The sequence below is a fragment of the Vollenhovia emeryi genome, unplaced genomic scaffold (assembly GCF_000949405.1).
Source record: "Vollenhovia emeryi isolate VEMERY1.0 unplaced genomic scaffold, V.emery_V1.0 DF939239.1, whole genome shotgun sequence".
Lineage (NCBI taxonomy): Eukaryota > Metazoa > Arthropoda > Insecta > Hymenoptera > Formicidae > Vollenhovia > Vollenhovia emeryi.
In genome coordinates, this window is record NW_011967127.1 from 1 (window position 1) to 71,832 (window position 71,832).

Consider the following 71,832-nt stretch of genomic DNA (forward strand, 5'->3'; position numbering starts at 1 on the left):
TGTAAAACACCGGCGTGGCCGCTCTCAGGTTTCTCTCTGCTTCTACTTTGGAAAGAGGAAGATAAATTCTGAACTGGTGCAGCAAGTTCAGCTAGAAAGAACAGACCCTCGGTAACATGAGTTTTAGGTAATTTTCAACCATTGGTAAGATTGCTACACTACTTTGTCGCTCGGCAATAATATTAGTTCTTATTATCGACGTTAAAAATTTATCAACTGTTGTGTGGTACTTTGTGCAAAAGTTTATCCAGAAATCGCAATAACATTAGATGAACATTTTTATGCTGATTTTGTTGAAGAGAAGAGATTTCTTTTTAAAAATAAAATAATCTTTTATTAATATACATATTATTATTAAAATTAGATATAACTAATTTCTAAAATACTTATTAAGATTTTTATTGTTAATTGTGGTAATAAATAAATAAAATTATGGTGATAAATAAATTTTATGTCGGGCTTTTGTGACGGGCTCAAGAGGAGGAAAGATATCGAGATGTTAATCAAAACGCACACGCAATCAATGAGGATGTGAGATGTCAAAGTTCATAGTAACTAGTGCTTCGGTCACTGACCACTATATGTATGCCTTTTGGTACATAGGGTGTTCTTTTTAAGCATTCACACAATTTTATACACTTGGAACGTAATTGTAAGATAAACTGAAGCAAAATATATTTCGTGTAATTAAATTTTTAACTTTTATATACGGAAATTTTAAAAGCATTTGAATTTTTTTTCCATTATTTTGTGTTTCCAACATGTATATGCGTTACAATTATTATACATATATATTCTTCTAGTCTTATTCTTATACAAATAAAGTAATGATAAAGAATATTCAATTGGACCAAATCACGTTTCAAAAAAGCAACGTGATGCAGTAAGAATTTTTTAAAAATATAGCAGGGTTGGGAAAGTTACTTTATAAAAGTGTCTAGTTACAGTTACAGTTTTTTCGCTAACCATGTAACTAGTTGCAGTTACAAGTTACCAATTCTAAAAAGTAACGCGTTACAGTTATCTACTCAAAAAGTAACGAATCGTTACTTTGTAGTTACTTTCTTGCAATGAAAATAAAAATGTCAAATCTGCATTTGAATTGTAAAGCGTCGATAAAGGCGTTTATGCGCAAATGCAAGGTCCAGATCAACTATTAATGTAACTAAGTTAACTTACAGTTACAGATGGAGAGAAAGTAACCAAGTTAAGTTAGAGTTATCAGAAAAAGTAACTGTGTAACTTCGCTACAAGTAACGAATTATTTCCCAGCCATGGAATAAAGTTATTCTAATTGTTTGAACGCGCGAATTAAAACGGATAAAGAAGAAGAAGAAGAATGGATAAAGAAATAGAAAACAATTCAAAAGTTGTCAATTCAAATTCTTATATAAAAGATTACATGTCCGCAATTTTATAAGATAAATTTTTATCGATTCCCTCGAATTAATTTTTACAACCCAGTTATGTTCTCGATTGTCTCATGGTTGTAAAGGGAAGGAGGGACTAACCCGATGACACTACACCCTGCGATCTGTCTGCCATGTCTTGTATGAATCAGTGTTAATAGAAGAGACGTGGAACTACAACTAAAAAGCATATGTGTGGAACTCGCAAGTAGTCATCTAGACGACAGTTGCATGCATGCATCGTAGCAGAAAACTAGGCCGAAAGAGGCACGTAGTTCGCATAAGGGATAGTCCAACAAAGAGGAAAAGAGGAGAGACACTTTTTGTCGCATTCATTAACGTTAATCTGGAGGATGAGGGATGCTGAGTATTGAAGAAAGAAAAAGAAAAGCGAGAAAGGAGGAAGGTAGTACGTAGAGGAAGAAACGGGTCGACAATCCCGATGACCGGGAAACGGTCTCACGTCGTCACGAGGATCCTGTAATCGCGAATCCAGCGTGTCGTATCTTTGGTGGTCCCAGGCCCACGGATACGTGGGGTGCGCGTGCGAGGCCTGTAGACCGGAAAATTGACGGAAGTATGTTTTGACGACGCGAAAAGATATCATGCAGCCACGGGACCACACCAGGGGGCAATGGACAACGCTGCCATTCACGTGGATCATGCTCCTCGCGCGGTTGCTGCTTCTACCGGTACTTGTAGCATCCGGTTTGCAACCAAATGCAGCGGATGCCGCGCTGCGAGACGCAGGTAAGAATCTCAACGCCATGGTATTTAGCACTGCACGTCACGCCAAGTGTCCTGCTGTTGAAATGAAATTTCTGGCTTGATGTTTCTTAGTGGCAAAAGTCACGAGTCGCGCACTAAAAAAAACTTCCTCGTATGTTATATTCAATTGGGGTTTTCTTATTTTATGTAGGCGTTATTTTATTATATTAACGTAGTTACAAATATCTTTCTGGTCATCAAACTTATTCCAAATGCTTCAAGTTTCGAAGTTTTAGCGTATGGAGAGGCTCTCGAAATAAGAAAAAAGTTTTACAGACAAATAGAGGTAAATCAGGACCATTATGATACAAATCAAATAAAAAAACAAGAAATTTTAGGTCCGAGCAAGATGTAGGTAGCCCAATAATTTTTATTTGATATGTAAATTTTCAAGTTTTATAGATTGAAATTTACTTCGTTTTCGAGATATAATAGCGTTAAATTACTCACAATTATTATTGATTATTACGCGATACTGATTTGTCGGACAAGGAAGAATTCTGGAAATAAATTTTATTAGGGAAATACAAGTAATATGTATCTCACATGTATAATGATAATTACAATAAACTCTCGCGTTCTTAAAAAACAAATGAAACAAATTGAACGACAATCATCTCGGTAAGTTTTTAAAATAAAAATTATTTTCTCGTATTTATAACTTACACAGTTCTGTTACTGAAATAAAGTTCGACTATTATATTTAAGAGAGAAAGCTCGTTTCTTCTGAATAATATGAACTATTGCCGGTAGATGCGTTTCTAACTGATCTCTATTGCGCTAATTGAGCCGCGTATGTATTGCATGCAAAGTTGCATGCTGCAGTCGAGCAGCATCCTCTTGAATTGGTTCAGACACTCGTTCCAACGACTTGAATTATGATTCGCGGGTTCACGGGTTCACGGGTTACTGGGTTTCTAGTTGTTCGTTGTGCCTATTGTATCCGTGCGTTCCCATTTTTAGCCTCGTGCTAGTTACTCGATTACTCTTTTAAAAAAGAAAAGTATGATTTCTCTTGCAACGAGGAAAACATAATATGCGTCTCAAATTTTGAAGAATAAGAGAAGCTAAGCTCTCTCTTTTCTTTATTTTTATATATTGTTTGTCTTTCTCGTTTTTTTTAAGTCGCTGCATTACATCCACGTTAACACACGACTGTTAGTTTTTACATTACTGTAAACTTTCTTAGTTTAGCTACGATCTTCGTTTTATTTCAGCGAAGAACGTGACTGATCTAATTGAAGCCATGGGGATGCAAGAGCAACTCTTCGGAATAAGAAGAACGGAAAGTCGTTGCAGAGATGGCACGGTCGCATACGACATAATGGAAGCCGCGATCCTGATGACTCCTACCAATACGCTATTTCCGACCGGCATATCGCAGGATTTCTCTATCTTGGTTGTCGCAAAACCGAAAGCTAACGAGTCAGTGACCAAAGGTAATGAAATTGTGTTTGCAGGTTTATAGTTACAATTAGATACGCTTTGTATTTTTACTAGTGTCTGTAATGATATTCAAGTCATTAAAAACTCGGGGCTGTTTTATAAAAAGGATAACATAAAATAATTCAAAAACTTTAAAAGCGATCTTTGATATGGTATGTTATGGTTATGATTATGAGACGTTCCTATTTGCTTATTTTACACAATTTCTTAAATCTTGAAGTTATTTAAACGACCGTCGAATTTTACTATCGCAAAGATTACACGAAGATTATCATTTTCATCGAACCTCATCATTGTTTACTTGATATTCGGCTGTAGATTACTCAACGTCAGTACTCTTCACTATCTATGGTGACAGCGGTGAGGAACAGCTGATTCTTTCGTTGGGTCGCGACGTCCAACTCTTCTATAACACGCATTCGGACGACAGGACTGAACCGATTTCCTTTGGTGTCGACGTTTCCGACGGGCAGTGGCATCGATTGGGAGTCAGCATCAAGGGCGACGCCATCACGATTATTCTCGATTGCGACAGGCATGTCACGAGAAAGATACGGAGGAACCTCGAGAAAACGATCGCTGGCATCATCATGGTTGGACAGCAGCTTAAGGGCGATTTATACCTGGTAAACAAGAAATTCAGGATAATAACATAAATGAAAAAAATAAGAGGTGATAGAGAATTCATTTGTGAAGAGATTGCGAAGTCTCTAATCTGAAATGTGAAAGGCATTAAACTTGCAATTGTAAAATCTTAAGACAGGATTGTTTTATGTCTATCTAGGGAAGTCTCGAGATGCTGAAGATTGCTCTAAATCCGGACGCTGCTTACGAAATCTGTACACTGTTTGCTCCAGACTGTGAATACCAATCAAGGCATGAATTGAATTATAATTCTTCTTTCAACGAAGACGGTTCCAAAGAGAAAAATTCGGACGAAGACAATAACGGAGACTTTCTACTTCATGAAACGATCAATACAATTAATGTACTTCTTAGACCAACAACGGAGAATCCAGTAAGAATGAATAAAATTTAATTAAGCGAACAAATTAATAAAATTCGTATGGCTCAAATATGATAAACACGAATTTAAAGGAATAAAGGACTAAGAGCCGTGAACAGGGTGTTAGTGTCTAAATATTTCATATTCTAAATTTATTGCGAAAAATATTACCTCAGCCAGGTTTGAACCTGGACCTTCCTCTCGCTAGGCGGACGTCTCAACCAATTCGACCACCGAGGATTACGAATTAATTAAGTAAAGTAAATTAGTAGATATTAGAAAAGACTATAATAAACGAGAAAGATATAGCGACTTTACAAAAGTGTCAACTGTTATTTTCTGTTATGTATATCAGTAATTTACATTGTTTTATAGTTATAAATTGCTTTTTAAGATTGTTCTGAAATAAATGTACAGTATTAAAGATTAAGGAGATGAATTTGATGGAGAGCTAAATAAACAATTTTATTATTTAATTAAATATTATAAATATTGTTAGATTACAAATTTACAGACATTATACATATATTATCTATATGATGCATGATAAAACTTTAGTTTCATAGGCATTAATGTTCAATGATTCCAGATATCTTACGAAGTGGAAACGACGACTGCGAATATGTACAATGCGCAATCAAATTATCAGCAAAATTATGGAGAATTAACAAACGATCCTTACGATGAAGAATATGTGAAGCATTATAATATTCGAGGTTCTCCCGGACCCCGTGGGTTTCCCGGGCCGCCAGGAGTACCCGGTTCTTCCGGCGAGAAGGGCGAGTCCGGCCGAGATGGACTGCCTGGATTGCCAGGTATATCCGGTCCACCAGGCAACGTCTTCGTCATACCTTCGTTGACTCAACAGGGTAACGAAAAGGGGCCGGACTCTCAGGCAGAAATGTTGCGGCAGTTGATATCTCAACACATGCATGCGATGAGAGGCGTGGAAGGCCCGATGGGCCTTACAGGCGTTCCGGGTCCAGATGGACCGCCTGGGCCTCAGGGTCAGAAAGGAGAACCTGGTGAAATTGGCGAACCTGGACCTAGAGGGGACCGAGGTACGGAACAACAACTTGTAAAAGATTAGAATTTGATAACGCTTTCTTTCTCAAAGTTATTGACTCTTAATTTTTTTTTACATATATAAAAGATTTTTTAAAAGTTCTTTCGTATTTTGCTTTCAGTTTATTTAAGTTCCTCTTTCTTAAGTTTAAAACTTGAATTTTGTGAATAAATGTCTTATAATTTCTGCAAATACACAGGAATTAAAGAAAACAAATTCTTTACAGGAAGTCCCGGAAATCCTGGTAGAGAGGGTAGAAGAGGTCGTCCCGGCAGAGACGGTGAACGCGGGCTCAGTGGACCGCCAGGGATGAAAGGCGAGCAAGGGCCAATAGGATTACCAGGTCTACCGGGTGATAAAGGCGAACGGGGACCTTCGGGAACACCTGGAGAACCCGGTCTGCCGGGTCATGAAGGGATGCAAGGTGAAGACGGCCCTCCGGGTTTGCCAGGACTACCTGGTGAATTGGTAAAAATGTTATTACATATTTACTTAAAAAAAAAAAATTATATCATTACTTTTTAACAAGAGTGTAAGCAATAGATATTTTTAAGTAAATTATTATAATTTATTTATTTAGGGTTGAAATCTGTAATTTTTTAAAAGAAAGTTATGTTAAAACACTTATGCAGCAATGCTTTATGCATGTAGCAAAGATAATTTTTTATAGATAGATTTAAAGAATAGGAAGTGAGATTTAACTGGGAGGTTTACTTACATAGGGCCCGAGAGGGTTTATTGGACCAAGAGGATTCTCCGGATTACCGGGTAATCCTGGTATTCCTGGAAGCGAAGGGCCACCTGGTGTTAAAGGCAATGCTGGTCCACTCGGTCCACCTGGTGCACCGGGTCAACCAGGACCTACAGGCTCGATAGGCTCACCTGGACCCCAAGGTCCACCAGGGCCGATCGGCTTAGTTGTAAGTTATGGATACTGTTACGCCCGCGTTTTGTTAATCTCCTCAAGAATAGACTGCAAAGTCGGCGCCTCCATGGCGGGCTCGAAAATTGACGCGCCCGCCCGGGGGAAAACGGTATCCCCCGGGGTCTCTCTCTTAATGGAGGAGCCGTTATGGTGACGCTCGTCGTCGCTCGTCTGATCCCGGACAAGCCTCCAAAATGTTACGCCTCGCATGGAGACGCATGCCGTCGAATCTGGTCCGCTTCTTTTTGCACCGGCACACTCGCACGCGTGCATGTTCGCGGAAATAACGGAAGACCGTATTGTACTGGGAAACAGAATTTAATGAGAGCAAGATTACAAGCGGCTCACAACACGTCTGCTCAGAGCAGGGGCCAAGCTCACACAATCAATAACGTTGTTAAATAACATAAATAATTGGTATCCAGGCGACTCAGGCGACTCGCCAGATACCGGACGTCCAAAACGCGGGCGTAGCAACACGATTCTCTTTTGATTGTACTATGATTTTGACTGCGTCTGATATGACTAAATTTTATTAAAAGGGCCCACAAGGAAAGCCCGGGATTCCTGGCCTTCCGGGTGCTGATGGATCTCCTGGACTTCCGGGGAATCCTGGAATCCCAGGGATGAAAGGCGAGCAAGGACCATCGGGTCCACAAGGATCGGTAGGGTTTCCGGGTGTCCGAGGTGTGAAGGGTGACGAAGGGCAACGTGGTCCGTCGGGTGAACGCGGCGAGAAAGGTGAGAGAGGTTTGGAGGGTGAAAAGGGCGACGCAGGAATGAAAGGAGAGCCCGGAGCGACAGGCCCGCAGGGAATTCCCGGCCTCGAAGGTTTGGAAGGGCCAAAAGGTTTCGAGGGACCTCGCGGTGAGACTGGGTCCGCTGGTTCGCCTGGAGAAAAGGGAAAGATAGGCATACCGGGATATGCTGGCTATCCTGGAAATCCTGGAGAAAAGGGAGACAAAGGGCAATCGGGAGTTCAAGGGCCAAGCGGCGATAAAGGAGAAAGAGTAACATTGATGAATATATGAAGTTTTCAATATTGATTTTAATTTCTTTAATAAAAATATTGGAAAAATTTTTTTTTCTCATTTCTTTTAGGGAAACAGTGGTTTACAAGGAGAACGTGGTACAACAGGACCACGGGTAAATTTTTATTGTATATAACATTTCACAATTTAGATTTTGCACACGCAAGTGAATAGAATTATAATTATTTTATTAACTCAATGAAATGTGGAATATTTGCAAACGTAAAATAAATTTATAAATCAATCTAAAATGTAAAATTAAATATATTACATGCTAGTTTTATTTAATCAAATAATCTTTTACAAATATCATATAGGGCTTTAGAGGAACTCGTGGTAGAAGAGGTGCGGAAGGATTGCCAGGACCAAAGGGCGACACCGGTCAGCCAGGATCCCCTGGATTGCAAGGCGAGATTGGTTCACCCGGTGTCGAAGGTCCACGTGGATTTGTAGGACCATCGGGTCCACCAGGTCTCGATGGAAAAGACGGTATACCAGGACCACCTGGGGAACGTGGTCCAACTGGCGAATCGGGTCCTCTGGGACCTCCAGGAATTCCCGGTGTTATCGGTCCTCCAGGACCACCTGGAGAACCTGGTCAACCAGGCGAACTTGGCGCACCTGGCAATCCGGGAGCGCCAGGTGAGATTGGTCTGCCGGGTGAACAGGGGAAAGAAGGACCGCCGGGTCCGGTTGGTTTGCCAGGATCCAAAGGATTGCCGGGTCCTGGCGGATTACCAGGATTTCCAGGAGAAAGAGGTCTGAATGGACTGCCGGTTAGTTATATTCAGAATGAGGCTTATAAGACGGTAACTCATTAAGTTTCACTAGCGACTCAGGAGAATTTCAAGCTTGTTCATTAATTTTTAATATTAATTATAATAAGATGCATATTTAAACTGAATTGTAAATTCTAGGGATTGCCTGGCTTAAAAGGTGAGATGGGACCTGTCGGAGCTCAGGGACCGCCCGGCGATAAAGGTGCTCAAGGTGATCTCGGTAAAGATGGACCACCTGGCCCAGAAGGAAAGCAAGGGCACAAAGGAAACAAAGGTTCCACTGGACTTAAAGGCGAAAAAGTAACTATACAAAGCACAGACAGAATTGTGTAATTTAAATCCTGTTTTTATTCTAAGTTCTTTGATTCCTGTTTTAGACATACGATATATATCTATAATCCTAAGAATGAAGACTATTATATATCTATAATCATAAAAGTAAAAACTATTATAAAGTTTAGCGACAATTAAACAACAATATACGATTAAAAGATTTTTTTTATTAAATAGGGCGGTCCTGGATTAACTGGACCTATAGGTCGTGATGGTCTACCAGGACAACGGGGTTTACCTGGGCCACCTGGACCAGTTGGTTCCCCAGGTGAAGACGGCGATAAAGGAAACGCAGGTCCACCTGGTGAAAAAGGATTTAAAGGGTCTCAAGGAAACATAGTATGTGTGACTGATCGATTGGTAAATAAGATAAGTTTAATCGGTAAGTAATTATTTCAATCGTGCTACTGTAACGTATACAGGGTCTTCCGGGTCCGCAAGGAGTACAAGGACCACGTGGTGAACCTGGTGCGATAGGTCCTCCTGGAGAGACAGGACTACCAGGCGAGATCGGGTCGCGAGGGTCAAAAGGCGAAGTTGGTCCGACCGGAGCAGTTGGATCAGCTGGGCCTATAGGGCCCAGTGGTTTACCGGGTCAACCAGGGCCAAAAGGCGAAGTCGGAGATCCTGGAGCGATTGGTCCCATAGGGCTACCGGGAATTCCAGGAGAACGGGGTCCGAGAGGGTCAAAGGGTCTTAAGGGTGCAGAAGGTCTACCGGGTCCAGAGGGTCGCCAAGGCGAAAAAGGAGACAGTGGAACGCCAGGATCTCCTGGAAAGTCAGGAGTGGAGGGAAAACAGGTAAGATATACATACTCTGAAAGTAATAATATACATAATGTTATTTATTTGTTTACTAATGCATTTAAGGGAGAAAGAGGTACATCTGGAACGAAAGGGGAAGAAGGTAAGATAGGACTTCTCGGACTTCCTGGATTACGAGGATTAATCGGCCCCGAGGGACGAAAAGGTGACGTTGGACTACCTGGTCTTCCTGGTCCTCCTGGAGAACCCGGCCTCATGGGCGCGAAGGGCGAGCCTGGAAAGGATGGTGAGGATGGACGAGCAGGCGATCCTGGCGCGCCAGGTGAAGCTGGACTACCTGGCAAGGAGGGATTACCGGGTCCTCCTGGGAAACCAGTATGAAAATTTAAATTTATTATTAAAAAGAGGATGCAATTTACTCTTAAAAAATAACAATAATTAAGTAAGTAGTTATTTTAAAATGTAACTTTAAATATATATAAAAGAATTATAGATATACGATACATTTAAAAAAATATTGTATAAATATTGTTGATTTCTAGGGATCGGAAGGGCCGGCGGGTCAGCAAGGTAATACAGGTTTGCCTGGAGAGAAAGGATCCATTGGTCTCCTTGGAGCTCCGGGTCTCGAAGGGCCTATCGGACCGCAAGGTCCTCCTGGTTTGCCTGGCTTGCAGGGAGAAAGAGGTTTGCCAGGCGCTGCCGGAGAAAACGGTCTCTTAGGCAAACCGGGAACCATTGGACCTCCTGGGAGTATCGGGCTAACTGGTTCGAAAGGCCAGAAAGGTGACAAAGGTCGCAGAGGTGTTAAAGGACATCGAGGCGAACTGGGGTTCGTTGGACTCAAAGGCGATCATGGAAAGCGGGGGGAAAAAGGTGAACGCGGACAGCCTGGGGTGGAAGGGCTCAAAGGAGAGCCTGGACGTGCGGGTCACACTGGACCCAGAGGGGAACTAGGATTTGTCGGTCTACCTGGACCACTAGGACCATCCGGATCGAAAGGTCATCCCGGGAATGACGGAATGCCAGGTGATGTAGGTCCGCCGGGTCCACCAGGTCCACCGGGACCACCTGGTCTATCGACGGGACAATTTGATTTCGAAGGGATAATACCACCAACGATATTTCATGATCAATCGGCCAGAAGAAAACGCGACGCTTCCGAAAATATGTAAGAATCCACCTCGATCTAGCAGGAAAACTAGTAAATATGTAATCAAAAATTGTGTTACTTTTATAACATTCTCAATGGGTCTTACTTTGTTTTACGTATTCAAGTAAATCGTAAACTTTCGTTCAGTGGATTTGGATTTTAGAATTGTAGAGAGATTTGTTTTCTCGATCCGTTTAGCGATGAAGAGGAGATATTTGACAAGAAGCTCTTAGACATAAACAAGGCGTTTTTCAACATACAACAGCATTTGCATTTAATGCGCAAGCCAATTGGTACCAGAGAAAATCCGGCCAGAACGTGCAGAGATCTGTTTTACGGACACCCCGATTTGAAGGACGGTAAAATCATTCTTGTGCTACAATTTTCGATTACATGTCGCATCAGATTTTTATAAGTAAACTTTAATATTTAGCAAACGAAACAATATCTATAATTTCCTCTTTTTTTCATGAAAGAAAGTTCTTAATGCTAATATTAAACTCTCAGCGGATATAAATTTTGACAAACTTTCGGTACCTATATCTCAAGAATTTCATTTAAAAATATGTAAATTCGTTCTAATGCATTATCCTATTACTTTGTGCAAAGCTCGGTTCTTTTTATTGGTGACATTTTTATGTAAGAATATAAAAACTGGATATATTCATTGAGAGATTAAAACATTTTATCACGTTTTATATTATACATGTATTACGTCAAACAGGTTGGTACTGGATCGATCCAAACTTGGGCATGCCTGACGACGCTATCAGCGTGATATGCAACATCACGAACATGGGCGAGACCTGCATCTTTCCAGATATCCACAATAGTCACATGCCGAACATACCGTGGAGGAAAGAAGAAAATAAAACCAGCTGGTATTCGCATTTACGCGGAGGGTTTAGAGTGAGTTCGATTAAATTTTCATTCCTCTCTTCTTCTTCTTCTTCTTCATCGTGTATTAGGCTTAAAGCCTGTTTCATCTAGTTCTTGTTCTGGTACTATGAGCATTTGATTTTACTTCATCTTCGGTAGGCTGCTAAACCCGGATCTTTTCGTTCAGTTGTTTACTAAGCAGCGCATATTTCTCTGCGCCACACTCGTCACCTCATTCCTCTCAGTACGATTAATTTCGTGCTTCTCTTCGCCATTAAAGTTATCATTATCATTGTTAACAATACTAATTAAATAGCATGTTCGAGTCTCGTCTTGGAGAGACATCATCAAAACACTATCAAAAGACTTGATCGCTAAACAAATAAGTAAATGAATGAAATTATATAGTCTAGAGCTATGAATCTTATCGGAGAATTAACTACGTTTTCCAGATAAGCTACGAGACGGTCGGAGTAGTGCAGATGAACTTCCTGCGTCTGCTTAGTCAGGAAGCTTATCAGAATTTCACGTACACGTGCATGAATAGCGTTGCCTGGTACGACAGCGAAAGTCGCGGCTACGATTTCTCGGTGCGATTACTCGGCGAAAACGAGGATGAATTCTCGTACAATGGCATCAGGCCTCACGTCATCGCGGACGGATGCAAGAGCCGGAGTGGCAAGGAGGAGACCGTGTTATTAATTCGCACCAGGAAGCTACAGCAGCTGCCGCTGGTCGATTTTTACCCGGTCGATTACGGATCGCCACAACAAGCTTTCGGCTTTAAAGTCGGCCCGATTTGCTTCAAATAAATCGGCGAACTGATCACGCTGTCCTCTTGCGATTATCTTTACAATTCTTATACGATTGCGAGAGGTACAGTTTAAGGCAAAGTTCGATTTACGCATAATTAAGGAAATAAGAGATTATCGTGTATTTATAGCATGATTATGGACTTTATATGTAACACGTTTTAACATTTTTTTTGTACAGTGCAGGCCAATATTTTATGATAATTTATACGAATAATACGCTTAATATGTGTATAAATAAAACGGCCTGTTAATTATTAACCGTTCTCCAATTTACTCTCAAACACACTCCAGCTGTTAATAACTCTTAATTAATTAGTTAATAAAACCTATTTACCTATACCCTTATCGGCGCGTAATTCACAAAAGTCGAAAATATACGCGTAGACAACATCTTTATACTGTTATTGTAACAAATATTATCATATGGCTCGGAGGTCGAATTGGTGAGACGCCTAGAGTGTAGGGAGGTCCAGGTTCAAACCCTGGCTGAGGTAATATTTTTCACAATAAATTTTCTGTATTATTAAAAATGTCAAATATGGTCAAGAAAGCACTATAAAGTTGTTAGATAACACGATTTTAAGAAACGTCCGCTGGCGACATTGAAGAATTCTGATTAGTCAATTAGTTAATGTTTTACTTTAAATTTTGAATTATTACATGTTGCAATATCATTGATTGTCAGCATTAAACAAGTTTTTCAAATTATTTTCAAGTAGATTGTACATTTTTATTTCCGATTTTATTATATATTTAATTATTTATTAATATGTACGCGGATTTTTGCTTACCTCTACGTACATATAACAATGTTATCGATTATTAATTCAATATTTATCTTTAAGGTATATTATAGTATATTATACATTAGTGACACACGGAGCAGTTTAGTCTTGTTGAAGCAGGCCATTGCCGTAAGGTTCCGTGGTGTAGCGGTTATCACGTCTGCTTTACACGCAGAAGGACGCCAGTTCGATCCCGGCCGGAACCACTTTTTTTTTTCTTATACTTTAGTTGCTCTCGTATGAAATATTCTAAAAAGCACTCTATTTAATATTTTTTACAAAGGTAGAGCGCGGAATAGGAATGTACAACTCGTACAACTGCATAGTCTCTCTCTTTTCAAAAGATGATTATGAAGAAAGGTAATTTTTTAAATCAATATCTGAGATATTACGTTTCTTCATAATCAATTTTTAAAAAGTATAATTATAAAGTATGTTGTTGAAATTGGGGCCACTGCAGAGTGTTTGAAAAAGCGTTTTGTTCATCTCGAGGATAAGAAGAAACACGAAAAAAAAATCTATGATTTCGGATTGTAGACATACTTTTACCTTCAAAGCATAAAATGTATTACAAAGTACACTTAGTGATACACGATTCTAAAAATATCTTATACTATTCAATGATTATGATTGCCGAGGTGATAGACTATACATTGCAGAAATAGTCATTCTTCAGGGACTGAACATTCATTAATACGTTTACGTACAATACATTTCGGACATACATTTATCTTGTTTATGGAGTTCAACCGGAAAAATAAGAAGATACCATTTCGGTAATTTCTTTATTTAAGTAATTAGTCTCTATGAACTGAAATGAAGCTAAATTTATCGGGCAAGAAAACCGCCAAGGGCTTCATTGAGTGCTTTGCTAGCCGACGTCACACTTATCGACTCTCCGGCGAAGGGGCGAAAGTATGAAAAGATTCGAGTGAGAGATAGGGCGGATCGAAGGAATCCGCGAGAATGGCGAGATATGCGTGGGCGAACCGTGAGAAGCCGCAGGTGACACCTTGTCATGGCGGTCGGCGATTCACACTTCGGTTTCTTTCGTCCTTTTTCTGGTGACAAGACAACCGAAGTAACGGTACAGGGCCGCTTTCAGCGTGGAATTGAGAAAGTGGAAAGCTGAAGGAACTGACATCCGTGTTTAATGAAATGAGCAGTAGAAAAGAATTATATAAGATTGATATATATCATAACAAATATATATTACTTGTAAAGCATGAAAATGTGTCGATAAGATTAAGGAAGATCTGATTAGATTCGACGGGAAAGTTCAAAAATCTTGCTTTTCTTTTAATATAACTCGGAAGATATATTGTAAAGTGTCTAAATATTGTTAATCCGTTATTTCAAAGACTAAAATATTTAAAAATACGTTCTGTTTGTAGGAAACATACAATAAGTCGACGAATTGTTGTGATAAAACGACAGTAATAGTTCTGCTGGAGGAGACCGGCGTCCCTGGCGAGCATCTTTTTCAGTGAAACGCGGTAGGAGGGATAAAAGGTTTCCTTGTTTAACAAAATATCGTCTCCGAGCCATTAGCCCGACCGTTACCACTTCAGCGCGATTTTCTGCTCCCGCTATCGCGTCGAGGAGGCACTCGAGGATCTTGCGGATCCTGCGAGCTATCAAACGCAGATCTGCCTTTCTCCACCCTCCGGGACAACTTGGGTGTGTTGAAATTAACGGGAGAAAGAGCTCGGTACACGCGAGACTGTCGCTCTTAACTCGACCTTTAATTTCCGTGATTCAAAGTGATCATAATGCTCTCTCCTTCGTTTCTTTGTCAATTTTACCTTTTCAGAAGACATCCGTAGATGAGAAATGACTTATAAACAATTGAGGCGCAATCCTGTTATTAAATTTCTTAGCATAGGAACTTTTTAAAAACTACATAGAACATTTTCTTCTGGAAGAAATGGATTTCAAGTTCGTTACGATATTTATTAAATTTTTATTTTGAAGGAAAATCTACACACCTCTCTTATGTTAGAACATGATTGATATCATAATGCAATTAATTAATTAAATTCCTGTCTCTTGTTAATCTTTACAAATATTTTTGAGCAAACACATTTTCTTCGGGTTTACTGAAAAACCTCGCGAGTCCCAGGCATCGTGCATAAAATATCTAATAGATAAAACGACTGACCTGATCGTATACATGTACTCTCGAGATGGCGATCATTGATTTCTAGGGAAATAATAAATGAAATATTCATAATACTGTATGCCATTACGCTTGTCTTGCGTAACCGTAACGTCGCAGCACCGTGAGAAACAGCCAGATGTCACAGTCACTCCCAGAGTATGGTAACAGGAATGTGTATTCCAACGAGGCCTGTCAGATCTTTATTTAAGGATCAATTATTGCCGAAGTCGATTTATAATGCAAATCGATATGGAAACTACGCAGCGTGATCGTAGAGTAAGATTCGAATAATGATCGAATAAAACATATTCTATTTAAGAAATACACAGGATGCTTTAGGACTGTCAACCCTTATTTTGTTTTCAGACTTTTGGGGCGATTTTTTCTTAACGAAAATTTAATCTCATCTCTGGACTTCAATTTTTAAGAATTTATAAGATAAATTTTATCTCCACAGAATTTTTAAGTATACAAATAAACCTATGGTTTTAAACTTTGCTAAATGAAAAATATGTAAATGTCTTACTAGCTATATGTCTACGGTTCAATTTGCAAAATTTTCTAAACTTTGGACCTACGTTTAATTATACTTTACTAATAAAGAAATCTTTAAATCTTTTTAATTCGTTCATATTTACATACGATGATATAATACAAAATTTATTTATATAATACAAAATTGTTCGTTAAACTAATCAATATCAAGTTGTAAAACGTGTTTCATTCTTTTGTTACATATGAGTTTTCTAACTCCTATTTTTTTCTTTTACGTATTTCATTATGTTGTTAAATGTTGAAAAGGATCCAACCAAGTATAAAGCAAATTTCTTTTCCACACAATCTCTCTCTCTCTCTCTCTCTCTCTCTCTCTCTCTCTCTCTCTCTCTCTCTTGATTCCCCTCATACTCCTCTCGCGGTTCGTTCGATAACGCCGGTTCGACTTCGGTGGTTCTTCGCGATTAGCCGGAGGGAGAGGTGGTAAGAGCCGCGCGCGAATTGACTTTCGCGCTCCGACTCACTCACCGCCGTTTACAGCAGGGTGGAAGCGAGGATATTCCTTGCTGCTTAGCCGAGGGGTTGTGCTCGTTCAACCCCTACGAGGATCGTGAGATCTGGCCCCGCCTGTCAACCAATCGTCGTCGCTGGTCGACGTCTCGCGCACGTGTTCTCGCGTCGACGGACAGCTCGTCCGCCCAGTCCGCGCGAACGGGGGATGATAATTCTCGCTGGCTGATACCCTGCTCTGCGCCACCACCGCGAGCCGCGGCCAGATCGCGACGGGCAAAAATTACGAGTTATAGATCGCACGTGCGTACGCGAGTTCGACGCGTTTTTCTCGCCGATAAATAACGATCATCGCGAAAACAAGATCGAGGGGATTTTCACGATTCCGATCGGGACAAAATCGGCGGCGAAATCGGCATGGAATTCCGAGGGGTACATCTCGCGGTTATATAGTGGGTTGCTTTATTTCGTGTCTTGTGAATTGTTACGCGAATTCTTTGGGGGTTTGCTGTCATCGTGGCACGAGACTGACCACGTACAAACTTCGATTTAGGTAATACAATAGAAAGTTTGAGGGCGATTGATGGTTATCGGATCCTAAGATTGCTAAAACATTTATTATCTATTCCGACAAAAGATTTTTTAAAGGTAAACAAGTATTTTGAAGAATATTTCTTAAATATTAATTTCTTTTTAAGAAGATGCTTTGCGTTTTCTGGAGAACGCGTTATTACAGCTTGAGTCGAATTTTACAAGATATTATCTTATGGAGCTAATCTTACGGAGTATCGCACATCAAACACGAAAAAACTAAACAAGTACACGGTAACGATATACTAATCGAAAAATCGGGGGGCTGTAGAAGGGTGTGTATCATTCGCGACGATCACCAAGCTCGGTTGAAGACTTAACAAATCGCAGAGAGGAAAAAGAGTGAGCTTACAGACTTGGGATCTAATACAAGTAAGTAACTTTGTTAATATAATTAATAAAAACAATGCTAACGATAGCAGTACATAAGAAAGTGGTATTACTTGCCAACAATATGACTCACTATAGTAATGTATTGTATTTCTTTAGCATTGCACAGTATACTATTCAAGTCATGCAAAACAATACTGTTTCATAAATATAAATTTTAATATAATTACAAATAAAATGGTCTTGAATATAAGGATGCTTTTGTACAGCGATGGACAGAATGGTTGTGAAACTGTTTAAAAAATGAGTTTAGGAGCGCGCAATTAAGTTCAGATTAACGTCCAAAAACGTGGTTTCACAGTGGTTATCGAGTAAAATATTTCTCGGAGAAGATTTTCAAACGTAATCCTGAAAATCTAAATACACGTTCCTAAGCCCATTAAAAAAAAGTATCATAACCATTCTGTCCATCACTGTACAGTTTAGGAACATGCTTTTAGATTCAGGTTAATGTCCAAAACATTTTCTACGAGGAAAATTTTACTCGAGAAATAGATCGAAAACGTTCAAAATAGTTTCGGAATGGCCATCGAATAAAATATTCCTTGGAGAAGAAGATTTTGGAACGTAACCCTGAATCTATTATAAACGCACGTTCCTAAACTCCTTTAAAAAGAAAGTGTTGCAACCATTCTGCCCATCACTGTACACGGACAGTCGCTTTGGAGAAGAAAAAGACGCGAGAAAGGAAGAACGAAGAAACGTGGGGGGGGTGACTGGTCCGCGCGAACATCTCTGATTTCACGGTCATCGAGAATCCCTCGGAATCCCTCGGAATCAGCGCGTTCTCGTCGGTGGTGCGATTAACGGGCGACACGTGGCGTCGCTTACCGCCGGTCACCCGTGAGTACACGCACCTGTAAACCCGGTTTTCCGGTGGTCGCGCGTGCAATTATCCTGCCGCCAATGCCCGTCATTACGTCGTGGCCGGCGCATATGTCAAGAGAAGGCAAACGTTAATACGCGAGGAAAAGAGGGAGAGAGAGGGCGGAATTTTCGTCCGGCCTTTGGTATCTGGATGCAGCGCATGGATACTTTTACAAAATACACGCTGTTACATAAAACTCGCGTACCGGCCCCGCACGCGATGCCATTTCGCACCTTTCCACGCTCGTTTACGCACCGTCGCGCAAATTGGAGTCTTTATTTAATCGTATCCGGCTGCGCGCGAACCGCGTTATTAAAATATGTAAGGATAAATGTATAATATCGATTCCGCACGCGATATATTCACACGTTCTTTCTTCCGACGCGGCTGCATGTCGTCGCGAATGGGCGCGTTTCACTGTTGGCTTCACAGATACTTTGTACGCATATGCTTTAAATTAAAGTGTAATTTAAAGTTACGTAAGTACAAGCGGATGCGCCGCTCTAGATGCTGTCACTTTCCTCCTTCGACTTTTCAGCTACAAATATCTCTCGGGAAAATTTACTTGAAGTGAAATTCATTCGATCTTACCCGGTGGTGGATGTCGAGAGGCTTTGCTCGCATTGCAGACGTAAAGGATCGTCTACAATAGGTGAAGTAAGCCTGGCGTAAGAAGTAAGAGTAGGAGTAAAGGAATGAATCATTTCCATTTCTTGCTCCTACTTCAGCTCTGACGCTTACTCTCGGCGAATTAGAGCGCAGTTCGAGCAGTGCTATAAATATTTTAAAAAATTATGCCTGTACTTTGGCTTTTACACTGATAAGTAAAGGTTGTGGTTTTCTTACTTCTTACTGCTTACTTCCAATGTAGACGGTTCTTAAGAGAAACGCCGAATACTTTGTAAGATATTAGGGAAGGAATTTGTTACTCCATGTACTGTTAACAGATTGCACAAGATGTTGAAACATAAAAAAAATAATAAGCGTAAAATTTTAAGGTTTCCTAAGGTATATTTTTTCAAGGGATCAGCGGAGGGCTAATTAATTTCGCTCCACAAAATTTATTAAAAACGAAATTGTATCGCGATCCCTTATGGATCTGCCATTACTGACAGCCGCGACGCGGGTGTCGTGCACAGTAGGTACCTATAGTCGAACGTGTCACGCAATCACTGTCAAGCCGTGCGAAGCGTGCACGTGCGCATGGCTGGAACCGATCGTGCCGCGGCTAATCGTAAATTAGGATCGGGTAAAAAAAAGGTACGCAGCTCCCGTCATTAACTTTGGTAATCGCCGGAAACCTCCGTGGTTCCGGTACTCGATTGTCCAAACGTCGAATAAATCCGGGCGATATTATTCGAAGAGTGTGCTCATCCATGTACATACATTAAATGTGATAGATCGGCGGATAACTTTGCTGCATATTTAATTCATTGCAAAAGTGATGTAGAATGTCATAAAGGGGATCTTTGCTGAGTGCGATTGAAGAGAGAGAGAGAGAGAGAGAGAGAGAGAGATTTTTTAAATTATTTGTTACATTAAATATTTCACTCTGCATAAAACAGACTATACATTTTTTATCCAATTAATATTTAAGTTTAGTTAAATTTTTACCGGAAACTTTTAATTACACGCTTCGGTTTTGCAACATAATTACGCGTAGATCTTTATACACGATCGGCTTACAAGTCATCGATACTCGCTAATTATTATGATTAATTGTCTCCAACGGGAAGTTTACCTGTTACGATCTATTATGCCACATATGCCGGTCTTCTGTAGGATCAATTATTACTCACGAATCGTTAATTGTACGGCGACCCCCAGGTACAACAAAGTCACGTCAGGTGACTCGACGTAACGACCATGCTTACGTAGAAGCGGATCATCAAAAATTAATCGCCGCAGTTCTCGTGGACGTACGAAAAAGGGAAAACCTTGTGCAGCCGGTTCAAGCCTTTACCGAACGATGTTCAATGTACTACGTCATGTATGAGCGGCAAATTATAGAACTTCTCGTTCAATTACGCGAACGTGTAATAATTGGATCAACGTCTAAGGCTTGTGGTTCTAATAGCTAGGTTCGCACTGATGAGAAATAAATAAGGATTGGGCGCTAATTATAAATCTTTCCCTGTCCGAGAGAGACAGACAGACAGACAGAGAGAGAGAGAGAGAGAGAGAGAGAGAGAGTCGCACCACAGAAGGGAGTTGGGAAAAAAATCCAGGTGAAACTTACTCAGCAATCTCGCGATACGCGTCACTACAGCGGAACGGAGGATTCCTGACACCACGTGCTTTTTTTCTCAATGAACCCTCTTGGTGCCGATTATGTACGTGAGTAACGTGACGTGCATTCATAACGGAGCTAATCAAATTAGAAAGTTAATCGAAGGGGAGCGACACCAGTTAATTCTGATTTCCCGACGGCGGAGACTTATTATCTTAACAACAAAGACAGAGTTAAAGTATAATAGTGGCAAAAATTCCTGCCCGCCCAGCGCGCGTACTTACGTGCACGCGATGTTAAATATAGCTCCGGTATATTAAAGAATCATATGGAAAAGAGAGGAAAGATATTTCCATGCGCGTGTTCGCCAATTGCAGATCTCGCAGACGCTATACCCTTTGAGGTAACTTCATTATTACTTCAATAGCGAGCTATTGAAGTAATCTCGGGGCATCTTTTTTGTACAGCAAAAAATTCTCCGACGGATTCGAATAACACGACAAATCGCTGAAATCAAACTTCAAGAAACGTCCTATTAAATTTCTATCTGCAGACATAATAAATTCTAAAAAACTTGTAAAAAAATAATTAAATTCTTTTATTTATTTCAATTATTTTCTTCTGTTATTCCTTGAAATTACTATTTGTTCTAATTATTTCAGAGATTAAATATATTATTTAAATCGCAATGTGATGTATAAGACTGTCTTGCATCATTCGCAGCTGCGCCGAAAAATGACACGAGACTATTTTCGCTATATATTGCGGTCGACGATCGATCAGCATTTTTTATGCGAAAGGACGCATGTGACGTGACGCGGAAAAAAATTTGCATGCCGTCGACACCTTGCAGCGCGACGCGCCGTCGAGAACTATCGAAAAGTCATCGGATCGACATTAGACGAGTGTTTGCAAGCGCAAACTGCGCCGCGCTTGTCGAACTTTGCGTGATCGATGGGCGTACGCTAAATTGTCTCCCCGGGTGCAACACCCCGTTGATACATACGAGAAATCGTTCTTCGCCATAGCTTTTCAACTAGCTTCAAGTAACGCTGTGACACTTCACCTCTAAAGGTTTAAGAAGTTTGTTGACGCAAACTTTTTGCTTCAAATTAAGTGACGGAGTAAGGTCTCTTTAATTTTTAGCACTCGAGAAACTACATGTATTCATTTGTTATTATCTTCCAAGAAAAAACTCAGCGACATTTTTAAAGGTATGAAATTTATGAAATAAAATATGATAGTATTTGTGGAGGATAAAAAATGTTTATGTTGAAATAACAAGCCACTTCCATTTATATTATCGAAATTACTAAAAAACAAGAGAATACTCCGTATTTATTCCTATCTGTTTCGCAACCTCGCGATCTCCCTTTCTCGCTTTATTCAGCGCGGTCTGCGCCCTTTTTAGAAAAGGGCGGAAAATCTGACTGTGTCCGATTCACCCCCTGGCGACTCTTGGCGCAGCGTAACATATGTTACGTGCGTGCGCGAGCGACGCGACACGCGTTCATGCAAACAGGGTTAAATAATACGCCCCGTGTAATTGCACACCGACATACTGTGCGTTGCTGCAATATGCCGAGGCGACATCACGGGGGTGGACGAGAAAAAAAAAGGAAAACGACTTTATTCTTCCATAGTCATTTCTCCTCTTTGACGTACTGATTTTGCATCGTTTCCCTAGCTTCAATTATCTAATTTCGATTTAGCGATTTCCTATCGCATTTCAAATTACCACGCTGGAGATATGATGCAGAGAAAGGAATCAGATCAAATCAATTAATACTTAGTATGTAGTTTATGTAACTCTTTGTAAGATCGCTTCTCATTGATTGAATTCGAAAATCCAACCACTCATCCATGAGCAAATTTTCTTCAGCCAAAAGGGAGAGAAAGAGTCAAGATTGACCATCATAGGTCGTTGTCGCGGAAGACGGCGGTCATCGGACAATAAAAATGTTATGACAGACTGAAGCGCTCGCGTGAGAGGGTTCCGTTTGGCGCGGCGAAGGGCGGACTATCAAGAAGTCAGCCCTGCAGCCCGAGCCGAGAAAAAGAGAAGGGGGTGGAAAAAAGAGCGAGCGAGAGCTGGTGGTTACGTGTAGCCCTGGTCTTGGGCGTGAGGGTGCGGTGAAATTGTAGCATCATCCAGCCAGGACTCCTCCAGCCGTGGCGGCAGCCGACCAGGGGCCGATGGTGGTTTACCGCTTGCCTGGGCGATGCTCTCCACGTCGGGCGCGCTGCATTATTGAGCCTGGGAAACGACCAGGTGGCCCGGGCGCCTATCGGGTCCGTGACGGGCGGCGGAGGGCGATTGTGGGAGGGCAGGCGAGAGGCGGTAGCCCTCAGGGCCTGCGAGGGGACGCAAAGTCACGGGAGAAAGAGGGTCCGCCGCCCGTCGCCCGACGTCGATGGGTCGCTCGGAGGACACGCGACCTCCTGGCTCCTCGACTTTGTGACCCGCGCGCAGGAGACGTATGCGACTCGACTTTCTCTCCTTCTCTCTCCCTCTCCTCCCCCCCCTTTCTCTCTCGTCGATTTCGTTCCAGCCATTACGGCGCATTCACCAAGGTACGCGTTCACTATAAACGCAAAATGGTTTCTTATGTTTCTTTCACGAGTTTAATAAGTACGACTGGTATCAGATTCGGATTAATGAAGAGCATATTCAATTCGTTCGCTAACGTTCAGAAAAATCCTCTCTCTCTCTCTCTTCCATTGACCGCAATTCCTTAATACTGAAATCACTTCTGTCAAGTTTGTGCTCGCGTACGCTTGTTTAAATAAAATATTAGAAATTTTGTGCTTGAGCAGCGCATTGCGTTTGATCGTCTGGGCTGTTGAATCGGAATTGTCCATTTAACACGGATGTTACAAAACTCGTTAAAATACAGCCGGCACGATGATCGATCAGCGCGAAATCGTCGGTCTCTCTCCGCGATGTTACTTCGCGTCGAGCTTAAAGCGGCCGCAGTCAGAGAGCGACGCGGAATCGACGATGTCGCTGGCGATGTTTAGCGATCCTCGCTGTCGCATTACGTCGTGTAGTATGCAAAGTGGCGCGTATCTCCTCTCCCCTTGGAGAAGGCCGAGGCGCGGTTATAGCAGCGAATTTACAGCGAGGAAATCGCACAAGGAAATCCCACGGCGGATAATGAGCAGAAGCGCTGGCTCTCCTTCGCGTATGCATTTCTCGTCGTATAGCGTATGCATAATGCAGAATGACGCTCGTAGTCGCGTCAGTGACTCATAGCGATATTGCCTGCGACGTAATACCGTCGTCACTTTAAAGCCTGGCACTCTCGAGGGGAAATATCGTGCCCTGGCTTCCACGCGGTGGCATTTTAGCGCGAGGTATTATGACTCTTCAACGTTCGCGCTCGATTTTGCATTTCAGCAAACCTTCTTCGAACCTATGTAGGAAGATTAATAAACGACACAACTAGCAAATTCTAATAAAAAAATTTATCGCGAAAATTATTACCTTAGCCGGGGTTTGAACCTCCCTACACTTTAGGCGGGCGTCTCACCATTTCGACCACTGAGGCATGTGGTATCAAGTCCTTGATTACTAATTGTCGGCCTCAAAATAGATTGCTAACTGTCTTTGTCCCCCCGAAAAGCCCCCGAGTAAGCGAGAAGGATTTCGAGTGGGGGCCTGGATAGCTCAGTTGGAAGAGCATTCGTCCGGCAGGCGGAAGGTCCCAGGTTCGAATCCTGGTCTGGTCCTAGTCAGTTATTTTTCTCGCCGAAAATTAATAAGTGCTACGTCTTAGTGCCCATCTCCCCGAAGATACACCCCTATTTATTACTATGGTAACATTTGTCGCAACAATCCAATGATGATATGTTCGCGACTACTTTTTGACCTTGAACTGCGTGCCGATTCGGGTTGTCGGCCTTAAGACACAGAACTATCGATGCGCGATTTAAAGTATCCTCTTCTTCGAACCACCCTAAACTAGAGTCAGCAGTCAGATCTTATATTCATGACTGTTTCAAGATCATCTTTAGATACTCCGTAGTTATATTATATTATGCACGAGATACGATTTTTTGGGCTGCTAAAATATCGGATTAGTTTAGCTAATATCATACTTCATGTTCCACTACCTCGTTGACGATAGAAAAATAAAATTGTTTTTGAAAAAGTTAAATGCGTTCTGTCAAATCTTCATTTTATCAATATTAACCCCTTGCCCTGTGACGTGGAGCAAACACAAGCATCTGATCACACGCTCGAACTTCCTTTGCGGGTTGCGTAAGAGTCAACGGTACCGCAATAAAAACTTTCGTACATTACTTATTATTTTATATAATTTAATTCTTTTATAAAACATCGAACGTGATTGCTTTGTGATAAATATATATTTTGACCCAAAATTTATAATAAAAAAGTAGAATTTTTGAGAGCCTGTAAAGATTTGGTTAACGATTTCTCTGGTCGGTATAATTTTTTGCCTAAAAATAAATATATCAAAAAATACATTATGTAATAATAATTCATGCAAAACAGTACGAAATTACAAGCGATACGATTTATAGGCTCACTCGTAGCAAAGCCTGCAAATGTGTACGTTTAAACACATCCGTAACTGATTGTGACCCACGAGACCAACTCGTGTTTGTTACATTTGGCTCCGTACCAAGAGAATAATATTTTTCATGTTTGATATCCGTAATCCGTGTCACGAGCCTCAACAAGATTATAAAGCAACGGGGGGTTAAATTAACTTGATTAACTACACAGGCTTTGATTCATGCGGGATACGCGAAATGTTCTACTTCAAAATTTAGAATTAAGCGTCAAACGTGCTAATTCTATGTCTACCATGAAATCGATTTTCATGCAAACAGGTTTGTCGGGAATGGAGGAAAACGGCCGCGGGGAAACGCTATGCAAGGTCTGTGGGGACAAGGCCTCCGGGAAGCATTACGGAGTGCCGAGTTGCGACGGATGTCGGGGTTTCTTCAAGCGGTCTATCCGCAGGTACGCGAGGTAATTAACTTCCCGTCTGACTATGAAACAATATTTGCGAGTGATCTGATCCAATAGATTTGTTAATTGCTCTGTCGTTTACTTTTTACAATTGTGCGCCGCGTTATCTTCGTTTCTCGGGAGATTTCCCAGTGGCGCTCGTATAAAGAGAGTTTTGAAATTCTATGTGCGCAGGAATTTGGATTACGTGTGCAAAGAGAACGGGCGCTGCGTCGTGGATGTATCGCGGCGCAACCAGTGCCAAGCCTGCCGTTTCACCAAGTGTCTTCAGGTGAACATGAAACGAGACGGTACGTTCTGTCAGTGATTAACGCGGTTCTGAGGTTATCGATCATTCACGTTCGCCGGGCAATCGCAGAGATCATCTGAGATCAATATGTATTTAACGCTACATCTCTGCCCTGCAATATCGCGATGGATTCTAAAATACATGTATTATATGGAATATGCATATTCCAGTCCTGAGCGCTTGACCGTCGTGCCTAAGTCCGCTTCTAATAATGCGTATTTGTCCACCGATACCCCTTTTCTTAAAGAAAGAGATATAGAGATTGCGGTACCTCCCGATTGCTAAGGCCACCGAGCGGCACTCGACATGTTTGCACGGAAATATCCAGCGGAGTGTGGAGAGTAAGCGAGAAATGTACATTCCATTTTTCTGACAGTCGCAGAACTTCCTGGAACCCGAGGTCGAGTTTTAACGGAAAAGTGTCTCAGCGTTTGATTGCAGCGCGAGATCATCGCGTTCCTCTCGTTTCTTAATTTCGAAACGACTTACAAGTCTTCGAGTATACCACTATTTTTTAAATTACGCTAATCTCGGAAATGTGTTGAACAAAACACTCGTCGATTTGTTTACGTTGCGCAAGAAGAACCGATAAAGGAATATCCGTTGGTGATGAAGAAACAAGATGCTTATTATATTATCTTCTTAAAAACAAGGTCTTTTAATCTGCTCCGACGATTGAAATAAATTACATTATTCACGTAGATATTAGGGATATCGATTGCCTCCTGTTCCGCCCTACGTGCAGGATAAGCTTCGTATACTATATTGATACGTGGAAGCTGCGCTCCAATGTAACGCGGAGCTTTTAGATGCGCTCGGTATAGAATAGAATACATCCGCAAAGTGCGGCGAGTTGGATATTACAATGCACGATGACGCCTCGGCCGGCGTGGCGGAAGGGAGACCGTCTGGAAAAAGCAAAGTGTCCACACTTTGCCATCCCACATCCCACACATCCACATGAAACTCTATACCTCTGCTTACCGAATGGTAGGATTCGGTGGCGGGCGGTGTCAGAAGCAGCCTGGCGTTCACAGCTTTTGTAAACACCTCCGGCCCCCTTATGCTCCGAGCGATAATCCAAACACTTGATTGCTGAGATATCAATTAACGAGGCGGGAGGTGCCATTAAAGGGCCACTGCACTCCCGCGCATCCTTCTTCCGCCCTCGAGCGAAAACGCAATTGTGCGGAGAGTCGAAATCGATATCTATTTTAACAACTTCAGTATTTTCTTGACCGCATCTGGCACTTTTTTTTTTAATAATACAGAAAACTTCTCATACACGCCTCAGTGGTCGAATTGGAGACGCCCGCCTAGAGCGTAGGGAGGTCCAGGCTCAAATCCTGGCTGAGGTAATATTTTTCGCCATATATTTTCTGTATTATTAAAAAAATGCCATTCTGGGAAAAAGGACAGTTAGCAACTCAATTTGGGGGTCTCAATTGGTAATTATTTGGATTGTTCGTAACTCTAATCTTTTACGAATTTTACCCAGCGTAGCTAAAACTCGCAATTAGCTATTCGATGTATATCCAAGATTTTAAAGTTATATTAATCCATTCTGGCAATTAGCTCTGTCGATATTCAGTAACGCAAACATAATTTTCACCTAAGAGGCACTAATCGAAATGTTAAGTTGCTTAACTACAAAAAAAAACGGTCTAAATTTTTCCCAGAGTGGAGTTACGAACGATCCAAATAATTCGATTACTAATTGTGGGCCCCAAAATGGGTTGCTGTCTTTTTTTCCCAGAGCAGATATAGTCAAGAAAATACTGAAGTTGTTAATTACTGCTAGCGGCTTGAAGAATATTCTTATTAGTTGGTATCTATTTTAATTGTACGGAGTTGTAATTGTCACCTATTAATTTTACGTTAATGTAATAATAATTATTACTTTATTAGATATTTCGAAGAGAATTGAATGAGCATATGTTAAACTGAATAAAATAATAACGTAATTGATATAAGGCGATTGTGAATGTGACGGTACAGGAATTTCTGGCGACCAGGCGGGATTTTAACGACACCGTCCTTTTTTTTAGCTGTACAACACGAGAGAGCGCCGAGGAGCACGTCTTCTCTCGTTGCGGCGGCGAGGAGGACCTCTTCGGGGCTTTACACGGGCATCCCTAACGTCTATCATCCTGCAAGCAGCACCTACCACCCTCTCCTATATCCGGCTTTGTTCCCCTTTAAACCCACGGTTCCAGCATTTACCCCGTCCGTCGGTAAGCAATAAAAATATAAGCAAAATATCAATGTTAATTCTTTCCACGATAAAATATGACCCGTTGTCTTGGTAGCGCATTTTTTGCCACGACCATCTCCGGAGTCTTTGTCCATGACTACCGCCAAGGAAGACGAAGTCACCAGCTCCGAGGAAGCGGCAACAGTCGATGTCAGAATTGAATCGAAAGGTATAAATTAATTGGAATGATTTAGAATTCCGCTGTTAATTTGTCAATAGATATCAGCGTTCCGACTCTCGAGTGAACGGGATGTATATCAGTGTTGCTTTTAGCCGCGCATGTAGTAAGAGATTCAAATTATCTGTTTGTTGCAGAGGAATTAGTAAGCACTCGCTTGGCACCGCCGGTTATCACTTCCGTCTCATCAGAATACACCATGCAAGGCTTATCTCTCCTGCCGACCGAAAATATCTACGAGTTCGCGGCGAAGCTGCTTTTCTTCGCCGTGCGATGGGCGAGAAGTATACATTCTTTTCTGGAAGTAAGCTTCAAGCTCTCTAACTTACTTTTTATAACTTTTACAATTTTTACAACTTTCCTTTTATAAAATAGCATAAAATAAAAACTCGTCGAACGGAATTTGAGCTAAGAAGATCGCAAAAGCTCTTTGTACCCGCCAAAGTTAGAAGGTAATCACATCGTTGTCCTCTCTCGCAAGCTTCCTTACAGAGACCAAACTATCCTTCTGGAGGAGTCGTGGAGCGAGTTGTTCGTGCTGACTGCCGCGCAGTGGAACTTTCCCGTGGATGAGACCACCCTGGTGCCCGTGGACCTGCCGATAGAGCGGAGAGAAGTTCTCCTCGATAAAGCGAGGAGGCTGAGGGAGCTCTTAGTAAAGTGCGCCGCGTTGAGGGTGGATCACTCGGAGTACGCGTGCTTAAAGGCCATAGTCCTCTTCAAGGCGGGTGAGCAAGTTAGGTCCGATCTCTTCCTCTGAAACGTCTTTCCCTTCTTTCTTTCCTTGCTTTATTCATCTGAAGCTTCAGTCGAAACTTTACATATATTGCAGAGCTGTCCACGAACTGCTCATTTCGGCCGATTTTTGCGAGGCACCGCCTATTATCTCCTACTCCAGTCATCTAACAACCGTAACCAAGCGCGCGGCGCTCAGCTTCAGGTACGATCGCAGTAATCCAACGCCCTTGCGTGCCCCTTGACTACCAAATGTCAGTTTCTAAAACGTGATTTGTTTAAAATCTTTTTAAATAATTACTAAATATACTCTTGTCAATGTAATTATTAATCGGGAATTAAAAGTTTCTTATTGAATTAGTTATTTAAAAAGATTTTAAACACATCACATTTCAGAAACAGACATTTGGCAGTCAAGAGGCACGCAACGACGTCGGATTACCGATATGTCGTACCTGAAGCTGAGCGCCGCGCGCTTGGTTACGGTTGTTAGATGACTGGAGTAGGGGGTAATAGGCGGTGCCTCGCGAAAATCGGCCGAAATTAGCAGTTCGTGGACAGCTCTGATATATTGTAATCTCATATTCGTATTTAGTAGTGTTCTCGAATTTTACAATTCTCATTGCCCGCGCAATTGCTCCGTTGCTTCTTCTCGCACGGCGAAAACGACCCTTCGTTTCATCTATTTCACAATTTTTTACAATCTTTTTGATACAATTTGATCCATCGTAGAGTCGCGAAACCTCTGCGAGCCGGGGCGAGTGGCGGCGTTGCAGGAGCAGACGGTAGCGGTGTTTTGCGAGAGGGATGCGCGCAGGGTGGGTCGATTGTTGCTGCTCTTACCACCGGCGCGTGCACTGTGCCGCGCCACCCTGCACGAGCTGCTGTTCAAGCCGACGGTCGGCGACGTCAGCGTGGAGCGACTGCTGGGCGACATGGTCGGCGCCCTCAGGCCCGCCTAACTGCCGGCACGAACGCACCCCTTTGCTCTCGCGATATCGGTGCCGTGTATGTTTTACCGACACCCTTTTGTCGGCGACGCCGAAAATCAAACCGGGCGATGATCATGTCGAGATAAAATTAGAATACACTTTCGCGTTGATCGTCCATAGAAGAACTACGCAATTTGCATGGAAAACTACGTTTGTTTTCATCTGCCTCTAAATTGTTTTTGCCTTCTTCAAAAATAATTAACAGAGAAGGTAACGAAGAACGCAGAGATATCCTGACCGACTTCGACGTCGTGGGAGTCACGTAATAGGGTTGGTTGTTTTAGATATTGACCTTAAGATTATTAGAGTGCGAACGTAACGCCGTTGTAATTATTATCGTTGACAGGGTTGGGAAGTAACTCGTTACTTGCCACACAGCACGCATGTCTAAAAGACATCTTTAAGACATCTTTAGACATACATATCTAAAAGACGACTTAAAGACGTCTGAAAGATGTCTTTTAGACATGCGTACTGTATGGGTTGTGACGAAGTTACAGTTACAGTTACTTTCTTTTGGTAACTCCAGCTCAGAGCTGTCCATGAACTGCTCATTTCGGCCGATTTTCGCGAGGTACCGCCTATTACCCTCTACTCCAGTCATCTAGCAACTGTAACTAAGCGCGCGGCGCTCAGCTTCAGGTACGACGTATCGGTGATCCGACGTCGTTGCGTGCCTTTTGACTGCCAAATGTCAGTTTTTGAAACGTGATTTGTTTAAAATCTTTTTAAATAACTAATTCCATAAGAAACTTAATTTCCGATTATTAATTACATCGACGAGAGTATATTTAGTAATTATTTAAAATGATTTTTTAATAATCATAAATCACATTTTAGAAACTGACATTTGGTAGTCAAGGGGCACGCAACGGCGTCGGATTACCGATACGTCGTACTTGAAGCTGAACGCCGTGCGCTTGGTTACGATTGTTAGATGACTGGAGTAGGGGGTAATAGGCGGTGCCTCGCGAAAATCGGCCGAAATTAGCAGTTCATGGACAGCTCTGAGATAGAAGAACAAGTGTCTTACGTATACGATCTTTTTATGTCACCGACATCGATGACCTTCAATCTTATGATACCGAATCTAGTCTAGTGATAGTTATCTTGTTCCTTTTTAAGATAACTTTTTAAGATAACTTTAATTAACTACTCTTTAAAAGCCAATTCGTGCGTTATCGCTGAAAACAGTGATATGATTGACTTGTTTTACGTATTCTTTATAAACAAAATTATAAGCCGGGAAGGAGCAGCTAATTATATGATTAGCGCCCTCCAAACTAGACTATTTTAATAAACTAACAATCGCGAATGGGACAGATAAGCAATAAGCGGCAGATATAATTTTTGTTGCCAGCTAGCTTATCGAATTATGATACGCTGCACGGGCCGTGCCGATAAAATTTGCAAAACGATGGTAAAAAGATACAGCAGGAGGGAAGCGCTCGAGATTTCATAACGCAGCGACAGTTTCGCCTGCCAGAATATCGATTCGCGATGGACAGAATTCTGGCGCTATTGTCAATCGCATCAGTTCTTTCCGTTTGTGTATGTGGTATTATATATATTATATATACACATAAATGGGCTTTGCGCAATGTAATATTTATGCACCTGAAGTGGACACATATGTACATACCTGTCCTAGATATAAATAACTTTACCGATGACCGTAGCGCATCGTAAATGAGATGTAATGCATATTAAAGCGACACAGACGCATATTCATGTAATTACTTAGCTAATCGATTAATGGTCTCATTTATTCCGTTCCCCGTGCCACTAGTCAGATATACCTGAAGCGGAAAACGATCGCCGTCGTCGTTACTCTCTCGCTAATGTTATCTCTATAGTATTACTTCCTTGCTCTAGAGCGACCGAAGATTATCTAATTGCGAGCCGATCGCTCACTGATGCCTATCGCATCGTATATCGTTTCGAAAAATTGTCCTCTGTAGTAATTAATAAAATTAATTCCTTTAGAAAAGACCCACGCGCACTTTTTTCTCTTCCTCAAAATAATTTTTCTCCGTATTAAAAGCGCTTGAACAATGTAATTAAGGATTTCCAATTGAAATCGTGTTACGATGTGTGTTGCAAGTTTTACGTTCTAGGTTTCAGAAGAGACGATTGTTTTTAATAGTAAGAAACGGGTTGCATATAAATCAAATGTTTTATCATAAAATAGAGTTATGCAGAGAGAATGTATTATCATGATTCATTTTGCATTGGATATTTCAGTTGAAAGTTCTTATACTTTTTCTTCTCGCGAATAAAAATGATAATTAGCACGCTGGAAGTCATTAGCATAATTGATATGGAAAGACGAGGGGACGACATACAAACGGCCATTTTTTTATTAACTAGAATAATTTATTTTTCTCTCATGGTAGAAAAAGGAGAATGTATCTTAACTCACGAACTGCATTGTACTTATATATATACAATTACATACAATCCTCAATTGAACGTTACACATAAACTCATTACACATCCATTTCTCATTACTTCCTTGTCCTCGTGAATGCATTCCCGAAAGAAAGAACTGCTCGCTATATTATCCGAAAATACGATCTGCCGTGGTCCGGTTGTTCAGCAGAGAAAAGTCATCTCGATTGTAAATGTAGTTGCGTGTGAATTCTTTTCTTATTTCTGCGCGTGGGTTGAGAGAAAGGAGACAGGGAGAGACAATGGAACAGAGTTCAAGAGGGAAAAAGATGGAACAGCGGAGAACTCTGCGGGAAGTTTTCGTACAAAGGAGCTGCGCGCGCGGGGGTGTATCTGTGTGCGTCTGTACATGCGTTGCATTCACGTGTGTATGCGTTTACAGATGGAAGGATTTTCGGATGGACGTTAATTATCGATGGGAGCATTTCGTGACGGAAAGATTTTCGAGGCTCACATTCGCATTATCCCGTCAGCTCTCGGTATCTCCGTCTGCCGAATCGCGCGTCGCGATTCTCGTTCGTGTGTAACCATTCTCGGACAGTTAAGATTATTGATAGCAAGCGGTAGCTGGAAGAAAACGAAAACGCCCGACCGAGCGATGGCTCGAGACAATTCTCGACCACGATTTCTAGCACGAGGGAGGTACATTTCAACTTGCGGTGTGCGCTCGAGCAACTTCTTAAATATGTCTCGAACGAAACTCGGGATTATAAAGCCTTGTCGCGTGACAAATTTCTCAGAAAATTTTCAAGTTATTTGAAATTTCCTCCCTTTATTTAAAACTCTTTGAAAATGTTTGCCGTAAACCGTTCGAAGCTTCAAATGTATCTCTCCCTCACTTTTGCTCTGCCCTGACTCGCTCGGCCGTTTTGCTCGAATCTTTTCCATCGTTTTTAGCATCTAAACGGATATTACTTAATGAACAAACGAACAAACAAACAAAAATAGAAGAGAAAGAAGAGATCTCTTTTCGAAATCTACTCGTGAGTTACCTGCTCTCTTCCGTGATCCGCCGGTCGCTCTTTATCATATATGTGTTACATATTTATATACTGTTCTCCTTAATAGCAGTTTTTTAACGCGCTTACATTCAAATAGACTTTTATTAGAGTTACACAGTTGATTTGCAATTAAACCTGATTCACCTGCGTGTACCCATTATCTTCTCGTTCATCCATTACACTCTCACTCTCTTTCTCTCTCTCTCTCTCTCACTCACTCACTCACTCCCCCCCTCTCTCTCTCTCTCTCTTTCTCTATTTTTCTAGTTCTTCTTTTCATTTATGTGAGGAATTGTTCTCGTTCTCGTTTGCCAATGCTCGCTTACGCGCATGCTTCACCTCGATCCTCGCTTCAGCTTCCTCGAATCGCGTTTATCGATCGGAGTAATTAAAACAACCAGAGAAACGTAATATCCTCTAATGGTAAAATCAACGGTAATTAGTGAAGTCATTAATTAATGGCAATAGATGACTACTTCAATTATTGCTACATCAAGCATTTACCGTGCGCGTTATTGAGTTAAAACGTATCGTACATCTTAGCTACAATTCAACGTTCGTTTGTGCAATTTCGGCAAGAGACAAGCAGTACGATGCACCTCAGGCGCATCTGAATTTTTAAAGAAGTGAAAAATTCCCGTGCCGAATCGTGTACACTTCATATTCAGGATCGATTGAGGACCGAGGCTCGCAGGCGCGTTAACGTTTACAAAGAAAAAGACGTGCGTACATTCGTGTTCGCTGAATCTCTCATCTTCCTGATTTCCTGTCGCTTGAATGCGCGACGAAATATCGCCGACGCCTTACTTCTACCTTGGCCCTTTCCTTTCTCTTAAAAGATAAAAAAAATGAATCAAACACAACGGCATTTCTACTATTTTCCTCCATTTCAACACTAATATGTAAGGACAAAACTAACAGATTTCGGCGTAATAACAAATCGCCGTGAGCCGAAGGTCCGAAAGGAGTTCCGAGAGAGCAAATCTGTGCAAGTCCGGATTTTCGGGACGTTCGCACCTTCTGCGCATTTTCTTCGCAAACTCGGAAGTTTCGGACGAATCGGCAAACAGCGAAATATAACAGATTGTCGGCTCTGACGATCGTCGTTGCGGATTCTCGACGATGCCCTTTATTCGCAATCGCGAACGATCGATTATGCTTATCATCCTCTCTACCTTGTTCTCTGCAAAATCTGGATTACCTCATCGTAATCCTCTTTTTTCCCAGAGAAGATAAAGATATTGCGATATCCTTCTTTCTCTGATGAAAAAAAGGAGCTTCTACTATCGAAAAATTGCAATCTCCTGTGAATTTCCAGAGAATTGATGCGACTCCCGAAAGCGTTTGGCAGTGACGTTTCGCCTTATTAATTAATATTGATATTAATGAAGGATGCTTATATCCCTTCTCAGTTTTTCTCGATTCGGGGCGCAATATTCGCTGGAATTCCGCGAAAATAATCTGTTGGTAAAATCTGATCGTTACCGAATTTGCGTAGAAATTTGCATGACAGTTAAATGTGACGAAAGAGCAGGGAAAAAATTCTGCGATCACGAATATTGGAAATTCTCGAGAAAAGTCCGCAACTTCGGCGACCCTATACTATATACATTTGCGAGGGGGAGCAAGCACCCGCGGGACATCGACGCCCGAGAAAAAAAGGGTTGCAGTCGAGTTCCCGGGAGTGCTCCATCCCCCTCCCCGACAGAGCACGCAAACGCAATAATCTATTATCTCGTAATTGTTTATCGTCGTCGTTACGCTCGCACGTTGCAATTATTTTCTATTGTATGGGGGATGGTGGGGCGTGGGATGGGGTTCCTTTGCCTGTGAAATTAGCATAATCGTCGCGCGTTGCTATGACCGTACGTCTCGCTTCGCACCGGTGCGTTTCCGAATTTGCATCTGGCACCTGAATTCGCCAGGTCCGCCAGCGATGACAAGCGCAGAATCTGCTGCTTCCCACTTCGAGAATAATTAGCGTTACAGCGAGTCGACAATCGTTTCAGACACTTGCCTCGACCGACTTGCTCTCTGTGCACGCAATTTTTTCTCCGCCTTGCGGAAGGAAAGAGGACGGCTCGGATGGATTTCTCGCGGATAGCATTATCGATTAGGGAAGAAAATACCCGTTTACGAACGGCGCTGTCGTAATCTTCAGCGATATCGTGATTTCAATTGATGCTTTCTCTCTCTCTTTCTCTCTGACGAACTTCAACGAACGGAAATATATTATTTGCATCACTTGCAGCTCGCCTCTCAATTGTTAGTTTTCGAAAGATAATTTTTTTCCATGAGAGAGATTTGTGTAGAATCATCTTTGAAATCACAATGTTACATACCATATAAATTATCTATCAGACCTATTGTCACTCTATCAATTTTTAAATCAAATTTTCTCCTAAAGAAATTCTTAACATCGTTAGAAGAAAAATTTAGATTCGCACGAAATTGGAAGAGGCAAACGATGACTTATGGAATTACATCAATTAATTTCATCGGTTCCGATAAATTCTGGATCGGATCGCTGTAACGCTATTCATCTCCCGTTTCTCTCGGCTTCGTTAAAATAAAATCTCGTTTCCTTATCGAGCAGAATTACGCGCTGTACCATGTCGGGTGACTTAGGCTCGCGTTAATAGCTTCAGAATCTGCGAGGTAGTTTGCGTGTAGGCGCGTCGCGACGCCGGGCGTCTCGACGCCGGTGCTTTCAAATCCCCATTGGTCTATTGTAACAACTATTGCACATATATGATTTGATATATAATGTGTGTATAGAAAAATCGCGTGACATTCGATCCGTGATAAAAACACAGGGTGCGTAGAAAGACATGGTTCTCTTTGCAAACTGCAAATATTAATCGTAGTTAATTAATTAACATGTAATAGGTACGTTTAAATGCCATTCGGTTTCCATAACTCCCCCGTCGTTTCTCTCATTCTCACGCTCTTTCCCACTCTTTCTCCCATTCTCTCTTGTTCCTTTCACTCTCGCACTCTTTCTCGCACGCACTCTAAATCTCCCACGCATTCTGTTATCTCCGTTACGTATTGTATTAAAGCAAAGGACAAAACTGCAAAATATATATGGCGCATGTGGTGTAGATATATATATGTGTAATATATATATGTGTATTGTATATATATCGATGTATATAATATAAATTTCTATGGTAAATCTGGCTTGTCAATAAACTCTTAAACATTTATTACAGGCGGAGAGAATCGGTTCTTTTTCTTCCTTCTCCATAGCGTGTGTACAGCGCAGTACGCACTTAAAAAACTTTCGCACACGTCCGGACCGTAAGGAAGCAGAGATCTGTCGAAAGTATTGAAAAGATTCTCCGTGTATTGAGACGTTTTAAAAATATAGCGTTTCTTTATCAACTTAGCAGCTTCTTTCCTTCGGTCCAGACGCACGGCAAGTTCCGGTTTAAGCGTGAAACACGTATGTATTCTTCGCGGAAAGGAACACGCGTGCTGAAGAAATACAGCACGCGCGGTACACTGAAAGATAACGCGGCTGTGAAACGTAACGAATTCTACTTCACCCTCGTCCTGCACGTCTGTTTTTGTGTCTGTCGGTGTGGCTCGCTTTCAACGTCTTTCTCTTCGCTCATCAAAATGATTCATGGCAATTCCTCACTCGCGTGTGCCTACTAAATTTATGATCCGAAAAACATAAACACCTTTAGCGGTTGCTCTCCCTCCAGAAGTGGTATCCTTAAAACTTCCCGAAAACGATTTCTCGCTTATTCGCATGCTCCTATTGGGCACGGAAAATTCCCGAACGTTTCTTTCATTCTCAAAGAAAGTTTCAAAAAGTCGAAATGCTCGCGGCGGTCGTTTCGAAAAAATCGTATCCTTGCAATCTGGCTTCTAGATTTTCAGACTAGAACGACAACAGAAGATGTAGTTTCCGAAGGGTGAGCATGATACGATCTCCCCGAAATACCTGGCGATCTCGATAATAATTTAGCGAAGCGTTAGACGGAACTTGAATTTCGCATCTGGAGGAAAGCCGTCCACTACTTTCTTTTTCTGCCTTATCATATGCCTACGAACGTTTTATTTCCTATGCTTTCGTGTACTTAATAAGGGTTATTCATATAGAGTATGTAGTATGTAGTAAACATTATCCACTAAAAACACTGCAGCTTTCTTTTCTCCTCGACCGAAAAGTTTTATGCGTCATGTGTGACACTGGATTTCTACGCATATGTATGTATGTATTTATGTGTGTGTGTGTGTGTGTGTGTGTGTGTGTGTACGTTTGCTTTTGTGAGTGATGAGATCTGCGTCAATTTGGTGATTCGAAATGGCGCAATTGAGTGTGAAGGGTGCTGAGAAAAAAAAAACAACGAATGACGAAGAAACTACTCTACGTAATGTAAAAGGAGAAAAGTCAACGGAACAAATGCCAAAAAGCAAACGAAAAAGAACCGTAACGCGACGACGCACAAAATTTTGCGAGTTCATGCGGAAAGGACAGCTCGCGAAAAGAGGATGATCTTTGAAGGAAGAAACACGCGTTCCTCATTCGGAAAGGGAAAATGTTCCCTCCGTTTCTCTCCCTCTTATCTTTTATTTACACGTTTACGAATGTCCCACGTGTCTCGGGTATTTTTTAAAGAGCTACTTCAAAGCAAGAGAATTAGCAACAAATAAATAATTTACTCGACATGCTGCAAGTTTCACGATAATCTAAGACTTTGCATACAATCGTTATACAAGTATTTTAATTAATTATGGATTATTTCTTCGGTATAGAAAGTCACTTTAAAACAATCTGAAAAAAAGGGAATGGGTCGTTCAATTTTTCGTCAGATAAATTTTTTTGGAAAACAAACGAGGAACATTTCGCGTTTCTTTTGGCGTTTGCAAAGATCAAGAAACAAATTGTCGAACACACAAAAATATATAGTAGCTAGTAGCACTAGTAGTAATAGGAGTAATGGTAGTAGTAGTACGTAGCAGCAATTATATAGAACTTTTTCCTCTACAGATAGAAATAGTAGCGATTAAAGTAAACTAAAGTAGACAAAAATGAATTAATTACGGCGAAATTGTTTTAACCGCGGGGGGGGGAGGAGGCTCGATTTCCCTTTCCCTCGACTTGACCGAGACAGTCCTCTCGGTCGCTAACGTTCCCTCGATCGCAAAGAATCCCGCCGGAATTAAAATAAAAAAAAAGAAAAACAAAAGGACTCATTACACTTAATGTAGCGAGTGTGAAGCGAATGCAAGCGCGGAGGTTGTCCCCGTCGGCAATGCACAACCTTTATATCTATATATGCGATATGCGTATCGACACCTCGGGGCGAGAACGGTGCGGAAGCGCGAAATCAAACGAGCTGTACTTTTGTTCGCCCTTACACGAGGAAAGGGGAGGTGAGAAGATTTAACGGGATATACTTTTTCTCTCCGCGTCTACGAGGCTCCGGCCGACCTGACCACGAGGCATCGATATTTCGATTGAGAAAATGGGTGGATCCCCCCCAATGTTATCCTCCCTTCTTTCGCTTACGATTACGTTATCTCCCTTGAGATGCATTGTATCATCGTCACTGTAATCTTGTGCACTGTTCTTCCGTCGCACATATCTCTCTCTTTCTCTCTCTCTCTCCCTCTTCCTCATTCATTCTCCCTATGAATACAGTGTTCCTCTTGCTATTGTGATAGTGTTCCTCGCATTTCTCTTTTTTTTCACCCCTACTTACTATAGTAACGGCGAGACGGCGCGGCGTCGCCGCGTTCGCTATGATTATCGATTAATTAATTAGTATTATTACTTCGTTTATGCATGCAACCATCATTATACGTGGGTGTGTGCTTCCTTTCTTCCTCTCCTCGATTATCCTCTCCCTCTGCACATATCTCGGCGTGCGTATATATAATTAATAATAATATGTACGTATATTATATAATAGAAATACATATAAAAGTATATATATATTTATATAGTATGCGTGTATTGTGGCATAGACATGTTGGTGTCCATGTAGCATGTCGCTGTCATTCGTTTGTTATGTTACTTCGAAATTCTTTTCTAATGCGCTAATGAGGCTTGGCCCTTCGGTCGCCCTAGCGTCGTGCTGGGTCGGACCGATTCTTCTGCTGCTACTTCCTCTTCCAATTCTTCAGATATACAATATGTCGTGGCTGTTTGTCCTTGTCTGTCTTTTGCTCTGCTGCGCGAAAGCTGCGGTTCTCCTTGCTGGCGTTTCGCCTCCCTTTCTGCAACGGCTTCTTTCTTTCGTTTATCTTGCTTTCAGTTTCCTTCGCTATGATTCTACTAATTCTTTATTACAGCGCTTGAGAACCTACTTGCGGTTAATTTAACAATCCTTTTCCGTGGTGGCAGTTTTTATTTTCTGAATTTGCGCGGTCGTCGTCGAAGCGTCTCGCGTGGTGACGATCACGCTTTGCATCTGTCGATTTTTTTTCTTTTTTAGTTTGATTATATATTAGAATTCTTAATCTAATCCCTGATAGATTTCCTTTTCCGAATTTGAGATGTTCGAAGATTTACATTGGCTGCGTTCTACGTTTTCTTTCACTTTGATTATCTTGAAATTATTAATTCGATTCGTGGTCGATGCGATCTTCATTTCCGAACCAATGATTCAGGGTCCAAATTGATCTCTTCCTCGATGAAGATTGATGCTGTTTTGATTATTCCAAAAGTTTTAATTTTAACCTCTATTCGACATGTTTCCTCTAATTGCAGTACTTGAAAATTCTTCATCACAAATATCTATAATAAAGATTAACGGTTTGATTATCTTCTCAAAATTATAATTTATTATGTATTCAAAAATCCAAATTTTCTGTTTTCGTCTTCAGGACCGATATATTCTTCCATTGCTTCATATTTCAGGCTGTGCTATCGCTGCTTGCATATTGCTGAAAAATGTTCTACTGTATCTTCTCTTGCCGTTCCTTTTCCCGATTCGCTTTCTCTATATCTAATTTTTTCTTGCCGTTCCATTAACACGGACGAGAAATCACGAAGCGAATTAGCGCCGCGAGTCGAGAGAATCCTGGAAAAAATCTCACATCGATAATTATGGCAGTCCCAAACGTGACGGACAATTAATTATTATATAATCTACTACTTCACTTGAATAATTTTTTAAATATTATCAAATATAACAAGCCCTAGCAAGATTTGTAAAATTGCAAATAATTTTGAAAAGTTATGCATAATACCAACGCTATTTGTCTCGCGAAATGAAGAAAAAAGATTATCTACATAATTTTTGTGCCGCGACTATTACTTTCCGGTAAGGACAATGGTCTGTAAGACGATCGAATAGATATGTTCGAGGTCAGGTCGGACGTGGTCGTCGTACAAGGATGACAGGTCGAGCACGAAGAGTTGATCTCTCAATGCAGAGGGTGTAATGGAATCCCGCGTTCAATTTCGTAATGAGTAATGGTCCCGTTTAAATCACCACGCTGGTGGTGGACTGGATTTGATCGACAGCCTCGTTACTGGATCACGAGGTCGGAAGTGAAAGATCGTGGTCGTTGAAGAGGAGTTTCGCCAGGATCCGTTCGACTCGCGGCAACGTATGTACAGAGCGTTACTTTATGTACACATGTACATATGTACAACGTGCGTTTCGACATGCTGTACGTTGTGAACATTGTGGTCGGAGGATAATGGTGAAAAGCAAGGTCGGTTAACCCGGCAGTGGTACGGCCCAGGATTATCAGCGGGCCGACGAGGGCGAGCATCCCCGTGGAGACTTTTTTCCTCGAGGGGGTCAGTTTCCGAGCGTATTCGCGTTATTATTACTGGATTACAGCACAACTCGTGTTTATTTGTTGTTTTTATTATCAAGTAACATTTCCGCATATCTTATAGCTATGTGATTTTTGTAACTTTTGTGTCTGTCCAATTGAGATGCGTGCTCCGATCGAGCACAGTTCACGCATCACTCACGTCAGACGGAGTTAGATGATCGGAAGAAAATCGATGGTGCATTACGTGTATACATATATTTTGCATTACTATTTATTGTTTAAAATAATCGGAACATGATCGATATGCACTAATATATAGTCGCCTTACTATATATATATATTTATGTAATATATATATATATGTATATCGATTAACGTAAAGAGCACCTGAAGACAAATGATACCACTGCCGGGCTAAAAGCGGCGTCTGAGCGATTATCGGCGGTAGTATAACGCTGTTTTATGTTCGGTGTAAAACGTAGTTTCTTCCCGGGAGTGTGTGCGTCGTTTCGAAAAATCGGTATCGCCGCAAGCAGGGAAAATCGCATGCGCGTGAACAGCTGACAGCTGTTGTCCGTCATCTACGGACCGACAGCGCGACACTTTCACGAACCGTAGGAAGAATGAACAAGCGCATCACGCACGAATGGTGAAACTAGAATGGCGGAAAAGAAAAGGAAAATTAACACACGGAACGTAACGCGTGAGCGAGGAACAAGTGCCCTGTTCCCGAATTCGTGTTCCGAAGGAGTCCTTCCGCCGATCGCTCGAGCGTTCTGCCGGAGCTGATTCTATCTTCTTTTTCTCGCTCGGTGCAACAAGTGAATAAACAAAGACAAAAAAATAAGAAATAAAGAAAAAACCAAGATTAAAAATACGGAAGGAAAACGCGAACAACTATTCTTTTCTCTTTTTTTGTGCGCCTGGCAGCATTTTTTTTCACTTTTCGTTTCGTTTAATTTCATAGAATTCTTGTAAAACTTATGAGGTAGCGATGGTATTACGTAAATTCCCTGTGTTTCTTCCATTCCTCTCGCGCAAACACGGAGTGAAAGGAAAGAAAAAAAATTAAGAATTTGCTTCCTTCTTTTGTATATGGATGTTCCCACTCCGTGTGCGGAGCTTTCTCGCTTTCTCCCGGAAACGGCTATTTTGGGTTTTAGTATTATTAATCTCGTCTCTCTCGACATTGTCTCCAGCGTCCGATCAGTCGCCTCATCTCAGTGTTGGCAGTGTGTGGACAGCCTTATGTGTGAGATACAGTTACTATCGAGAGGAACGATCGGTAGATCGTACCTTGAATCGAGCTTGATCGCACGGCGAAATTTCATCGTTCCTTCTTTCACGAGAAAATCCCCGCTTTTCCACGATAATCGGAAGATCGCAAATTTTACATTTTACTTATGAAACATTTCCGAATGACGGAAAGCGATTATCGTGTCTGGCTAATTTTGTTTCGATATTGAGGTAATACAATGAACGTTTAGTACCAAGTAATTTCTAAAGATACTCGTTAAACGTGCATTTCGACGGAACGGATGGTTTCTGCCGTGCGATCGCTCTCTTGCGGATGTGATCGTTCCTTAGCGTATATAATCAGTCGCAAAAGTTCGGTAGCAAAGTGAGACGAGGCACACCTGTGCGGAAAACTGCGTACAAAAATGTCGCTCAATTTTTCTGCTCTCCCATCAATTTTTCTTCTCTCTCTCTCTTTCTCTCTCATTCTCTCGCACATTCGCACACACACGTACGCGCATACTCTTGCTCTAAAACTTTCATTCATCTCACTCACTCGCTTCATTCGCCCCGTTCGACGAACGGCTATTTACGGGTTGCACATAATCTGGCACGTCGACTAATCATCCGCCTCACGTTAATTAAGTTTAAGCTTTACATATAATATATATCTATGTACAACAGATGTATAGTGTATATGCGCTGCGTAACTATGTATACATAGGTATATTTCTCGGGGATCATCGGGGGAAGGGTAAATGCAGTGTAGAGAATAAGTTACATATCCGCGCGGCTCTCCATCATAATGCCCATTATTGGCAACAATAGGATAATAATAGATAATACACCGGGAGTCCCTTCAATGGGCTCCCACCGTCGTCATTACTTCTCCATCTTTACCCTCTGTCACACTCTACTTCTCTAGCTTCGCTTAGATCTTACGAATTACATTACATCCTCCACACACAGTTTCTTCACTCTCTTAGCGTTAACTTGGCGTTAACAAGCGCCATTCTTCTCACCCCCCTCACTGTCCCTATCATCTGGAGGCGCGATATCACGCCCAAGGAGCTTATCTGATATACTATCTGTTTAGCGATATCAACCTGTCACAGTAATAACAATGCCCAAGTGTGTATAATAAGGCCTTCGATTGCCGCCACGTGCCCGGTCCCAGAATTGTTTCCCGCGCCGAAAGTACCGATCATCCCCCATTTGATTTTTCCCAAGGACGTCCGGTCGCGCCCCAAGTGTCTGGATAAAAAAGATCGAGAAGAAGATAAGACACGTAGATTCTTTGGATCCTTAATCTTTCGTTATGACGATCATTCAATTTTCACAGCTACTTCCGACAACTACTGGATTACCACGAAATGTTCCATTATAATCGTAAAATATTGACTCGGATCTATTTATCCAGATAGCTTCGAAGCCAATCGCGACGTCCGGTCGCTACGTATTTCCGGAAAGTAATCGTCAGCCCGTCGAGGAGCGAGGCCACGTCGGTAACGAAACGAGGCCTTCGTCCTCGAGCGAAGCTCGCGAGAGCAAATCCGAAAAGAGCGACCGCTTATCCCCGTGAAATTTTTCCGGCGGCCTTATCACCGTTCCCTGCACCCGAATCGCACTTACTCCAAATCTCTATCGAAACCCTAATACTAAAGCCCAAAATAATCTACCTCTCCTGGCCGTAATCTGCCATCTCTGTTTTACTTTTGCTTTTGTCAATCACCCCCCAAACTTAGACGCGAACGCGATCCTCGTCCCGTCGCCGAGCGAGGAGCGCGTGACGCATATTTAATATTAAAAATCAGTTTAAATCACCCCTTATCGCTATTATTACTTATTAGTCGCTATTATTAATTAAAGACAAGTATCCTGCAATCTGTTTGAGTTCCAAACGGGCCGCGGTCGCGCGACCCTGGACGCGAGTTGTCTTTCTCTAAGCGTTGCTCGCGAACGCGATCGCGGTGATGCGGGATCGATCGTTCGGATTCTGCATGCCGGAATACATGTACCTATATGTAAATATATATATATTTTTTATATCAATATATCTTGTCGGTGAATCGTGAGTAATGTCGGTGAGAGAGTAATGCGGAATAATGCCGGTGTCGAGAGAGAAACGCTGTTTCTTTCTTTCTCTCCCCTTTCTATTTCCAGATGTGCTATGCGTTACTGTGTGCTATGCAGGGTATTTCTCCTACGGCGATTCCGCGAGATCGACCAAGTCGATCGAAGTCTCCAACCGTCTCCATCCTTTGCCGGGAGGCATTCGCGAGAGGCCCCCGGTCGTTGGCCGACTTTTATCGGCTCGAATCGTCGCTCCGATCGGCTTGGCCACTCCTCGAGGTTCGCCATCGGTGATAAGAGAAGAACCTCTAACTTCTGCTGCGGAGAAACTCCTGTTGTATGCGTTGCATGCATTCGGCTTTGAAGATCGGGTGCATCTGGATGCCGTTCGCAGAGAGCTGTGCTGCGTTCACGACTGGTCCTGGATTGCGATTGATCGATCAAATGGAAACGAGAGCGTCCTGGCTCGAGCATCTCGTTCGTCTGACTCTTTCTTCCTGTCTCTCTCTCTCTCTCTCTTTCTCTCTCTCTCTTTCTCTCTTGTCTGAGTGTATCCTCGTGGAAAGTCCGATATACTGCGAATCGCGTAGCTGTTACGCGTTAGACGCTCTTTTTATTTTCTTCCTCTTTTTTTAAATACCTTTTCTCGCTCGCAGGCGTGTTCGCCTGAGATTCTGCCGTCTGTGCACTTTTTTCCTCTTGTGATTTCACTCTCGTAAGTGATACGATGCGCGTGTTAATTGTCATTCATCGTCACGCGTTGCTCTGTTAAACTTGCTGAAGAGCGTTCGGCGATATCCTGGCGGGAAACGTCGAATTCTCTGGCGATGTAGCGATACAAAACTGCGTGCGATGAAAGAACGTGACGGAAGATCGGATAAAACTGCGTTTCGCGAGAGTCCTTGGAGACACGTTGACGATGTAAGAACGCGCGTTCGTACAAAGAAAAATGGAGTACTTATTACGTTTCGAGGCTTGTACATTAATTCAAGCGATCTTTTACTGTTTTTTTTTTACGGATTGGGTCTTCCGATTGTTGTTTCTTTATGACGATGAGTTATTCCTGTCTTCTTTTTCGGCGGAATGACGTAAAATTTGACCTTTTTTTTTCGCTCGAACCTCCTATGTTTTTAACTTAATCTGCCGGGATAGTACAATCTTAGCCGAGCTTAGTATAATCTTCACTTTTTACGCGATCTTCGACAGTAAAATACTCTAGAATACTAACATTTAGCAATAAATCGATTTTGTACATTTGTTTGTCGATATCTCTACCAGTAGATTAAGTTATATTCCTCGCCTCTAACTTTTCGCGCGCCCCGCGGGCGCGCGCAATAATTTATAACGTTAAAAATTTTCTTTCTTCTTTAAGTTATTATTATATTAATAATTTCATCTATTCAATCATCATTTGTTATTTTGTTTGATTTGTACATTCTCTTTCTTTCTCTCGAGCGTGCGAGCGGGTTGTCTCTCTCTCTCTCTCCTTTTGTCTTTCTTTTTCTATCTCAGTGTTTTCTGAATGCTTGAGGAATCGGCTGAATAATGTTCCCTTCTTCCGTTTTTTCTTTCCCGATCAAAGAGGCTGCTTCTATTTGCTGTCTTCTGAGTGAAAAGTATGCAAATTCCATCTTTTTTTTTCTCATTTTCATTCTTTTCTCCTAATCTTTTGATCCGAAACTTTTTCTTAAAAAAAAAAGAATAAAACAATTCGTCGCAACGAAAATATCCAAACTGAAAGACCCGATGAACGAGCGAAAGGTGTGAGTTTTCGTATGCGGGGGCACATCGATCTGCCCGCGGGAAGAACGCAGCGATTAACGTTTTCGCACGACTTTGAAATTGACGTACGCATTACGTGTCTATCGAAAGTTTGGAAAAATTTTGAAGTAACATCCGAATGTTCGCCTTTGCGCGCCATTGACCGGCGACACTAAACGTACCAAGGACAGTAAATGGATTCTGTTCCTCTCTCGCCGAAAAATATCGGACGCCGCGTTTTATCCCGGAGCAAAAGCTTCGTTCGCTCAATTTAGAAAGAGATACTCCGAAAGAGGGCGGGTGGGCGATGGTACCCGCCGAAGGCCGGCTCGACGAGGTCTCGACGGAGTCCTCTCCCCGGCGACGACGGGTCTCTGTGATAGGGGCGATTCGCGTGTCTCGCTTCGCGTCGTGCTTCTTCTCTCAAGTGTCCGGACTGTTCCTCCTTCATCGAACTTGAAATTTTGAACATACGGGCCAAAAAAAGTAAATCAAAAAGATGACGCGTGATATGATATTGGTCTCGAAGTAGCGTAAATGATATTCGTCGACCGTGAGAATAAACGAGGGCTTGATTCCGTATTTGCTATCTCCCATTCTGTATCCTTCCCCTTGCTCATTGTCTGCGCGTTCTACTGTAATTGTTCTCTGCATTTTTGCCTCTGTTATCGTTGCATCCTGTTCCGTTCGGCAATCTATTGCTGTGTAGTCACTAGGTTTGCATGCTGTGCGAACGTGTTTCTCTTGTCCCTTGGCACTTCCTTCCGTTTCGCAACTTCTTTCTCCTTTACAAGCTTTAATACAAATCTCTCCCTCTCTCTCTCTCACTACTTCTCCCTCCATCTTTCATCATTTAAATATTTACGCTTGATAAATAACCGCGTGGCACGGGTCTGGGCGAGGGTACTCCTCTACGGTGGTACGACGCGCAAACAGGCCACTCGTATAAAACTACGAGGCCCCTGGACTTGCGGGGTCCCGTCTCGCCGACGGCCTCGCCGGGCAGACCCGTGGCCGCCGCTTCTTCGAAATATATTATTAAATATAATATACAAATTTATATCCGACTAAGAAATCTACTTCACGTCGTAATCTTTTTCCCCCTCCTAAAAGCGAGCGAGCTCATCGCAAAAAGCTGCGCGCCTCATCCTCCCGATTAACTCTTATAATCCTCTCTCTCTCTCTCTATAACGTTAATTTATCCGTTTTCCCGCGAAAATCATTTCATTTTGTCACTCCTCTTTCTCCTTCTCTTATCTTACATTAAAAAAAACTCTCTCTCTCTCTTTATTTTCTCACCTTAATATCGTAAAAATTCATTAAGTTATTAAAAACATCTAACAAAAAAAATTGAAAAAGAAAGATTCACTTGGAGTCTCCCCAACAATGTATCAAAAATAAATCTACGTTTCTCAGACTCGTTTTCCTCTTTTATTCTATTTTCGATTTTTCTTTATCCTTTTCTCTGTTCTCCTTTACTCGTGTGCTAGTTCGGCGCTTCATCCTTGCGCGATGCAGCGGAAAAGAAGAAGACTCGCATTCTCGTCGCGCACTAGATATGTGACTCCTCCATTTTGCTCTCAAGCCGGTCAATTTTCTTCTTATATTCACAAATGTGTGCCGGTTATATTTAGTTTTTATTTATACAAGATTTTTGCTTCCAAGCTTTAGATCTAGAAACAGAGGTAAACATTTAAACCGAGTCTACGAGCTTCTAGGTCCACTTTCATAAACACGAGTTAAAGTTTGACCGAGGTTAAAGGACTGAATTGAGATCTCAACATTTTAAAGAGACAGGAAACGAAGAATGGAAAAAGATATAATATCGTATGTTTAATCAAGTTTTTTTTCAGAAAGGCTACGAATTAAATTCTCAGAGTTTTCTATATGCGAGCGAACTTTATTTTACGCTTAAGCTCATTAGTTTAAGTCTTAACTCTGACTTTTACCTTCTTGCCATATTTAGAAAACCAAGAGCCGGTTATAAACTACGATTAGCATTAATCAACGTTTATGAAAACCCGTTTTCGGTATTTGAAAAAGACTCGGTCAAACTTAATTATAATCAAGGATGATATAATGAAGTTAGATTCATTTAAAAGCTCACATCGATCAATGTTCGCATCTTTCTTGAAATCCGAAGTTCCGAAGAAACAAAAATTGTAAATGACGATTGAAGTTGGCCGACACTTTTGTGGCTTTAAGAACGAATGTTATCGAAAGAGAGCAAAATGCGGATCAATCAGTCGCATATCTAACAATTCAGATCGAAGACGCGCGATGAGATAATGCGCGCCTCCGTTTCTCGCCGCAAAGTCCCGTTCTTATCGATTAACACCCGCGAAATAATATTCGCACACTCCAGTAATCCAATTTCCGGCCTCTTCCGAAAGAAATAAGAGAAAAAAAAGGAATAAAGATCGATTAAGCACACGATGTTACGATCCTCTTTCTTTCGTCCCGTGTCACTTTTAAATCTCGATTATCTTATTTATCCTTAACCTCGTGTATCTTTGTACTAAACGCATACCGAACGCCGAGAGTGTAAATCGGCGGGCCCGTGGGGCCCGTCGTGTCGCCAGACGTGGGTGCCCCGGTTGGGGCTCCACGCGCCGATACCGGTGCCGCCTCGGTTGTGCGCCGACGGGCTCGATGATCGCCGATCGATCGTCAAAGGTTTCATCCCGCATTTTCGCCGGACGACTCCGAATAATTGCCGGAGGGAGAAATGAAATCGGCGTTGGTTCCGCGAGTTCGCCCAAACTTTTTCAGAAAGTTCGTTCAGATCCCGGAGAACGATCGAGCTCCGATCGGCGCGAGACCGTGCGCGGTGTGATTGATTAGTCCGTTGTATTTGTTGAATTTCCTTGGTCATGCTTAACGACCGCTCTGCAGGGTCGGTTTTCTCGACTCCGAATCTGATTTGATTCATCGCGTTCCCCGTCTCGCTGCCTCCGCCTCATCTACTTGCCGCGCGATCGATCGTCTGATGAAACCTCTCTCACTCTCTGTCTCTCTTTCTTCCTTTCAATCTCTATCTCTTTCCCGTACCACTCTAAAAGCGTCACTTCGGAATGTCTTCAGAACTCGACACAGCGACTGTGATTCGCGTATTCGGTCACTAGTATACCAGCTGAAGCAAGGTCGCCTTCGATGGCGCGACATCGTTGTTGGAGAACGACTTGGACGCGAGAAATCACGTCTCGTTTTCTTCTTCTTTCTTTCTCTTCCTTTCGTCCCGCCGGACGTCTCCTCGGATCATCCCCGATCACGAGAGGAACCTCCTGGCTCTTTGCAGCGGGATAATAATGGCCGATTATACGCGCTGCGAGTCGCGATATCGATGCGAGATCGAGATCGTTGCGCTCCGCGGTTCTCCACGCGGTTCTCCGCCGGCCGGTTCTGCGTGCCCCTAACAGCTATAATTTGCAAAAATTACGGGGTCCGCAGGCTCGCCGGGGGATGTCTCGCGGAGGCTCCGTCTCGACGTTCATCTTCCGGGCGACACACCATCGCGGTGAGAGCAAGCGTCGCGATTAAACGTCGCGACACCCGGCTCTCCCTCTCCTCTCCTCCCGTCTCTTGCTTATCTCTCGCGTTAAGCCTGATTCACCCTTACTCTTTTCCTTCGCCTTTCCTCGCCGTTTAACTTCTAATCAGTAGTCAAATTACTTATCAATTAATAATTATTATTCAACACACGCACACTCACACATTATTACATTCATGGTAAAAGTAAAAATCCCTGAAAAGATTTGTCGGTTCACTTTTTGTCCCTTACGTCCCCTCCTTCGCTCGCCGCCTGTCTCTCTTTTGCTTCCTTTGTTTCTCTTTCTCTCTCTCTCTCTCTCTCTCTCTCTCTCTCTCTCTCTCTCTCTCTCTCTACTCTCGCTCTCTTTCTCCTTCTCTCGTTGTTCTTCGTTGCGTACCGACAGTCGCTTTTTCATTCCGTCCATGTGTTTGAGAAACGTCCTTTAGCTCTTTGAAAACGTAGCACAAAACGGTATCCGTGTCGTACCGACAGGGTATTACACGATCGGACTTTCGCCTCTTCTTTCAGTTTCCTCCCTTTTTCGTTCTTCCGTTTCTTCTTCCTTATCATCGTCAATCACTCGTGTCAAGCGACTCGATGTCTCGTCGGTGTTGTCCTCGACATCTTGGTGACTACTCGTCGATTTCCTCTCCCACACTCACGTTTCTGATCCCTCTCTTTCTCTCCCTCTTTCACTCTGGTGGCTCTTGGTGAGGAACTTGAGGCGAATAGAGCGTACACGACGCATTTCACTTCACTAATACGAAATAACTCATAGTCGCTTCTTTGGTATTACGTGCGAGGAGGGGCGGGTTGGGGCGCGGGGGTCGCTTCTATTCTCTTCTCCTCCTGAGGCATCCTGGCTTATGTCTACGACCGGCAACGGGTTCGCCGTTCCGCGGTACACGGTCTCGGTTATTTATTTATTTAAGTCTCGTATTATCCGTATTCAACGTCTCTGAATTGTGTGTGTAAAAAAACTGTACCTAATCTGTGTTTTTATGGCTTTCTTAGTTTTTTTTTTAAGAAAAACCGCTTTCCTCCTGTAGTACTAGCAAGAAGTAAGTAAATAGTATATAGCGATAATAGTAGTAGGTAGGTAGTAGGTAGTAATAATAGTAATAGTTGCAGTAGTAGTAACAGATATAACATAATATGTAATTGTCACTTAACTTCTCTGTATATTATTAATAACTTTAATATTAGATAGACTTTTTCTTCCTTCATTTTTTCATTTTAGATTAATCGGTTTATCGCTTCTCCCGCGCGTTTCACTTTCCTTTATTGTATTAAATCTTTAACCGTAATGCAATGAGGTAATAAGGTTGTGTGTGTTTTTCTTTTTTTCTATTTTTTTTCCCTTAAATCAGTTTGCTTTTTTTTCTCTCGTCGAAGTGTCCTGTTTCATTCGGCGGCGGTTGGTGGTTTCTCGTTAGCGCTGCGAAATTGGGTCGTCGTGCGCGGCTGTGTGTTGTCGCTTCGTCGCCGTCGCGGGGTTGGGGGTGCGCGCGCGCGCGCGCGCGCGGAGGGACGCAGGCGCGACGCGTAGAGCGAGGGGGAAAAACGCCACGGTCCTCGTCAACGAGGACGGGAGTCGACGTGGTTGAGAGTCAGCGATCGCGTACGGGCAGTGTCTGCCTGGGCAGCGCCTGATTCAATAATATACGCTCGGTGCACCTCCGATCGGTCGTGGCCTCTCCGCCCTCCACCTCGCCCACCGTTCCTTGGTGCCACGCGACCCGAGAATCGCAATCGTTTCAACCAGATGCCAATGCGACACTGATCACTCGCGACACGCGCGTCCCCGTTGTCGACAGGGACGCCTTACCTAAGATAAATTAATCATTCGCACGTGCATCGATCGCGATAAACGCGCCTGTGTCGAACCGAACGGAGGGCCCGCGGCCTCGTTGACTCTTCAGATTGACTCGCAACGGTCGAGCCTTGGAGTTAAAATCTTTGGAATTAGATATTCATCATTCGAATTCTCAGAATTAACTCTCCGAATTGTGGACTCGCCGAGCACTCCTGAGAATTCCCACTGCGATTCGCCGAGTTAGAACTCGTGGACTCGAACTGGTCCACGGAGCCTGAGCTCCGACAGGAACTGTTACTACCCAAGGATTATCTCGCAGTGTCGGGGAGTCCGCTACCCTCGTTGTTGGATCTCGGATCGAGTTAATTCTCAGAACGTTGCCGCGCGTCTTCCCGTCGCGATCTGCGCGTCGCGCACCCTCGTTCGAAAACCCTCCCCGTCGGGGAGGGTCGCGCGCGTCCCGCGAGAGGAGGAGGTCGCGATAAGCTCAGCCTCTCGACGAGAGAGAATGTCAAAGCGACGACGAGGCCACTCCGGCGAATGAAGCGGATGGGCGTTTGTGGCGTCGGTCCGCGTCAGGTCGGTGTCATCGATGTTAATGTTACTGCGGCGATGATGGCGGCTGCGGCTGTTGTTGCTGCTGCTGCTGCTGCTGCTGTTGGCTCGACGGCGAGCCGGCGGACTGCTGTTGGGAGCTGGACTGCGACGTCGTGCCGCCCTGGGAAGTGGCACTGCCATCTCTTTTAGAACGGGAGGCACCCTCCTGGCTGCTACCGCGACCGGCGCGGGTGCCAGTACCACCGGTTCCACCGGGCGTGCCCGATTGCAATACCATCGCCCGGATTCTTCTCTGTGCCGACTGCAAGAAAATATTTATATCAATATTCTTGTCGTGCTAAATTAATTATATTCATAAAGAACACACTTCACCCCCTTTTAATAAGAAAATTGTCTATGGATTAGCAACTTTCTAGTGCGCCAGTGATTAGTTATTTCTTTCAGTGAATTTAAAAACAAAATTAATAAGATTATTTATATAAGTATTTCATGACAGGCTAATCTGATGTATAAATAAAGATTAAGTATTTAAGTATCCATTTATAAAAGTTATTTGAAAAGCCAGTCTTACCTGAACAGAGAAGAAGGGACCGATTATGTGGACAGTTGTCTCCTCTTCGGCTGAAGGAGGAGTCGCTTGCTGTTCTGACAATTTAATAACGCTACCGGTCACGCGCTGTAGCTCCCTCACATTTTGTCCACCTTTGCCGATGATTCGGCCAACCTGAGTACTGGGCACGAGGATCTCGATGGTCAGTCTAACGTCTTCAGTGCCGGAGACGTATCCCTCCTCCCGCATCTTTTCGAAGATCAAATACTGGGCCTGAAATCGTAGCAGTGATAATGTATAAACGACGTATAGTGATTTTGATAATATACAAAATTAAATTCCTTAGTCATCTCGGAAATGAATTAGTATGAAACAACGGAAGGAGGGAAGAAAGATGTCGAAGGGTCAAACGGGGCCGATTCTCGCATGCTTTTGGTTCGACGAGATCGGTACGGGGCCCTTTCTTTAGTATTCCTGCTAGTATAAGTTGATGCATAGGTGACAACATTCAACAATTAGAAGCAGGGTAACCGCGAACGCACTATTGTGGACTTTAGAGTATTACACAATCTTTCCCACAGATGAACGGAGTTGGACTCACGACCTTTAGCAACGGTAGACTGATGCGATACCTATATGCCAATATAGTATCGACATTATGCGGATATTAAAACTCTTTAGACATTACTTTAGTATTATTAACAAAAGGCAGCGTCATAATTTACGTATTCAAGATGTGTTTCTTGTGATCCTAATGCGCAAAATCGCCGATCTAAACATTCGTGTGTGAAACTGAAGAAGTTACGAATCTCACTGACTGAGAGACCAAGGACTGAGTAACAAGGACGATCGCGCTTACCTTCCACTGAGATTCCGGGGAGCCGACGATGGTGACCTTCCTCTCAGTCTGTTGCTCGGCCGGCTTATCTTGTTCAAGAGGAGCGATCTTCACGCTTGCGCCGGAGAACCTGATTATGTTGCGGATGTGGGAGCCCTTGGTGCCGATGATGGCGCCTACGCTGTTGTTGGGAATGTAGAGAAAAGTCGTCTCCTGGGTGTCGCTGGCGGGGACGCCCTGTTGAGTAGGCAGGCTGCTCTGGTAGGGATACGGGGCGGGTCCCGAACCGTAGAGGCCGGGTCCGCGGGAGCTGTAGCCCATGCCGGCGGTGGACATCATGGCCATCGGGTGCAGGCCGGGGAACATCATGCTTTGAGGCTGGCGAGGATAATGATCATATCGATTAGAAGTCTCGTCGCGTTGCGCAACGTCGCTCTACTCGCGCTGGACCTTGACAAGGCCGACATTCAAATTCTTTCTGGGTCAATTGAAAGCTTGACGAAAGAGTTTGCTCGCCATTCCAATTTTTTTATAGCAAATATTTAATTAAAAGTTTTAAATTAATAATTTTAAATAGAGATTTGATGTAACAGTTACAAGTTATTATTGAAATACGTGTGAACGTGTTTGCATTTACATTTTTACAATTCTTTTCGTGTTTATATCTTTCCTACATAGTTTTGTTTAATTAACGGGAGAATTCCAGGGGAAATTATGTTTCGTTGTGCTAAGAAAAGACGAGGAACGTGCGACGGAACTTACAGCCATGGCCTGCAGATCGTTTTCGTAGCTCTGGCGCAACTTGCTGGAGATCATGGACTCGGCTTTGCTCATGTTATCGATCGTGCCCTTAACCGTGATGATGCGCTCGAGGTTGAAGCTATTGATGTCGTTGATACTGCTGACGGTGATCTTTGTATCGGTGTCCTGCATGATTCTCTTGATTGTGTTACCGCCCTTACCGATAATCCGACCGATGAGATTGTTGTGCGCGAGGATCTTCAGGGTGATCTCACTGTCGACAAGCAACGTAATAGTATAATTAACGTCGCCATTCAATTACCGGGGTGAGACAGCGATTCGATCGAACGACGTAAATTGAAAACTGTGCTTATATTGAGATCCATATGACCGTGAAAGTCAGTGTGCTGAAGTCGAATTAACGGTGCTTGGAAAAAGGAGCTTAAAATTTATTATTATATTTAATTATTTTAATAATATAGCTAATATAATATTTTTGATATAAACATATTTATATCTAATATCTGTCCGACGATGTATCGATTTAATTTCGAAAAGGACTCGAAAGCGACTCGCGAGACCGTACCCCTTGTTCGTATTGTTGGCCTCCTGCTGCATGACTTCCAGGATTTTCTTGCAGGCGTTGGTGCAGTTCTCGGGGTTGCCGTAGATGGTGATAGCCTTCTCCAGAGAGCCGACGTTATCTTTGCGGTGTACATCGACCCTTGCACGCGTCATCTGCGTGATCTGCCGTATGGTAGAGCCCTGTCGGCCGATTATCGCGCCCACCATATCGGACTGGACCAAGATGCGCAGCGGAAAGTCGGTTTGCCGCCCAGAACCCGGCAGCCCAGAGAAGACTGTGCCGCCGCCGCGCTGGCTGCGGCCCCTGCGTCGGCTCTCCGCCGAGGACATCTCCACTTTCAGCGGATTGCCGTCGAAATCGTAGCCATTTAACTGGTTCACAGCCCTGCGGAAAGAGATAGATCGTTGAGCGTGCCATCACCCGCGAATTCCTAAAGTTCTAACGCGAATGTCTACGAATGCGAGCGTGCCGATTACGTACTGCTGTACTTGCTCTTGCGTCTCATAGCTGATGAGCAAGCTCTGTGTATTTGGGTCCCGCGACGGCACTTTCTCGATGTTCTGGACCTGGCCGTAATTGGAGAACAGCAGGTCCAGTTCCTCTACTCGTATCTGAGCCGGTAGATTGCTCACGAGGACCTTGGCGACCCCGCTACTGCTGGAAAACAGGAAAATCCAGGATTAGGCGACATGTACGAACAGATAGAAGTAACACGGCACTGAGCAAACAATATTTTATATTACAACGTAACACACGCGCGCGCGCGGTTCTCAACTAATATCCGATAAAGATGTTAATATCGTTAGGAGCAACGTAACGAGTGTAAAAGATACTCCAGTACCGCATTGTGCTTATCTCTTGCATCAATTCCAATTGGTCCTGACTAAGTAGAGATTGTAAGTGAAGGAAGAGAGCGGCCATGTAAGTGACAAACTCGAACGCGACTGACAGAATTACACGGCAGCAAGCAAGATTCCAACGGTAATCGCCGATAAACTTTGAAAGCCGAACTGTAACCCTGGCGGGGAGTCGTCGGCTGTTTACAATACATCGCGTTTATGTTGTTGCCTTACAACATAACGAAATACATCCGTTGACGCGTATCGCCATCGGATAATATTAATATCAAGCTTTGTATGCTTATCAAGGTATTTATATATTTATTTGTTATTATAAATTAGTTTATTATTCTAAAACTAATTGTACACACGAACATTATAGTATTGGACAATAGGTCGGACAAATATTACGGTATTTCACAACGGATGAGAAACGAAATACGTACGAAATGAGGTAAACGAAATTTCACGCGTTAAATAATGATCGTATAGAATATACAGAATGTACAGGAATATTTTTTCCCTGAGGAAAAACGTTTCTTTGGAAACTCGATTGGGTATCGTCTCTTTAATGTCCGATTTGAGCAATGAAGAAACTTGGTTTCACGGAAGATTTTGTGTATTTACTGGATCCTCTTGCCTCTTTACCGTTTACATCTTTTCTGACGATTAATCCTAGAATTAATTCTTATTGTTTATTAATTCTTAACTTCTCGTTGCTCCAGTACATCGTGCATCATGACTGATAGTTTGGAATCAATAGAAAGGATAATTATTATCACAAAGATCCTCTGAGGATCTTGGATGACATATCGAAACAAATATTTCTGCGCGAGGTGCGGTTAACGCGGCGCGGTTAAATTTCATTTTAGCCGGCTCTGCGTACTTTGTTCGAGCTTGCACGAGCGTGAACTGGTGCTTGCGCGTTTAGGTGCATCGGCGCGGCCGCCACGGCGACATGAATGAACCAAACGGCAAGTAAGAAGAGTACGCGGAGCGTGAAGAACAAAAAGGAGGGTGGAACGACCGAGGGAGCGACTCTCACTTTCGTACGTATCGATTTTTCAGCGGGCCGACCCACTCTCATCGACGATGAGCCGCGGCGAGCTTTCGAGCAACCTTGAAGAAGACGCGGTGGACGATTGTCCAGCGCCTGCCCGGCTCCTAGGGTTAACTCCATGTACTTTCGTGACACAGGATGGATCGCGCGATCGACCTTGCGTAACCTGGATTAGCTACGAATATATGTATTAACGACTCATAACTGACTATAATTTCTTTGTCCTTTAATTTTACACTAATGACTGCGTAATTCTCTGCTAAAATTCAACTTGTAAATCCATCCATGCGTTAAGGTTGACGATAATTTTTATGTCCTTTAATTGGCTACTAACGACTGCGTAATTCTATGTAGACATTTAACTTGCGAATCCATCCATGTATGTATTAAATCGAACTTATCTGTTTTATACTGAGGACGGTCCATTAAGGACCGAAACGTTTATATGCTTTTATAATTAAAATTATTTTAGTGGACACTATAACCTTGTTCAGGCTCTGAGCCCCCTTTTTATTACTTGATTTCATCACACGAGCCACTGTTATGAATATGTTTCTTGTTAAATGTAATAGATCACAAGTCGGGAAATAACAGTCAAGGTACTTATCGTGGAAATGTTCGGAAGAGATTCCAATCGGAATTATTCCATTTCCCCTAGAAAAACACAATAGAAGTCTAGGAAATAGTTGAACAATTCCGAACATTTCCACGATAGGTCGAAATTAAAATTCCGCAACGACTGGTCGAGAAACAGCGCACTTCTAAATGCTATCGAATGTTTCCTCATTGAGAAAGTTCTACATACATTTCGACACGCTTGTATGTACGTGCTCCGTAACTGCATTGTTGAGACAAATTGGAAACGTCTATTAAAAATAAATGTAGGCTGACGTTCCGACATTGACGTGTCGAGAATTTGTATTTTTGTTTCTGCATAATTCATTGGGAGCGACGTCAATGATGTTTACTGTTTTCTTGAAATATAATATATCAAATTGAAGATCTCTCTCTTCGTGTATTGTAAAAATAATTTATGAAGGAAGCGAAATGTGCTCGATACACGCAAGATGCATCGTCCGGCTGCGATGCACTTACGTGCAATGAGGGGTCATTCCATATTAATATTATAATTCCCGTTGAATTCATGAGCAACCGCGGTGGCATGAATTTATTTATTCAATCGACAAATTGAGGCTCGATAGTGTTGCAATATCGATTTTCACTCGTTTAATTCGCGAAAGTAACGCTCGTAAGTAAAGTGCGTGCAACCATGTCAGACAAAAATGCAGCGACAAGAGAACTAGTGCGGGATATCAAAGTTCATTCGCATCTTTCCTAATCAAATTTATTAATAATTGAGGATCCAAACATTTTCTCTACCTCTTCAAGCCGTGAAAAAAATCTCAGAGACCTGGAAAATATATTTATTACTAATCACGCAAGTAGAATTATATTTGGAATGAACTTCTCTTAAATACCGTTTCTGAGGCGAACCTTTTAGATGTGTATTAGACTTACATTCAGGCTAAAACTATATTACTGAGGAAAACCAACGACAAATTAAGCGCGCATTCGCAAAACTAAGGAATAAAAAGGGGTACAGAAGGGGTGGAGGAGACAAGGATGCACTAAATGCGCGGGCGCTCGTATACGCGAGAGAGAGAGAGAGGGGGGGGGGGAGAACGGGAGAGATGCAAGCGGCGAGCAACGCGGGGGTGGCCTTTGTTTCGCGGACTTCCCTTTGGGGGATTTTCGGCGGTATCCATAATAAAGCGCGAAGAGTGCGTGCACCGGCTGCCTCGTGGTTCCCACGGCCCACCACCCACCGGAGGACTCCCTGCCCCCCCCTTCCCTTGGACCGTCCTCTCCCTCCCTTCAACCCTTTTGCACGCACGTGTGACTCGTCGGCGATTTCGTCGGGTCACCTTTAACGAAAGGCGGCGAGTTTTCGCGAGGCTAGGGAGACGAAAGGAGGACGAGCGGCAAGAGGGGGAGAGGGCATCGGGAGGGAGGGAGGGAGGGAACGAGAGAAAGAGAAAGAGAGGAAGAGGGAAGGAGAGCCTTTGCGGACAGGGATGGATCGCGGCGGGATCACCCCCGTGGAAGAGCTTTTGATGTCCCGGCCTAAGACACCTTTTTTTCGGCCACTCTTTTTCTTCCATCCGTCCCACTCTCTCTCTCTCTCTCTGGCCGCCCTCGTGGTTTTTTCTGCCGTTTAACGAGCCGCTGGAGCGAGCACGGTGGTCGAAGTGCTGAAGGGAAAGGAGAGGTGGGAATGAAGAATGGATATAGAAAGCGCGCGGGCGAATCGACCGAAAATTTTGATAATGTCGCTAACGCGATGCGGACAAAGGATCGTCTCGCGAAGGGAATCGAGGAATTGCTGTTTTTGAACAATAGCGTTATATCGGCACACTCGCGACGCAGCGAACCAATTTCTCGATGGCGCGGTTTTGATAAGCCGCGGGTGGTCTCCGGTTGTAATTTGCTCCTTTCGAGAAAACCTTTCGAGATTCTCAGGACTGAAGCGGGACCGCGTGCGCTCGGGGATCTTTCAAGAGCGAAACAAGGAAATGAATTGGGCGATTGCGTATATAAATACAGCCCTGCATGAAGAACCGTCGACGTCGTCGACTTGCGCCGTCCGGACGCACGGCGCCAAAATCGATCTTGAAAAGGGAAAGTGCTAGCGGCGTGACTTCACACACACACACACGAACGCGCGTGCGCGCACGCCCGCGCACACGAGAAAAACCGCCGCGTGGAAGCGGCCGCTGGCCAAGGGCGTTCACATATTAAAATCCAGGAAGTCCCCGCAGTACGGCACCCCGTCCCTTTGTCATTCTTGTCAGAACGAGACCGACGCGTTACGTACAAAAAGCGACGACTCGAGATGAAACATCTCTGCTGACATCTTCACCGCCGAAATTAGAAATTTCTTTTATCTTGTCCGCCGATACATTGTGGGCTACAATATACGTACAGAGAGAAAGAGAAAAGGTAAGGTACATTCTGTCAATTGCTCGGTTAATAAGCTATTAGGAGCCACTTAATGAATAAGTTTCTTGAGTAAAGTAATATTTTTTTGGATAAGATATTTTTTTATCAATGCACTAATGGCCAGTGGGCATTACTTTATCTTATTTGCCGTGTTTTATCTTATTTTATCTTTATAATGCCCCAAAAATGCCTAGTAATGCCGCAAATCTGTACACCACGATGCCCTTAGCGGTTTTCCCCTCGATTTTTCCTACTGGATTGTTTAAGCGAAAGCAGTTCAGAATTTAAGCCAACGGCACACGATACTATTTTTCCTGCTGGATTACTTGCGAGAGCCAATCGGGAAGTAGAGTTTTCGATCAGGTGACTTGAGGCTAAATCCTAATTGGCTCTCGTAAACAATCCAGTAGGAAAAATAGTATCGTATGCCGTTGGCTTAAGATTAAGCTCTTCTCGGGGTGCCGTTGGCAGGCATTTCTCACATATATCTTTCACGGATGAATTCATACGACGACTTTATCTGTTCGAAAAATTTCAACGGTGGCTCTTACAGCGTTAGAATTATTCTTCCAAGTGATAGATTCGGTTGTTGACTGATATTTACTAAAGAATTACGTGTCTTAGGTGGATCAGTGGATCCAATAAGTTTCCAAAGTATTTGTGCTTTAACGAGTTACCGATCTTTTTTCTTTTAGAAACAGAAGGACACGTCGGTCTAACGCGACATCGCTCGAGAACCGTCTAAACGGTATCTGAAAGCTGGTCCCATATGTCTCGGAGGGCGGGAGGACACGTCGTTGCGCGATTCGACATGAGGATCGTGTGTAGGTAGGATACCTGCGCGACCGCGTGGCACGTGCGTCGCTTTCTAGTTACGCCTGCGTGTGCGTGACGCACGCACGTGCGCAACGGCGCCGGCCGAGACGCCACACACGACGATGCCTCAGGGCAAATTTTAGAGGGAGAACCTCCCGGCTTCGTTATTATTATTCAACAGCCGATAGATTGTAATATGTTAGTAACGAAAATTTATTGTAACAACTGTGTCTCCGTTAAAAAAAATATTTTACAGCCACGCAGTTAAATATACAGCGAATTCGATTGCTCGCACTGAGTGCGCACTGAGTGCACACTGAGGCCAGTTTATAGTCAATTTTTATATTTAACTTTGTCTTAAATACGTGTTCAAAGAGTATTTAGCCAAAAAATGATCCTTATGACTGTTATACAGATCATTTTATTGACTACGAAGTATTTCAAGAAATATTTAAGACGATTCTTAAATATAAAACTTGACTGTAAACAAGCCTTAGTGTGCACTCAGTGCGCACTAGAGCAAGCAACTAAATTCGCTATTAGAAACGCATTAATATGCCTCACGGTTATTGCACATGCTATATATATAGTTTCGAACGAGGGGGAAACCGCTGAGGGCATTGTGGTGTACAGATTTGCGGCATTACTGGGCATTACTAGGCATTTTTTGGGCATTAGGCCTTGCTGGGCATTATAAAATAAGATAAAATAAAATAAAACAAGATAATAAGATAAAGTAATGCCCACTGGGCATTAGTGGGCATTGGTGTACAAGATTTTGGTCAGCGGTTTCCCCCTCGACTTCGAAATAAAAATGATTAGAAAATAATGAGCGAATAAGCGTCGAAAGGGGAGACAATTAAGAGAAATTCAAGACGCAAGTCGATGTATTTGGTACGATTCGTATTTTGTATTTGGGACGGAGGGATGATGTAAATTTTCAATTGTCCAAATATCGAAGAGCTGACGCGAGCGAACGCATTCCAAGGGAGGATCTATGCATTTTAATCGCAACGATAGCGTCATATCGGTATGTGGAAAAGCAAAGACCGATGTCTCCGCGCCGTCTTATCTGCGGATAAGGTAGATAGATAAGATAAACGTGCAACAGGGGGTTGTTAATATTGACACTGTAGCGGCCAAGCTCTAGCTAGAGCCGCCACCCTATTTCCACAGCGTCGACGGTGTGTATTTGCGGCAAACCGCCGTGCGTCAGCCAACTTCCAGTAATTTTTCCGCGATAAGCTCGCGTATGGAAAGAGTTGGTACCCCGGTACAGGAAACCGACGTGCGTCACCGGATATCGAATTAAGGGTATCGCGAAATGCATAATGCGGCGAGAGTGTAGTAATATGCCAACAATCGGCCGGCAGAAATGAGCGACGACCCTTGCATAATCCTATTTTTCGCATAAAAATTCGCCAACTTTACTACCAACTAGAAATTGACCTTTAATATGATTGAAGAGGGATCAACGAACGAACGTTCTCGCCCGCAGCGAATGTTTTCGCATTCAAAACTCGGAGTTACGAGGAAACTCTCATATAAAGGCACAGATTAAGCGACTAAAATAATTTAAAAGTAACGTATTTATTTAATTATTTAAAATAATAGGTATGTAATAGTGTTCGTCTATCATTGGCCCTAGACTTCTTTATTATTGTTTATACATTTAAACAAGCGAGGCAAACGATGGAAATTAAATTGCGTAATACAATGCTACAGGAAGGAGATGTTGCAGGAATATTATGATAATTTTCATACAATCGGTTTTGAAACTCATTATTCTTCTACATATCGTCACTAAAAGAGAAATGCGATTTTTTTGGTTCAAGATTAAAGTTCACATGCATTTCTATTTTATTAAAATACGCGTTTGCTAGTTGTTGGCTTTCGTGTCAAAAGAGTAAAATGTCATGGTAGCTTTAGCAGCTAATTTGGTTGAAAATCTCAAAGTGTCCTTCTAGTGTCAAAGCAACGATAAGAATTAATCCGATTCAGTTTTACATGAGCGCAATGACGATTGCACGATGCAATATTGCGAAACTGACTGTCGCACAAAAATTTAAGGCGCTACACAACTATATGAAAAATGTCTCTCTTCTGGGCTATCTCACGTGTAATATTACATCACTTTCATGCAGTGACGTCAATGTAGAAAAGACTATTCGCTCGTTCTACAGAGCAAATAGTCGGCCTCGTCGAGACTCTTAACAGCGTGTGGTCATGGACTGCGAAATTTCACGAATGCAAATCAGATAAACAACTTTCATTCCTGGAGTGGAGAAACAGCTTAGAAGTTATGGTGGCGCGCGATAACATATCGAGACGACGCACGCGCGTTTAGAAAAATACGAGAACCGGGTCCGAAACATTTTTATATTTTTTAATTATTTTCAATAATATCGCGATTGAGATGTTATATAAAACAGTAATCATTAATAATAAAATAGAAAGAGAAAAGAAAGACAGTAAAGAGCCGACGCAGGATGTTAGATGCGGCATACAACAGTTTAATGTATAATAACGTTCATAATGGTCAAACGTTTCGATCAACTAATGTGATACTTTACAATGACGTAAGGTGGAGTGGGGTAAAACTGAGCCAGAAATTGTAAAGTTTACTTTAAACTGATGTATTTTCTATCTATTCCACTAAAACCTAATAATCTTAGTGTTTTTATTTAGCGCATGGTTTATTCTTTAAGTTGCATTAATTTGGATTAAAAATAACTTCTGAAACTTATGATTTTCTTAATAAATTAAAAACGGTGCTGCTAGGGCGGACTTGCCTCGGAACTGGGGCAAAACTGCACCTACCTGTTTAAAAATTATTGAATCTTATTTCCTTATATTATGGGGCAAAAGCGGAATTATTATGGAAACACCATGAACTTTCTCGAACGAGTTAAACGAGGGGAATCACAGAATACATGGCGGCCACTTATGTTGATCATTGAATACTAACCAAAGGAAGATTTCTACCTTACAGTTGGTACAATGCAACGTATATTCGAATAAATAAGGGCCTAGTGCGGATTTGCCCCGTGTACGGATTTACCCCACTGCACCTTATACCAAAATGATTAACTTTTGTATTCCGCATCTAACATCCTGCGTCGGCTCTTACTGCCTTTCTTTTCTCTTTCTGTTTTATTGTTTATTGTCAGAGCCCTTGGACTATTTTCGTTCAGTAATCATTAATGTCAAATTCAATCGTCTTTTTACGCGTACAATAGTGAAAATATCGTCATGATTAATTCAAGATATTCTACATTTTTTAAAACAATTTTTCTTTTCGTTACAAAGGAGGGATTGTCTCTCAAATGAGAGCGAACAGCGACAACAATAATCAAAGCGGAAAAGCAGCAGGAATTTACGGCGATAAATTAATTCTTACATTGTCGAGGGGGCGTAAATGTACCGCTAAATGTACGACGGGTGCATCGACACGATTGTCGGCAAATTGTAGGATACGATAACGACGTCACGGCATTACTTGGAGATAAAAAAAAGGAGGAGATAGAGGAGAACGCAACAAGAGAAGAGCGCGCGGTAAGAATGTAAGAGATAACGAGCGGCGCGGCGGTGATATCAGAAGCAGGAATTGCATAACGTTTGCGAGTAATTGCGAGCATCTGAGAGCGGCGTGTCACATGTCGCGAGCACGGACATTGTTCGCGCTCAATTATTATTGCTTTACAATTACGACATATTAACGCGGCGCGGCGCGATAATCTCATTTAACTCTTCACGCCGGCGCGGTGGGAAAATTGCACAGCCAGAACGACTTATACGTTACCCAATGCATGTTGTATGGAAAAATACCAGGCTAGATATGCATAGCTTAGTTGTTTATAGACTCTCCCGCGCTATAGATAAAGTATAACGATAAAGTAGTGAAGTATAGATAAAGTATAACGACTCGCTGTCTGGAAAAACGTGAGTTCGCACATTTGCACCGTCGCGCAAAAAGTTGAAGAGATGAGAGATGGGAGTAAAAACAGAAATGAGGAAACGCACACATACACGTGTTTTTTCTCTGCAAAATAATAATGCACTGAAAAAAAACAGTTGTCGACGAATGACTGAATGTGCTTGGTACTTTTGTAGTTCAAATATATGCACGTATATGTTTTCAACATATTTACGTCACGATTATCGAAACGTATTTTTTTTAATTGACAAATATTTTTGTCAATTAATAAATATTTGCTTGGCAGCTCGTTGCGCGCAGCTGAATCAAGAAATATGTTTTTGAGTCGACGCTTCCTTCTCTCGGTGCAGAAACAGTGCTTCGCGCCGAGGTAACAGTTTACAGAATATTAATGCAAGCCTCGCGATCGCCGGCCTTTCGCCGTCAACATCCCAAGTGCCAATGCACTACAATTATACATAAAAAAATTAGCGATAGCCGTTCGTCTCGCCGTTTCTTCGCGGGCGAAGAGCGTCCGCCGTTGCGCGAGTCATTTCCGAGAAAACGCCCTCGGCTCGAAATAGTCCGAAAGCCGCGTCAGTCTGTTTACCAAAATGACTTGACATTCCGGCCGACTAGAGTCACGCGCGACTCCGATTGCGATTTCCGATCGGCGCGGGAGATCCGCGCAGCGAGGTGGACGTCACGCGACCGCGGTGTCAGCGACCGACGTCACTCGCGGTGCACCAAGCGGTGACAGTGGGCATTGGAAACGGTGACTCAGCGTTGGAATTATTAACGGATAGCTGCCGTAGTACCCTACGTTCATTCAGCGGCGCCAGGGAGCGAGCTCCTCGCGGAAACCTCGGTCGCTTCGCGACGAAGGGACCTACGTTCCGTATTTTTTCTCTCTCTCGTATGAAAAAAGAATCAACGAGGTGCGCGCGAGGAAGATCAAAGCGCGAATCTTCGGCCGGTATTCATAGTCCGTTCTTATATTTAAGATCATCTTAAGTATACTCTTAGGGTTTCACAAACGTTGGTTAACTGCTAACCAAAGGTTAATTGATCCGCTGACTCTTCTTAAATAATAAGATGAAAAAAGACAGGGAGTCGACTGAACCCTAGTTAACAGTTAACCGATGTTTGTGAAACTGGCCCTTAATGTGTTTTTAACCAATCACGGAGCCGTAGTGGCCTCTTAAGGCAACACTTAAGATGATTTTGAAATAAAAATCGACTATGAATGCCGGCCGTCGACCGCAACACACTGGCTGGATCTACAATAGACGCAGCAACTCGCAAGCCGCAATCGACCAATCAAAGTCAAATATGAGAGTGCACTGCCGACAACTCGAATCGGCGCGCAGTTTAAAGTCGAAAAATAGACGCGAAGATGTTATCTTTATACTGTTATTCCGACAAATAGTACCACATGCCTCAATCGTCGAAATAGCTCCAGGTTCAAACCCTGGCCAAGGTAATATTTTTCGCAATAAATTTTCTGTATTAAAACACTGGCTGGTTAATGCCGACTAAAAAGCTTCATTGTTGTCATCTATTGCTGGCAACTTAAAGAGAGATTTCTAAGTATGAGAAGAATAATCGACCGCCATCGGCCGATCTCTCGCGACTTGCCGCGTCTATTGTAGATCCAGACCTAAAGTGTTAAACCACCGCTGCCGATTTCGCCGTACGGCACCATAGGTGCTCGTTCGATTGCGGGGTTCTTTTACGGGGATTTCTGTCCCACGCGCTTGGATCTCGAAGAGGAAAGGGTACCGAATGCGACTGTTTGCGCTCGATATCGCGCGTTACGGCCGCTCCGGCGGACGGCAAGGAAACGATCGATACGAAAGGTACACATGGATAAATGCGGACACACGTGCACGCCTTTAGACATATACATATATTAAACGGTTAGGTATAACGACCCGGCCCCGTGTTCGATCGCGCGAAACGCCGTTTCGACGCCGATAAACCCTCTTTTTCCTTCTCTCTCTCTCTCTCTCTCACTCTCTCTTCGTCCTTTTTCGCCGCGGCGCCTTCTTCCTTTTTGAGAGCTTCCGTGAGAAAGCGGCGGATGGCCACGGCGATTCAGGCGTGTAATGGAGAGCGATTTTCTGTACGAGATGCACTGACTCTGGTCGATCGAGCTCATCGATGGGTGCCTTGGCGTCTCGGCCCTGTCGGACCATCCCATTTCACGAGGTAGAAGTTAATTCTATGTTTATATGCCAATTGTGACGCTCTGCAATCACGTTAACTGCTGTCGTCTCACTGCCCTCTTTGATAAACGCCACCGGCGAGAGACATTTTAATGCGATTCCGCCACCCTCCGATTATCGAAGCTAAATTAAATCGCGCTGACTCGTTTTCCATTTGCTAAGAGCCATGAATCTTGAAGCACGAGTGGGAACTGACAATTGAAGATTAGAGATTACGACGAGTGCCCGTAAAGTTGCTCTCAGACCGGATTTTGTCGATTGTAAAAACAATACAATTGAATGCGTATACATATATTAATTGACGTTGAATTTATCTTTTTTTACGAGTGTAATTACTTCGATTCAATGCGGACAAACGTATGTACTTGAACTAAAGAAATACCATCAACTAAATATATTTTCATTCGTCAAGAACTTACATTTCTCAGTACTTCATTTCGCAAAGGGAAAACACGTGTGTGTATTTTCTCATTTTCTTTACTCGCATCTTTTTAACTTCCGAGGGGTGAACCGCTGAGGGCATTGTGGTGTACAGATTTACGGCATTACTGGGCATTACTAGGCATTGTTTGGGCATTAGGCCTTGCTGGGGCATTATAAAGATATAATAAGATAGAATAAGATAAAACAAAGTAAATAACATAAAATAAGATAATAAGATCAAGTAATGCCCATTGGACATTAGTGGGCATTGGTGTACAAGATTTGGGTCGGCTCGTCCCTTACGGAAAAAACACTCAAGTTTTGAGTGTTAACACCCAGATTTAAATATTTACACCTAAATTTGAGAGTAAATTTGGACAATCGAGTGTTAGCAGTCAAAACTTGAGTGGTTTTTCCGTAAGGGGTTAACTTCCTACGCGAGTGTCTCTGCAGAGGTTCATGATGACATGATTGAAAGGCAGCCGACTTATTACCCGTGTGAACTTGGCATCCGACTTTAATGGAGAAAAAATGTTTTTATATGCATTCGAAAGAGACACTCATTGTCAGAGTGAAATCGGTCTGGTATTTACGCCGGGGGATCCCAGTTTCGCGTATAATACCGCGACCGGCCTCGATGCAGAGACCGCTAAACGGTAGCCTTTATTTTTAACTTCACATCCAGAGTCCGGCAGTTGGCCGACGCCATGAAACAAAAGCGCGCGTTTATTTGAGCTCAATACTATCGAGCTGTCGTCTCTCGCGAGCGGCCGGACACGGATCGAATCGGACCCGATCGTTCGGTTTTTGCCGGAAGGCCTGACCTGGTTGCGCTAAAACTTCGGATACACCCGCCGCGTCCAACTCTTTCAGTGTCCCCCCACCCACCCTACGTCTTTTTCTTCGTTTGTAACGTGCAAACGTATGTTTTTATCAGCTCATCGACGTGTTCTGACCGCGACTCGTGTATCGTTTACCGGCACCTAAAGTGAATTAGTTTACGGAAAAAGAAACCGGGTCGTTGTGTTCGATTTGGTCGAAACAGACATGTTTTATATTGTATTTTCAAAATTCGATGGGATCAGAGAAAGGAATTTCTAAACGAAGACTACGATCACGTGATTTTCCGGGTAAATGTTGAAAGCAAATTCCCCCCGCGTGCTAATCGTCTTGCAACGCGAAAGAGATTTTCAATTTGGAAAATGTCCGATGAAGTGAAGATAATTTGCGGGAGGCGATTTTTCAAAAGAGTTAAAGCGCCCGCGCTGAAAGAATGCAATTCGTGCATATCGCGCATGGCGCTCGACGAGACCATCGATTGAGAAGTATATTACAAAGTCCTTATTACAAGGCTGCTCGGCGATCTGCACCTTTTTGTTCACGTGTCATGCGGGAAAAATAATTCTCTGATGGATCATCCGATAGATCGCGTGTGTATGTGTGCTTTTACGTTAACGAGCCGCGAGGCTTCCGAACAAAAGGGCATCGATTATATTACAAGATCACGTCATACTGCGCGCCGGCGGTACGGCGATTATGTCACGGCGATTAGGCGCGTATCAAAAACACGCGCGCATACCGCCGCGGTATATCTTCCCCTCCCTCCACCTTTCTCTCTCGGATGTTTATTATGCCGCAGTTATTTTGTGATAGCGGCCGCTTAACGGCACACACAGCGCTGTACTAATTTACGTGACCGCCGAGCGGCCTAGACGCTCTCGAAAGATCACGGATATAAATTTTCTTTCGACACAGTAAAATGCACTTCGTAAAGGTCTCCTGTCTCTCCGCTCACGAAACGGAGAGAGAAAATTAATAAGCGTCGTCGGGCCCGCGTTGAAGTCATCGTAACGGGATTTATGCTCGTTTTTATTGTCTCTCTTTTGCCGCAATGTGAATCGTTAATTTGTTTTCATTGCGCAATTGTATCGAGACGCGAGGAGCGATTTTGGGCACGTATAACGTTTCGAGGCTATCCATTTTGGCACCGTTCTTCCTTATCCTCGTTCATACATATGTAATATGCGAAGGTTTGTGGATATATACTTGATAAATTAATCGGCGCCGCGAAATATTAAAAAGTTTATAAGCGAGAAATTGGCGAGCGTGAATTTTATTACGTTTCGCTGTCTCTTAATGTTCTGCTCGAGCACCCTTGCAAATTTACCACTGGAGCAACGATATGTGATATTGTGTAGATACTCGGAAAGATACACCTTACGTTTCAAGATAATGTGGGTGAATAACACTGGCGGCATTGCGATGACGATTTCCGGCCGGTTCGTGGAAGACTACGATAAAAAAGAAGAAGACGCGCGATGAATCGAGGAGATGTATCCTTGTCGTCAATTTGTTCGCGGAGCTATGCAGGTCACGTAGTCGCGGTGACGCAATCGTCGCGGTGGAATCACTGTGGCCTTATCAAAAGGATGCACCTCGCCGCCACGAAGAGCGACGCAGCGTCGCAGGAAAATTCGGACATCGATATTCAATCAAACGGCCGATAAACGGTACACTGCCACGTTTTGTCTCGCATTTCCAATCGTTGCTTCTGATCCCCCCCCCCCCGACTCTCTCGCGAATTTGGGGCTAGATTTTCGAATTCCTTCGAGAGAAACGTATATGCGCATATTTAATTTTATTTTAATTTACTCTCTAAAGTCCTCTCGGAGGAAACGTTTACACCAACAGAGCGAATATTTCACTCCATGGCAGTATTTTCACGCTAAAAATTTTGAGAGTAATTTAGTTTAATTTAAGAGCATACTCTGCGAGGGGGAAACCGCTGAGGACATTGTGGTGTACAGATTGGCGGCATTACTGGGCATTACTAGGCATTTTTTGGGCATTAGTTTGGGCATTAGGCCTTGCTGGGGCACCATAAAGATAAAATAAGATAATAAGATGAAGTAATACCCACTGGGCATTACTGGGCATTGGTGTACAAGATTTTGGTCAGCGGTTTTCCCCTCGCTCTGGTCTTACGGGAAAGTCGCGAGCCGATTGGCGAAAAGTCCGTGCGGTAACCAATCGACTAGCAACTTTTCTGCAAGAGTAGAATTTGCGCATACGTTTCTCTTGCGAATAAATTCAAGAATCTAGTCCCTGAAATACTGAACGCGGCTCGGATTCTAAAGGCGTAAGGCCGGTATTCATAGGCGATTCTTATTTCAAAATCACCTTAAGTGTTGTCTTAAGACGCTAATACGGCTCTGTGATTGGTTGAAAACACATTAACAGTATACCTGAGATGATCTTAAATATAAGAACGGACTATGAACGGAATACCGGCCCAAGTCTTTTTGTTAAGATATTTATCGAGTGCGAACAGCTCGTCACACAGTTACGTCATATCGGGCAAACGACAGGCCGCTTATTCTAGAACGTCGAAATTCACAATGACGACGCGGTTCCACATGCGCGACGTCGTTGGCCCGAGCTCAGGATATTTCTGCCGCGACGAATTACCCCGTTGCGACCGTAAACCTTATTATATATTACCTGCGCGTACGACGAGCGCAGATGCATCTTCGTCTCCGAGTGTTCGTTGCTTACGCGCAGATTCTGTCGGGGCAAAATTAAAATATCACGTGTCGTTAACGAGATTACGTAAAATCCTGCGGAGAACATAATTACGCACTCGGTGGTCGAATTGGTTGATACGCCCGCTTAGTGAGAGGTAGGTCCAGGTTCAAGCCCTGGCTAAGGTAATGATCTTCGCGATAAATTAAAAAATATGAAATATCTAGACGCTAACACGCTGTCATGGCTCTTCGTCCTTTATTCCTTCAAATTTGCGCTTATCACATTTGAGCCATACGAATCTTGTTAATTTGATAATTACGCACGTTCACGACCGCGACGGCGTTTATTAACGCGACCACCTACGTAAATGCGTTTAAATATTGCTGATGTAATTTGCATCAGTCGGCTAAATATCGAACGGCGGCGATTATACCGTTTCTCTCGAGTTGCGCTGAATCATTCGATATGATAGAGGTGACGTCGAGCCCGTCGATGACTCGTGCAAAAACTTTCGTTGGTTTTCCTCGTGTCCATTAATTATCCCCATGGACAATAACGATAATCACAATCGGCATCTCCGATTAATAAGAGGCGCCATAGTCCGCGCGCAAACGCCACAGATGCATCTCGCCGGCGCGGCAATTTATAATTTACGACTGATCACGAGTGCGTGGAAGAGATCGCGCGTAAAATTACGAAGACAATAACGTACCGCGCGACCCGAGTCCCTCGAAGCGACGTCTCGATCTCGCCAGAGTCTTGTTGTTGCGATAATAAAGGAAAAAAAGAGCGAGTTAATTTCGAGAAAAAGAATTCATTTCTCCCTCACTGACGATCTCAACGTGGAGGATTCCCGCGGGTCCCCGAGTCGTGATTCGTATATTCTATAGATCTCGATTCCGCTGCGCCGACACGCCTCGACAAAAGCAACAAGTGTCCCGCGAAATCATTTGTCAACGGAAAAGCCGACCGGTGCGCGACCGGTCGATCGCCCGACGTGAATCATCGAGATCAACGGATTGTTACGCGCAGCGCGCAACGCATCCGGCTTTGCAACCTGCGTCTCATTTATTTCTCCCGCGAGGCACACGAGGCGCTCATTATTTTTAGTAGCGCGAGTTTTAGTAGCCCGAAAAAAAAAATTTCGGAGCCAGTACAACACGCTTTCCGTTCCTTCTCTGCTCCAGATGTTCGTGTAAAATAATGATCATACGAAATACATTATTTACATCCCGTCGTTTTTATAAAAGTTTCTTTGTTATAAACGTAGTAAACG

The 71,832-nt window shown here is 42.9% G+C and overlaps 3 protein-coding genes and 2 non-coding genes across 7 annotated transcripts in view; 4 read left to right on the forward strand and 1 right to left on the reverse strand.

Moving 5' to 3' along the window:
- The first annotated feature begins 1,404 nt into the window (after positions 1-1,404).
- On the forward strand, positions 1,405-12,585 carry LOC105560187 (collagen alpha-1(XI) chain-like). Its single transcript, XM_012009073.1, has 17 exons — positions 1,405-2,159; positions 3,395-3,616; positions 3,942-4,249; positions 4,408-4,641; positions 5,219-5,690; positions 5,922-6,163; positions 6,418-6,615; positions 7,163-7,645; positions 7,722-7,766; positions 7,969-8,427; positions 8,569-8,730; positions 8,941-9,102; positions 9,186-9,902; positions 10,070-10,698; positions 10,879-11,039; positions 11,405-11,589; positions 12,012-12,585. Exons 1-17 carry the CDS (start codon positions 2,015-2,017, stop codon positions 12,369-12,371), a joined length of 5,184 nt encoding a protein of 1,727 aa, XP_011864463.1. The 5' UTR covers positions 1,405-2,014; the 3' UTR covers positions 12,372-12,585.
- A 707-nt stretch (positions 12,586-13,292) lies between these two features.
- On the forward strand, positions 13,293-13,365 carry Trnav-uac. Its single transcript has one exon. It is a non-coding gene; the product is annotated as a tRNA-Val (tRNA).
- Positions 13,366-24,063: 10,698 nt separating this feature from the next.
- Positions 24,064-24,136, forward strand: Trnaa-ggc. The gene has a single exon. It is a non-coding gene; the product is annotated as a tRNA-Ala (tRNA).
- A 1,096-nt stretch (positions 24,137-25,232) lies between these two features.
- LOC105560188 (nuclear receptor subfamily 2 group E member 1-like) lies at positions 25,233-47,431 on the forward strand. The gene is made up of 9 exons (XM_012009074.1): positions 25,233-25,397; positions 25,581-25,696; positions 27,744-27,929; positions 28,005-28,118; positions 28,265-28,431; positions 28,609-28,880; positions 28,960-29,067; positions 29,584-30,124; positions 31,215-47,431. Exons 1-8 carry the CDS (start codon positions 25,240-25,242, stop codon positions 29,822-29,824), a joined length of 1,362 nt encoding a protein of 453 aa, XP_011864464.1. The 5' UTR covers positions 25,233-25,239; the 3' UTR covers positions 29,825-30,124; positions 31,215-47,431.
- Positions 47,432-50,794: 3,363 nt separating this feature from the next.
- LOC105560182 (insulin-like growth factor 2 mRNA-binding protein 1) overlaps positions 50,795-71,832 on the reverse strand; it is a 57,762-nt gene continuing 36,724 nt past the window's right edge. The window contains exons 1-7 of one of the 3 annotated variants that reach the window (XM_012009061.1): positions 55,591-55,698; positions 55,230-55,403; positions 54,750-55,133; positions 54,185-54,437; positions 53,444-53,800; positions 52,606-52,857; positions 50,795-52,335 (exon numbers count right to left, since the gene is read on the reverse strand). In XM_012009061.1, the coding sequence (XP_011864451.1) occupies positions 52,078-52,335; positions 52,606-52,857; positions 53,444-53,800; positions 54,185-54,437; positions 54,750-55,133; positions 55,230-55,403; positions 55,591-55,670 (1,758 nt within the window). In that variant the 5' untranslated portion in view covers positions 55,671-55,698 and the 3' untranslated portion in view covers positions 50,795-52,077. Of the gene's footprint in view, positions 52,336-52,605; positions 52,858-53,443; positions 53,801-54,184; positions 54,438-54,749; positions 55,134-55,229; positions 55,407-55,590; positions 55,699-71,832 lie in introns of those variants that run through there. The other 2 variants (XM_012009059.1, XM_012009060.1) reach the window with 2 other exon arrangements.

Bases quoted from the DNA above. Each gene is read 5' to 3' on its own strand.
- LOC105560187 (XM_012009073.1), top strand. From the start codon at position 2,015: ATGCAGCCACGGGACCACACCAGGGGGCAATGGACAACGCTGCCATTC. The intron at 7,646-7,721 runs ATATGAAGTTTT...CATTTCTTTTAG, and splicing joins AAAGAGTAACATTGATGAAT to GGAAACAGTGGTTTACAAGG. The intron at 10,699-10,878 runs GTAAGAATCCAC...CGATCCGTTTAG, and splicing joins CGCGACGCTTCCGAAAATAT to CGATGAAGAGGAGATATTTG.
- LOC105560188 (XM_012009074.1), top strand. From the start codon at position 25,240: ATGAAATCGATTTTCATGCAAACAGGTTTGTCGGGAATGGAGGAAAAC. The intron at 25,697-27,743 runs GTACGTTCTGTC...CCTTTTTTTTAG, and splicing joins GGTGAACATGAAACGAGACG to CTGTACAACACGAGAGAGCG. The intron at 28,881-28,959 runs CCTCTGAAACGT...CATATATTGCAG, and splicing joins CAAGTTAGGTCCGATCTCTT to AGCTGTCCACGAACTGCTCA.